This window comes from Electrona antarctica (genome assembly GCF_951216825.1).
Source record: "Electrona antarctica genome assembly, chromosome: 15".
NCBI lineage: Eukaryota > Metazoa > Chordata > Actinopteri > Myctophiformes > Myctophidae > Electrona > Electrona antarctica.
This window is the reverse complement of record NC_136796.1, coordinates 35780133-35852221: the sequence shown is the minus strand read 5'-3', so window position 1 is coordinate 35852221 and position 72089 is coordinate 35780133. Positions and strand designations below refer to the sequence as shown.

Genomic DNA, 72089 nt, shown 5'->3' with positions numbered 1-72089 from the left:
TTGAGTACAACATTGATACAAAAATAAAATACAAAAAATAAAATAACAGGAAATGTGTCTATTGTTTCTTTTGCTGTTGTTTATCTCTAGACGTTCAAATGTTTATGAACCACAATGGAAACAAGTATCTGGCTCTTCTGTCATTATCTATTCTGCCTTTTAAGAACAGCATGCACACAGTGGCTCACTGGGTACAGAGCCTGCCTGGGAATCAGGAGGCTGCAGGTTCAAGTCCTGGCTCTGACATAGTGTCCCAAAATCATGAAAATATGACAAAATATATTATGCCGTCCCAAACCATGGACTATAGTATGTCGTTTTTTCATGATTTTCATCTTTTATTCAAATCCTCCAAAATCATGAAAAACGACATGCTATAGTATGCCGTCCGAAACCATGAACTATAGTATGTCGTTTTTTCATGATTTTCATCTTTTTTTCAAATAGTCCAAAATCACGAAAAACGACATGCTATAGTAGGCAGTCCGAAAAAAATTATAACTTTAGCATGCTACTAGTCCTACATACTTACACCTAGAATCCCCATTCAAACCTATTTAGGTTCATCTTACGGTGGACATGTTTGCCTGAAAAGGAATCTTTGAAATGTTTCATATAGTTTTAGAAATATAGTGCTTTCAATTTGAGAAATTTATAATGGCAGATAGTGGCACGTCAAAAAATCACTTTCATAGAAACTCCATTCACACGTTTTATAATTCAGCTTACTGTGGAGACACATGCTGGAACTTTTTACTTTGAAATGTTTTGTAGTTTCTGAATTTTTTAAGTTAAACGCCCAATGCATTCCCAATGGCAATAGCACAAACTTTGGCATGCTACTAGTCCTACATACTTACACCTAGAAACCCCATTCAAACCTATTTAGGTTCATCTTACGGTGGACATGTTTGCCTGAAAAGGAATCTTTGAAATGTTTCATCGTTTTAGAAATATAGTGCTTTCAAATTTGAGACTTTTACAATGGGGCTCAATGGCAGATATTGGCACGTCAAAAAAGCACTTTCACCTAGAAACTCCATTCACACTTTTTATAATTCAGCTTTCTGTGGAGACACATGCTGGAACTTTTTACTTTGAAATGTTTTGTAGTTTCTGAGTTATTTAAGTTAAACGCCCAATGCATTCCCAATGGCAATAGCACAAACTTTGGCATGCTACTAGTCCTACATACTTACACCTAGAAACCCCATTCAAACCTATTTAGGTTCATCTTACGGTGGACATGTTTGCCTGAAAAGGAATCTTTGAAATGTTTCATCGTTTTAGAAATATAGTGCTTTTAAATTTGAGAAATTCAGAATGGGGGTCAATGGCAGATTTTGGCAAGTAAAGATTTGAGTGGGGTTTGAACCCACAATCTCAAGATCATGCAGCCAGTGTGCTAAGTCACTGATCTACTTGCTACCTGCCACAACATAGTCTGCTGTTCCCTTTGAGTACAACATTGATACAAAAATAAAATACAAAAAATAAAATAACAGGAAATGTGTCTATTGTTTCTTTTGCTGTTGTTTATCTCTAGACGTTCAAATGTTTATGAACCACAATGGAAACAAGTATCTGGCTCTTCTGTCATTATCTATTCTGCCTTTTAAGAACAGCATGCACACAGTGGCTCACTGGGTACAGAGCCTGCCTGGGAATCAGGAGGCTGCAGGTTCAAGTCCTGGCTCTGACATAGTGTCCCAAAATCATGAAAATATGACAAAATATATTATGCCGTCCCAAACCATGGACTATAGTATGTCGTTTTTTCATGATTTTCATCTTTTATTCAAATCCTCCAAAATCATGAAAAACGACATGCTATAGTATGCCGTCCGAAACCATGAACTATAGTATGTCGTTTTTTCATGATTTTCATCTTTTTTTCAAATAGTCCAAAATCACGAAAAACGACATGCTATAGTAGGCAGTCCGAAAAAAAATTATAACTTTAGCATGCTACTAGTCCTACATACTTACACCTAGAATCCCCATTCAAACCTATTTAGGTTCATCTTACGGTGGACATGTTTGCCTGAAAAGGAATCTTTGAAATGTTTCATAGTTTTAGAAATATAGTGCTTTCAATTTGAGAAATGTATAATGGCAGATAGTGGCACGTCAAATAATCACTTTCATAGAAACTCCATTCACACGTTTTATAATTCAGCTTACTGTGGAGACACATGCTGGAACTTTTTACTTTGAAATGTTTTGTAGTTTCTGAATTATTTAAGTTAAACGCCCAATGCATTCCCAATGGCAATAGCACAAACTTTGGCATGCTACTAGTCCTACATACTTACACCTAGAAACCCCATTCAAACCTATTTAGGTTCATCTTACGGTGGACATGTTTGCCTGAAAAGGAATCTTTGAAATGTTTCATCGTTTTAGAAATATAGTGCTTTCAAATTTGAGACTTTTACAATGGGGCTCAATGGCAGATATTGGCACGTCAAAAAAGCACTTTCACCTAGAAACTCCATTCACACTTTTTATAATTCAGCTTTCTGTGGAGACACATGCTGGAACTTTTTACTTTGAAATGTTTTGTAGTTTCTGAGTTATTTAAGTTAAACGCCCAATGCATTCCCAATGGCAATAGCACAAACTTTGGCATGCTACTAGTCCTACATACTTACACCTAGAAACCCCATTCAAACCTATTTAGGTTCATCTTACGGTGGACATGTTTGCCTGAAAAGGAATCTTTGAAATGTTTCATCGTTTTAGAAATATAGTGCTTTTAAATTTGAGAAATTCAGAATGGGGGTCAATGGCAGATTTTGGCAAGTAAAGATTTGAGTGGGGTTTGAACCCACAATCTCAAGATCATGCAGCCAGTGTGCTAAGTCACTGATCTACTTGCTACCTGCCACAACATAGTCTGCTGTTCCCTTTGAGTACAACATTGATACAAAAATAAAATACAAAAAATAAAATAACAGGAAATGTGTCTATTGTTTCTTTTTCTGTTGTTTATCTCTAGACGTTCAAATGTTTATGAACCACAATGGAAACAAGTATCTGGCTCTTCTGTCATTATCTATTCTGCCTTTTAAGAACAGCATGCACACAGTGGCTCACTGGGTACAGAGCCTGCCTGGGAATCAGGAGGCTGCAGGTTCAAGTCCTGGCTCTGACATAGTGTCCCAAAATCATGAAAATATGACAAAATATATTATGCCGGCCCAAACCATGGACTATAGTATGTCGTTTTTTCATGATTTTCATCTTTTATTCAAACCCTCCAAAATCATGAAAAACGACATGCTATAGTATGCCGTCCGAAACCATGAACTATAGTATGTCGTTTTTTCATGATTTTCATCTTTTTTTCAAATAGTCCAAAATCACGAAAAACGACATGCTATAGTAGGCAGTCCGAAAAGAATTATAACTTTAGCATGCTACTAGTCCTACATACTTACACCTAGAATCCCCATTCAAACCTATTTAGGTTCATCTTACGGTGGACATGTTTGCCTGAAAAGGAATCTTTGAAATGTTTCATCGTTTTAGAAATATAGTGCTTTCAAATTTGAGACTTTTACAATGGGGCTCAATGGCAGATATTGGCACGTCAAAAAAGCACTTTCACCTAGAAACTCCATTCACACTTTTTATAATTCAGCTTTCTGTGGAGACACATGCTGGAACTTTTTACTTTGAAATGTTTTGTAGTTTCTGAGTTATTTAAGTTAAACGCCCAATGCATTCCCAATGGCAATAGCACAAACTTTGGCATGCTACTAGTCCTACATACTTACACCTAGAAACCCCATTCAAACCTATTTAGGTTCATCTTACGGTGGACATGTTTGCCTGAAAAGGAATCTTTGAAATGTTTCATCGTTTTAGAAATATAGTGCTTTCACATTTGAGACTTTTACAATGGGGCTCAATGGCAGATAGTGGCACGTCAAAAAAGCACTTTCACCTAGAAACTCCATTCACACTTTTTATAATTCAGCTTTCTGTGGAGACACATGCTGGAACTTTTTACTTTGAAATGTTTTGTAGTTTCTGAGTTATTTAAGTTAAACGCCCAATGCATTCCCAATGGCAATAGCACAAACTTTGGCATGCTACTAGTCCTACATACTTACACCTAGAAACCCCATTCAAACCTATTTAGGTTCATCTTACGGTGGACATGTTTGCCTGAAAAGGAATCTTTGAAATGTTTCATCGTTTTAGAAATATAGTGCTTTCAAATTTGAGACTTTTACAATGGGGCTCAATGGCAGATATTGGCACGTCAAAAAAGCACTTTCACCTAGAAACTCCATTCACACTTTTTATAATTCAGCTTTCTGTGGAGACACATGCTGGAACTTTTTACTTTGAAATGTTTTGTAGTTTCTGAGTTATTTAAGTTAAACGCCCAATGCATTCCCAATGGCAATAGCACAAACTTTGGCATGCTACTAGTCCTACATACTTACACCTAGAAACCCCATTCAAACCTATTTAGGTTCATCTTACGGTGGACATGTTTGCCTGAAAAGGAATCTTTGAAATGTTTCATCGTTTTAGAAATATAGTGCTTTCAAATTTGAGACTTTTACAATGGGGCTCAATGGCAGATATTGGCACGTCAAAAAAGCACTTTCACCTAGAAACTCCATTCACACTTTTTATAATTCAGCTTTCTGTGGAGACACATGCTGGAACTTTTTACTTTGAAATGTTTTGTAGTTTCTGAGTTATTTAAGTTAAACGCCCAATGCATTCCCAATGGCAATAGCACAAACTTTGGCATGCTACTAGTCCTACATACTTACACCTAGAAACCCCATTCAAACCTATTTAGGTTCATCTTACGGTGGACATGTTTGCCTGAAAAGGAATCTTTGAAATGTTTCATCGTTTTAGAAATATAGTGCTTTCAAATGTGAGACTTTTACAATGGGGCTCAATGGCAGATAGTGGCACGTCAAAAAAGCACTTTCACCTAGAAACTCCATTCACACTTTTTATAATTCAGCTTTCTGTGGAGACACATGCTGGAACTTTTTACTTTAAAATGTTTTGTAGTTTCTGAGTTATTTAAGTTAAACGCCCAATGCATTCCCAATGGCAATAGCACAAACTTTGGCATGCTACTAGTCCTACATACTTACACCTAGAAACCCCATTCAAACCTATTTAGGTTCATCTTACGGTGGACATGTTTGCCTGAAAAGGAATCTTTGAAATGTTTCATAGTTTTAGAAATATAGTGCTTTCAAATTTGAGACATTTATAATGGGGCTCAATGGCAGAAAATAATCCAATCTTGATTTGAACCTGCGAGTGCTGCAGTGCGAACATGCAGGTATCAGCAGCGATCTATCCGCTCCACCATGACTACCTTTGCCAGACTGGGTTAGATTTCTGTGTGCTTTTATCTTCTTCTTTCTTCAAAGTAAAGCTTCAGAGTGTTGAGCGGAGTGGGATTTGAACAATGTCTGGATCATGTGGACAGATGCTTAACACTGTGAGCTATCACGCTCTATGTGTTCTATCATGGTTTCTCCATGAGAAATATAGTGCTTTCAAATTTGAGAAATGTATAATGGGGTCAATGACAGATTTTAGCAGGTCAAAAGTCTTGAAAGTAAAGACTTGTGGGGTTTGAACCCACAACCTCCAGATCATGTAGCCAGTGTGCTAGCTTACAGTGCTACTTGCAACATCACAGTCTTCCTTTGCTTTTGAGTTTTTGAGTTTTCAGAAAATTAAAAAAAGAAAAAAAAAGAAACAGAGATTTGTCTGTTTGTTGTGCTGTTGTTTATCTAGATGTTCGAATAAGCCTCTGGCTCTTCTATCATTATCTATTTGGCTTTTTATACACAGCAAGCACAGTGGCTCACTGGGTACAGAGCTTGCCTGGGAATCAAGGATAGTCTAAGAAGGATGAGACGCGAAGACCGTACGGGCGACGCCATGTTGCTTTGGAAGGAAAGAAACATGCGCAGTTGAGACCAAGGAAGCTGAACGCGGAAGTGTTGGCTGCATATAGCCCATTGCGCATGTTTCTTTCCTTCCAAAGCAACATGGCGTCGCCCGTACGGTCTTCGCGTCTCATCCTTCTTAGACTATCCTTGCTGGGAATCAGGAAGCCACAGGTTCAAGTCAAGTCAAGTGAAGACAATGTGTCCCTTGTGATTGTGGGGTTTCTAGGTGAAAGTATGTGGACTAGTAGCAAAGGTGTTTGAATGGGGTTTCTAGTTGCAAGCATGTAGAACTAGTAGCCTGCCAAAGTTTATGCTATTGACAATGCATTCTGCGTTTAAGTTAAATAACTCTACAAATATTTCAAAGTAAAAAGTTCCAGCATGTGTCTCCACAGTAAAACTGAATTATAAAAAGTGTGAATGGAGTTTCTAGGTGAAAGTGATTTTTTTACAGGTGTATTGAATGTGTGAACGCAGCCCAGTAAGGGCATATGTCGACCCCACCCACTCACCTCCACCCCACCCCCTCCTGGTGCTGGGGCCATCTTGGATCCTTAACACAATATAAACAAGTGAGTGAGGGGTGGGGTCGAGAAAGGCCCTTGTTCAGTTGGGGCCTATTACATAGTTGTTTTGTAAATATTGTGAAAATGGCAGATCTACAAGCTCGCAATGCGAGGCGTTGTGAGCTTGTAGATCGGCTATTTTCACTTTTCCCCCTCTTTCTTATATTATTTGACAATTTGACCAATGTTTCACTAGTTTTTACAGTACCACTGCATTAGACCACTACACAGTACATGAGTACACTATATCAGGGGTTCTCAACGTTTTTGGCCGGGGACCCCCGGAGATGCTTTGGCAGTGTCTCGGGACCCCCGCCCCGCCCCCTCCCGACCCCCAATATAATTTGACTGCTACAATAACCTTAATAATAGAGACAATACACCATAAATAAATACTGAAACCAGATAATCATTAGGGAAGGTGTATATGTGTACTATATGTAAACTCTTCATTTCCATTTTCCAGCCATTCAGTATATATATATATATATATATATATATATTTTTTTAAATAATTTGGGGACCCCCCGAAATAATTTGGCGACCCCCAGAGGGGTCGCGACCCACGGGTTGAGAACCCATGCACTATATGACTCAACCTCCCACAGACTGTCTCTTAGCACAGTGTTCATGAAGTGTTCATTTGCATGTTAACTTTCAGTCAGTAACGTTAAAATACTCTATAGGAGTTGGATATGAATATGGAATGTCTTTGATCTTTGATTAAACCACTCAGACACATGTTGCAGATGCGTTTTCGTACTGCTGACGCGTTCCTTTGTACAGTATGTTAGCCTCTTCAGTTAAAGTTACATTACATTGCTGATTTGAACATTGAATCCCTGTGCTGAGAGTCTGATGATTAGACTATAGTGCAGCATCAAACAGTCACTCTTTGCAGATGTCTCTTAGTATTGTATTGTATTTTAGTGTCCTGCTATTGTAGTGTCCTATATTAGCTTTGAGTTTGTAAAGTTGAAACACTCCAGCGTTGTACTCTAGCAGGCCTGGGACTTGAACATGGAATCTCTTTGCCGAGAGTCCATGATTATCATCATCATCATCATCATCATCATCATTTATTTAACTCACAACCATGTATGGGGCACAGATTCATAATTAGTATACAATAAAAGTATACAGTAAAATACACATTATACGTACATTACAGACAGCAAAAAGGCATTCATTATAATTTTGAACAATGGAAGAACATTTTTCAGAAAAGCACTCATTTTGTAGATTACTTTTTGTTTTTCAGACTTTAGTAATGAAATTCATTTCAACATAGATGTGCGGTTTATGAAATAAATTGGCAGGTTTTTGTCTAAAGTTCATAATTCTAGTATTCTTACATTCCAACATAAACATGATACTCATCTCCAACTCTGTTTTCATTACATACTGTAGATTACAAATCCTTTGACTTCTTTCCAGACCTTTAAATCTGCCAGTGACCTTTGGGATTCTAGTGTTTAACCTAAAGTTACAAATGGCCTGTCTGTACTTGTGGTTTTCGCATTAAAATGAATTTGTGCTTTAGTCCTCTCGAAGTGTATTCTTTTGTATGTTAGCCTCCAGTTAGCAAAATTAAATTGCAATGCTGATTTGAACTAGCCTGGCTAATAAGCCAGACTCAAATCACACTGTCGGCAATTCTTTTTGCCAACGGCTGATTCGGTCTGGCTTATTAGCCAGGCTAGATTTGAACATGGAATCTCTGTGGCTCAGAGTTTGATCTTTAGTCAGACACGCATCACTCACGAGTCACAGCAGGTCTCTTAGTACTGTTGAAGGGTTCTTTTGTAAAGTTGCATTACTCCAGCAATGAATTATAGTACTGGGACATGAACATGTGGACTCTCCGTGATGAAAGTCAGACCATTAAACCACCACACCATCAATCAGTTATTCTCAACATGTAGCAGCACTGTTGAAGTGTTCCTTTGTATGTTAGCATTCAGTTAGTAAAGTTGAAATTCTCTTAGGTATACCTTTCCTGTTCGAAGCCGGATTTGTCTTTTAGTGTGTTTGTGTTGTTCTTTTGTAGTGTAGCTGGTACAACGTTAAAGTACTCATCTGGTTCAACTACAGATGGCCTGCATGGGACTTAACGATGGAAACTTTCTGCTGAAAAGACGGAGGCCCTATGTGTGGGTCCAATGCGGGTAGAAACCCCGTTCAATATCCTGTATCAATCGGATCCTTACTTTTACTTTGTGAAAGTGGTGAGAGTGAGAGTGAGAGAGACAGAGAGAGCAAGACAAGAGTGAGAGAATCTTCCCTGTTTAAGTGTAAATTCTTCGTTTATTTGTTTGATTAATTTGCACAACGGCACACTGTAACCCCGTTCTGTCACACGCTTCCTTCACTGGGGTTTATTTTAGCAGGGTGGTAAGTGGCCCCATAATGTCACAGTAATACTGGGTCATGCTTTTCCGAATCGAGGGATGGAACTAGTGTGTGTGTGTTTGCGTGTGTGTGTGTGTGTGCGCCCGTGCACACGTTTTGGAACAAGTATCCAAGGGATGAGAATGAGATAGGCGGAGGAGGAGGAGGACAAGCAGGAGAGGAAGGTGGAAGAAAACGTCCCTCGTTCATCTTCGGAAGGCGTGTGTTAAAATAAGACCCGTCGTCCCGGCTGGATTCACCGTGGGTGTGCTGGAACGATCTGCACATCAGGCTAACAGGATCTGTCAGTGGGGAGACACACACATACATACATATAACCATACTCACACATTGTCACGCACAAACACACAAACAATATATACACGGCGCACGCACAAGCACGCACGCGCACACACACACTCTCTCACACACTCTCTCACACTCTCTCTCTGTGTGTGAGTTGTGCACAGTTGTGCATGTGCAATAGGGAGCATCAATACACCACAGAGAGAGAAAGCCCAACAGGGAGAAGCTCCAGGCGATGGGAGTGAAGGTGATAGAGTTTCTAGTTGCAACAACATAACAGGAACCTGAACCCGTGGTGCTTTTCTGCCAACGTAGAGGAGGGAAGGTCAAATGCTTTTGGCAGAGCATGCAAGTGACTTAGAATGCATCGGTTCACAGACCTGAGAGTATAGGCTACGCTCTCTCCCTCTCTGTGTGTGTGTGTGTGCGTGCGTGCGTGCGTGCGTGCGTGCGTGCGTGCGTGCGTGCGTGCGTGCGTGCGTGCCTGCGTGTGCGTGCACGTGTGCGTGCACGTGTGCGTGCGTGCGTGCGCACGTGTGTAGCCTTGACGACAGACACAAGCGAGGGATAGGAGATTGAGAGATGGAGGGATGAAGAGATAGCGGGATTGAAGGAGAGCCATCTTTGCATATTCAACGCTCCGTTGCCTGGGCTGTCAGGGCCCGACCGAGTGCCGAGGAGATAGGGGAACTAGTCAAATTACCGTCCGTGCTCGATTCTGTCTCCTGCACTGACACGTCTGTCAGACAGGGGATTTAATCTCTTAATAACCAACAGGACCGGGGACGTGTTTTTTTTTCTTTCATCTCTCCCATCCTTCGACCCGCTCGCATCTTCTTTTTTCCCCCGCCCTTATTACTGACTGTCTTCTGATCACATCGTTCCGCTGTCGACAAATCACGCACATCTCAGACAAGAGAAATATCCATGTCTGAATATCTTATACCCCTCCCCCCTCCCCCTCTCTTATCCCTGCTTCCCCGTCGCTAATGCAAGCTGTCGCGATAGATCATGATTGATCAGGGCCTTAGTGGCCAAAAAGCCGGCTCTCCCCTCTCTCTCCAGCTGCGGGAATGAATGGGGATCAGATGTGCTCTGGCTATGAAGTTGGAAGCTGAAATATTGTCGACGCAGGCCTGATAGAGAGAGAGAGAGAGGTTGACAGTGTGGGTGGTGGATGGGGTGCAACGATTGGAACTGTGTTCTCGGCGACACAACCCCTCCTGGAGTGTGATGTCCCTGGAGGACCTAGAAAACAGAAAACATAGAAAACAGTTTGTTGAACCAACTCTTCCAGCCTGGTGTGATGTAGTAAGTAGTGACGCTTACTCCCCACTCTCTCTCTGCATGTTCCCTGAGCACAATGTGTCTTTTAAATGTCTTAAAACTTTTATAAAACAGACTTTTATAAAACAGGCTTTTCGACGAGTGCCACCAAAAATAGCCAACCTACAAGCTCACAAGAGAGCTACAGTATGCGATTTCGCTATGTTAGAAATTCGTTTTTAGTTTAGTTAGTTTTTTCGGCTATGATGACATGCGCAAAATAGGGCCGGCATAGCGTAAATGTGCATGAACTTGTGGGCCAACTAAGGTATCAACAAAGATATCCGCAATGACATGTTGACCAAAGATAGAGTAATCAAACACTGTAACCTGTCGCCAGCCCCTCCTTTTCCATGTCCCTGGCTACCAAACACCCACGTGATTGGCCCTTTTATCCCCCGGGCTGCAACGTAAGTGGTCCGTTCTTCCTCCCGCCAAAAGCCTGGCTGTCGTCGTTCCAGAGGCTTCTGGCCCCTCCCCCTCCATACCCCGCACACCACATCGGTGACGCGCTCGCCATGGCGACCGTCGGAACTCCAGTGATTAATGCCCTAGGAAATGGAAGTGTTGTCGGGGACAACGGCAGGGAACGTCGCGACTTGCGCTTTGTACCGCCGGGGGTCGGAATGCTTCAGTGTCCAATGCCCAGCCCTAAGCTAATTAGCTAAATCAGCTCGCTGGGGCTTAATTAGGAGTAGCTCACAGACACACCCGTGTCCGGGGGCTCTTTAATTACCCTTAGGTTCGTTAGGAGAGGAGGCCTTCAGGCTCTAATTAACTGGTTCTGTGTATTTCTAAGTGTCTGTGTGCCATGTGTGTGTGTGTGTGTGTGTGGGGGGGGGGGGGGGGGGGGGGGGGGGTCTGGTGCATTTACGTGTATATCTATGTGTGTCTGGCAGGCATATGTGCGTGACACCTCTACAAACCCTGTGTGTATGCATGAAGAGCTCACTGGAGGGACCCCCAGACCCACAGGGTATGCTAATACCTTGTTAAATCATGCTGCAAAATGTGGTAAACACGGCGCAACTTTTCATTTAGAATCAGAAGGAGGGGGGAGGGTTTAGGAAGAGTAATATATATATAGAGAGAGTATAGCATCAATATTGCTAATCACTTAAACCGTACACACTTACAATGCATTGTTGTTGGCTTGTATCTGCAATGATCTATAAAACAATATGCAATTTAAAACATTTGGGGGAAAACATTTAAATAACTTTTTTAATGAATAAATGTTTTGTTTTATCCAATCTGTATGGTAGAGTATGTTAATACAATAAGTTACAATAAGGGCCTTTCTCTGCCCCACCCCTCTCCAATTGTTTATATTGTGTTTAGTTTCCAAGATGGCCCAGCACCAGGAGGGGGTGGGGCGGAGGCGAGCGGGTGGGGTTGACATATTCCCTTACTGGGCTGCGTTCACACATTCAAGACACCTGTCTTGGTCTGTCTTGTGTCTGTGTTTAATGGCAGCTGCAATGCATTTCCAATGGAAGCCCATATGGTTTGACCAAACATTTTGTTTGATGGGGGGGAGGGGGCAGAACACATCCATCAAAGCTGTGTTCAGACACAAGTCAGGTGTCAGACACAAGGCAAGTGTCTTGAATGCAGCTCAGTAAGGGCATATGTCGACCTCGCCCGCTCATCTCCGCCCCACCCCCTCCTGGTGCTGCGGCCATCTTGGAAACTAAACACAATAGAGACACACAGGGACTACAAATTCCACGCCCCCAAATGAGACAGCGGCCCCACTTCTGATCCGTTAGAACGGTGTACTGCAGGCCAGCCCATAGAAGTCCATTGAAATTCAACTGTAGTTAGCCTACTTTTAAAATAATACCAAATGAACTGAAGACTATATTGATTTGAATAAAAATATGTTTCCAAATGTATGAAGTGTCTTTGTCAACATATATTGTTGTTTTCTCAATAGACTGATCTATTTCACATTCAATTTACCACTTGAATGAGTTACCCATAATGTTAACGGAGCGGGGGAGACGGCAGACAGAGAACCTGTCGCTTTTAAGGACGTCACTGCCTTTACGAGGCAACGAGCGCCGACTTTGAATAGTGGAATTCTCAATAATACATCCCGATCCCGACTGACTTTGTTCATTCATGTCTGTATTTTGAACATGTTAAGCCCGTGACATGTTCAAAATATAGAACTAAATTATGTTCTACCTACCTCGGAGCTCTGACTGTGTGTTTTACCGCTGTCAACTTGTATAAAATTAACTTTGCTGAATAGTTGGGAAAATAACCCAGCTAAATAGAGGAGTGACATATCCTGACATTTTCAACTACCTAGTGAATTCCCCAGATAAAGATGAGTATTAATAATTAGTCTTGCAAGCCTGTTTGGATAATTTTCCACAAATACATAGCATATAAAACGAAATACAACAAATACAGTATATCTGGGTATTGAAAACCTCAAGGGATGCGACCGTGACGTATATACCGTGCGACCACTTTGACTTGAGATTTACAATGCTAGAACTTTTCACAAACTGATGGAGTATATGATAGTACTGTACATGTTACTAACAAGACTCTGTATGAGGGATTACCAAGGGTGAGCCAGAAAATAGCAGCCAGGAGAATGAGACTAGCAGGACACTGCCAAAGGCATCAAGAACTGCCAGCCAGCAAACTGGTGCTTTGGGAACCAACACACGGGCATCGATCACGAGGACGTCCCACGCTAACATATGTGGATGTACTCAAGAGCGATGCAGGAGCGCAAAGTACCAACGAACTGGCCAGATGTATGGAGAACCGGGATGACTGGAAACGACGATGGAGGGCTCGTCTGAGGACGACCTAGAGAGACATTGTGGGTTGTATATTGAGATGGCAGGTATGTGACATTGAAAAGGACAAATCAAATATATGGGACACTTTATTGGAACACAAAAGAAATCGCTACAGCCTCAGTAATGAACCAGTGAAATTAGGGTATTTTAATTTTATGATGCCTCTCATAGGGATTGCATTGGCAGCTGCAGTACACCGTTGAAACGGACCAGAAGTGGGGTCTCATTTGGGGGCGTGAAATTTGTAGTCCCTGTGTGTCTCTATTTAAACAGTGGGAGAGGGGTGGGGCCGAGAAAGGCCCTTATTGGGGTGGTTGTATCTCCCTGCTCTTCTGTTGAAACATTTAGATCGTGTCAAAGGTTCATTTCTCACCTATAGACGGAGAAAACCAGGTTCAAATCTGGGGTAGAAGTGGAAAGTTACATACTTTAAAAACTTTTAAATGTATTGAATTTTTAAATAGAAAATCACACGCTGGCTGCAGTTCGCTCTAGCTCGCTCTAGCGCCACGGGAAAAAATAACTTTAAAAAGTGTAACGCAGAAACCTGTGGCTTGTAGAATGACCATATAGGTTACCATATAGGTGCGTGTCGCTGTTTGATGACGTTGCATAGAGTGATCCTAATGGGCAAAAGAGGTGGCTGAAATGTGCCTGAATAATGCCAAGAAAACGGAGTGCATGCTTATGAATGAGGACCCTACCCATCCAAGTATTACATCAATGGATGGATCACACATTAAGGAAGTCGAGGACTTTAAATATCTGGGTTCATATGTGGCTGACAGCAGAAAGGACTTTCTTGCCAGAAAGGGACAAGCCTGGAACGCCTGCAACAAACTCCTCAGAGTCTGGCAGTCCAGCGTTTCAACCTCCACCAAGGTCTCTTTCTTCAGGGCCTGTGTTGAAAGCATCCTATTATATGGTGCTGAGACATGGACTATGAAGAAGGAATTACAAGACCGGCTTGATGGCACATATACAAGACTCCTCATGTGTGTTAAAAATATTTCCTGGAAAACTCATCCAACCAAAGAGCCAGGCCCGGATTAACACCTCTGAGGGCCCCTGGGCACTGAAGCTCGAAGGGCCCCCCTTCACGCGCGCGCAACATTTTTGCTGTTTTGGGGCAGTTTTATGCCGTTATATTGGCGTATTTCCGGTCGCCTACCCCCCCCACCCCCCCCCCCCCCCCCCCCAGAGTGACAGCCAATCTAGCGCATTGTTGCTGCTTTACACACAATTGCACTTTTCAGCTGCCTTCTCACCAACAATAAAACACTAATCTTTTTAGACACCATTTATTTCATTCGGATTAGCAGGGACATTTTCTGTGGAGCTAAAAAAAAACCAACATATTTGTTTTCTTTTTTTGTATGGGCCCCTGGTGCCCAAGGGCCCCTGGGCACGTGCCCAAAGTGCCCATATGATAGATCCGGCCCTGCAAAGAGCAGATCTATGGTGAACTGCCACCAATAACAACAACCGTAGCATGTCGTAGAGCGATCTTTGCTGGTCACTGCTACCGCTCCAAGGATCAAGTAATATCCAAGATATCCTGCTATGGCGGCTCCCCAAATCGTCCAGAGGAACCAGGCCTCATACATATCCTGACACAATCTCCAGGGACACAGGACTGACATTCCAAGAACTGGGAGCAGCAATGGCTGACAGGACCCGATGGAAAGACGTGGCATCTACGATCTCGACGACAGTCGAAGGATGATGATGAATGCTTTTTATATTAACTGTACAATATGTGAAGACATTGAGGGCCCTTTTAGGGTGCTAGACGGCCAGTCATTGGAGCAGTTAGGCACCGCAAAAACATTGGGATAACAGGTTGTTAATAGCCATTGTTTGAACATTACAGACACAGTATTAGCCTCGCGTAGCCAGTCTTCATCTGCCTTTGCAATGCATATTGCCCCAGGCAGATTAAGTCTGGCCCCTCTCAATGGTGGGAGGACTTCACGGCCAAAATAGTGACGAGCCAACCAGATTCCTGGAACCAGGCTATAGCCTATGACCAACCAGGGCCCAGTATGCAAATATGGGGCTGAGAGGGACGAGACTAATATCCACGCAGTGATATTAGTATCGCTACGCGAGGCTAATACAGTATGATATCAGTATCACAACAGTATCAGTATCATATCACCATGAATGATGTTGCGTACTTGTGTTTACCTCTATGTTGGCTCATAGTCCAGCAGGCTGTGATGCTTCGTGGATGCTTTGCCGCGACTGACGTGACAACAGAACAATGATCTTATTGTGCCACTTCAGCTCCACCTTCAGCGGAGACTTCAGCGGAACTGACAGGAAGTGCTGAGACGGAGAAAAGAAAAGGCAGATGGAGACGGACAGTAAGTAGTGTACCGCTGATGAGATAGGGGATTTCTGTGCTGGTGTGTGACAGTTTGGTGCCGGCAGGAGTCTTAGAAAAGAACAGGGCGGTTGGGGGGGGGGGGGGGGGGGGTGCAGGCAGACAGACAGACAGGTGGAGTGAAGGAGAGTAACAGAGTGTGTGAGAGTGTGATGAAGATGGAAGGCGGGAAGCGGTGTCAGTCCTCTGTGAGGGCGACAGTGTGTTATCTGTTCAAGTTCACGGCGGGTGTCGAGACAGTTGGAGGCTTCACGTCTTCACGGTGTCCAAACGGCTGTAATCAGAGAGAAAGGGACACGACGGAGCAGAGCACGTGCACTCACGCACACACGTGCACACACACACACACACACACACACACACACACACACACACACACACACACACACACACACACACACACACACACACACACACACACACACACACACACACACACACACACACACACACACCACACACACACACACGTTAAACTCCTCAGTGTTGATTTAACCAATTAAACCCTATAGTTTGATGGATAGCGAAAACAGGCTGATCTACAAGTTCACAAAGTGTTGCGGTGTGCTCCGGGCTTGTAGATTTGCACTTTTGACGTCTCTATACTCTACCACAACGTCCACAACGTTACTTTAGCCAGCATGAGATTGCACGTGACATGATAAAATGAATTACTCACCTAATGCTACAGAGGTTCCATGTTTAACGTAATTCCAAAGTGTGTACATTATTTTAGTGACGATGCATGGTTTTCATATCGTAAATATAATCGCTAACGTAACGTGGGTTAGCAACTAACGCTCTGAACGGCGTCACATAACAAGTTTCCCTTTGAGTTTCAAAAACTGTCATGGAAGCTTGGTTACAACCGAAACGGACTTCCTCTGCTCTGACTTCCTCTTCAAAAAAAGAGCCACTTGTAATGATTAGTCAGCACTAGCTTTATTTTCTAAGTCTACTTGCAGGACGTAGGTAGACATTTGAGTGCCCGGCTGCAATGGAATGTTGCCGCGCAGCAAGCATTTTGAAGACGCATGCGCACAAGTTATGTGCATGTCTGTGTATGTGAATGCAGCACCAACAGACTGTAGTAGCCTACCTTTGCACACGATTATTGATAACCCCTCTTTGGCTTCGTAAAATTGGATACTTCTTGGCAATGGTCAGTCACCAGAAATATTTTATATATCGTCGGGAGGAAACCACCTAACTCCATTTCTGAGGTATTTACTGAGGTTTATTATTATTTTTTGCATAAGTCAGTGCTATTGAACACCCATTACGTCTGTGTGTTGTTTCGAAAATATTGAACCAATGGAAAGTAGTAAAAAACGCTTTGGGCAAAACCTCTTAACTCCATTGGACCCTCAAGCTGTCTGCTAAAGCAGCTAAACCTCTTCCCCTCTCATGCAAGTAATTGACAATATGTAAAGTCACAACACCAACTTTGATGAGGCAGTATTGCTTATTGCAGTATTGTTTTCAAAATATATGGATTTCCTAAAAAATATATATTTTACATTTCCTCAAAAATGAACATTTTGGAGTTACAGTAGGTGGTTTCTTCCCTACAGCAGAGATATACAAAAAGCATGCAAGGAAGAATGCCCCCGGACCCCCAGAGAAATAATGTGCAAGTCTTCTCATTATCACCTCAGACTTTAGTTGTTTAGTTTAAATGGCAACATCTCGGCAGTTACGGAGGTCTGTGCATGACCCTCCTGGGAGCGGGGACTCGCGTAAGGCTTTAGCATAATGTTATCCACAACATTATTTGTCAGATACTAGTCAGTTGCTTAATAGGATCAGATACTAATCAGAAGCACAGAGATTGTTTATATCCACCTGGGGGTGCTGTGTTTTTAAGATCCTTACAAAAATTACGTTATCACGGCCATGGTAGCACAGAGGAGTAATGTTGTTAACACTGGGCATTTCGGTCCTCAGTACTAAGTACTAAGTAGTCGTAATAAGTTTCTACTTTTACTTTGACAGTCAGGAGAAATAACGGTTCTCACAATCTGCAAGCATTAGTTCATTGCGAGGGACATTATTTCCAACATTGGTGAGGTTATGGCATTAAACATGATTTCTGAAGTCACACAAGTCGGTATAGTAGCCTATAGCTCAATATTCTCACAGGCGTGAACACATATGAGTTCAATCCCTAACTGTACTGCACTCTTGAGTCCACTAGCTAGCTATGGTTTGAAAACTGGCGTGCATACATGAATGAAAAGCTCAATGGGCTAAGTGGCTAGCCCGGCTAGATGATAGTCGTTGAGGCCTTTTGAGTGGGACCAGTTGTGACAACAGTACCTGTATATATATATACCTTTTGTGTAGATATAATAAGTATAAACCCCCAGAGCCTTGGGAAACAATAGATCCCAAGCACTTGAAATTGATTTTGCCACATGGTTTTAACACAAACATTTTTAAATGATTTAGGACTACATAAAGAGCAAAATATCCCGAGACAACTAACAGAACAATGCATTGACATGCTGGTTACATTGACATGGATGGCACTGTGACAGTTTTAGAAATAACCGTGTCAACTGAACATAAACGTACAGTGATGTACTACCGAAGCATGCCTCACACTAAGGTATAGAGTATATACAGTAGGTGAAGATTATATAATAAAACTCCTGCACCGTGAAAGAGAAAACGAACAGCCTTTAGTGTTGTTTGGTCACGCCCGCTAAATCTACTGCGTGTTTTTGTCCCGACTGTCAGAAGTGTTTACAGCTGCTCGATCCGTGCACTAGCTCCTCCAAGCCAAAGAACCGTGTAATCCAAAAACAATTTACAGTAAGAATTATTTTGCCCAGGGGTTTCCTCCAGAACTCGTCCCGAAACACGTACTGTACCATCGTGGACGTTTAACATGTACAATGGAGCAGTGTTGATTTCGTCGACTGATACTATGACGAAAAATGTTCGTCGACTAACCTTTTTCACTGAGGAAAACTAAATGGAAACTAAATTAAAAATAAGCTATGATGACTAAAAGTAAGACTAAATATAGTGACAATTTTGGTTGCATGCTGAAAATTGCAGATCGACAAGCTCACGACTGTTGTGAGCTTGTAGATCGGCTATTTTCAGCAAGTGTAAAATCAAAACGGCATCAAGGCCCGCCAAAACACATTTTAGTTGACAAAATCAGCTATAGATTTAGTCAACTAAAATCTTATGACATGTAGTCGACTAAAACTAGACTAAACAATAAACATTCCAGGTGACTAAAATATAACAAGAACTTAATTAAGTGATATTCACCCAAGGCTATGACTAAACTAAAATAGAACTTTGCTGCCAAAAACAACACTGCCTCCGTGCAGGTACACTCCCTCACTGGTGAACAGAAGTATAGCTTGCGACCTCCTGTGTAGGAGGAGTCGAGGAGACAGGTTCGTCAACATCCTTCCACGTGGCCAACTGTAGGCGTTTAACTGTGACATGGACTACATGTGTGGCGGGACTAGCCTAATCTCACCCCAACACGGTGGAATAACACGGATTGGTGATTCCGTACAAAACCCCAAAATCTGGACATATTACACTACGACTGGTTTGACCGCGACGGAGGCGTGACTTTCACCCCACAGATTTGGGTTTTTTCTAGTGTACCGGTATGTACGGAATTGCCAATCTGTGTTATCACTGTGTTAGCGTGAGACCAGGTGGGGCGGGGAAATTGGGAATTAGAATAACGACTAAACACATTTGCTAATAGAGAGGTCAGACTTACAGTATATGGTGTAGATTTTGATGTTTTCTTGAATCCAAGAGGAAACCCAAACATTTCTGACAAGCAAATTTAAACCAAAGCCATGAACATGAAGTTCCTTTTTTTCCACAGCAGAGGAAACAGCATCAATAGAGACAGTCTGCAGCAACAGCAAACACATTGAAAAGTAGGGGTGTTGCAGATACTACAATCACAATTTGATCGAGAGCCTGGTCCAACAATTCATCATGAAAACATGTAGTTTTGATTGTGTTGGCATTCTCTTTGTGAGAGAGGAGAGGAGAGGGACCCATTTTTCTCCTCTTTCGGTACGTCTCACATTGGATGCATGTGAGTTGTCAGCTTTGCCATTAAGCTCGCGACAAATGAGTAAGTACACAGGGTCTCTATTTTGACTTGTTTCTATGACATTTAATTTGAGTTTTGGGGAAATGTGTGCCATAAATCCAGTTTTCCTTTTTCATAAGATGTCCCTTAATTCAAGAACACATCATTGCACTAGTGGTGCTAGAATAAAGCAGCCATGTTGCGATTGTTTTACTGTATGAGCTGAATCCGATAAAGATCTCAACAACAACACACTATCAATAACCCTCCCCTGCCAACAATGAGTTGTAGTAGAATCTCCCTTGGACAAGGCTTCCATTTTGTCAAGCTTTCTCAATTGACCCAATGACAACTCAAGTTTCAAAACTCATTCCCAGACATGGCTGAGAGACACAATGATCAATTGGGTCTTCTCTTCATGTACCGAAAGAAAATTGCCCTAGGGGTTTTCAATGTTTTTCAGGCCAAGGACCCTTAACTGAGAGAGAGAGATGAAGCAGGGACTCCCCACTATGTTCTATATACAGTACAGTACAATTGTGTTAAACTATTTATAGAGTTCATAGACTTTCTGACAGCACTATGTGTGTGTGTGTGTGTGTGTGTATGTGACACACGTACACACACACTCGCACATGACTTTGTTCTCTCTGGCAATGCAGTATAGGCCATGGGCAAGTGCAATACTATATAATCCCCCGTAGTCCCACGCCCGATTGATTGATAAACTTGAACATGAACTTTGAACTTTGTTCTCTCTATTTAATGGTATGATTTGCGTGTTTGCTCATTAGCATCGAATGCGGCCAGGGTCCCGATCAATGCACTCATCTTTCTGTCCTTTTTCTTTTTTCAATATGCCGGCCGGCGTTTTCTCCACGCTGCTTCCAAAATCTCATCCGACTTAAACCGAGACTTCTTCCGGCACTCCAGTATCCTCGTCGCCAATATGTGATATCTCCACTGTGGATATATATATATAATAAACAGTCCTGCTTTTCCAGATCACTGTAGATTTATTAGTTCAGAAGGATCACATAAGAACATGTATATCAGGCTTCCACACTCTGACTCTGGTTGTAACTCTACTGCGCATGACTTTACCCAGTTGCTAAACACAGTCAGTTCGTTATTAGAGAATTCCCCCTTTCGGACTGGAGGGAACCAACCCCAGGATATTACAGTCTCCCCCTATTTATCATTTTATTTTTGTATTTTACTACTTTTAATGGTGCATCATACAGTAGATGCTTTTATTAATGGATTGAGATTACTTGACCTGACTGGACTATGACGGACCATCAGTTTATGCCATGTTGACCCATCAGTGTTTCTTTCTCCCCCCCCCCCTTTTCTTTGTTGATAATGTGTGTAATGGTTTCACTAAACAAAATTTCATTGTAGGCCTATGTCTCATACAGTGACAAATAAAGATCTTATCTTATATTGTTTGTTTGTTTACACATTATCTTTTGGATTCATGTTCATATGTATTTTCAGACATTTAACCACTTAAACACTCAATACTTTGTAAACTTGACTTCTGGCTCTGTATTTGGTCTGCTATTTTCCTCTCTTTTAGCATAGTTTTGTTACTGTGCTGTACTGATTTTCAAACTGCTAATAAAGTATTCAGTCAATAAAAACCAAACCTCTTCTCTGAAAATAGCCAGTCAACAAGCTTTTCAGCGAATGTTCCCCCCAGAATAGGGATGCTAGGGTTCAACTCAAGTGGTTCATAAAAAAAAAATCAAAATACATTCCTATCACCATCAAGTATGTGGCCCCCTGTAGTAGGTCAGAGGACGCCCCCACCCCCCTGGGGGTCACAACATTTATCTGTGGAACCGAGTCAAACCAAATGTAATGTCTCAATTCCTACAATTCCGTACTTGTCAGGGCGGTTAAAACATGATTATTTTGGGGGTCACGGCCTGGAATGTTTGGGAACCCTTGGCCTAGACTAGAGCCAGCTAGGATGTGTATACGTCAGACAGCGGTCAGGGCCGGATATAGGCATGGCCACGGGCCATAAATGCCTGACCGCACCACCAAACATGGCATCCCAAATTTCAAAGATATTTCAAATTAAAAGGGCTTATATTTAAAACTATTTGAAACACTACGCTACTAACCAACTACAACTGTCGCACCACCAAACCAACACCATTTTATCATCCAAAAAAGAAAAATCCGAGTCAGACCGCTTTTTGCACCAGCAACCAACTTTAATAATGCTCTGCCCTGATTTGCCAACCTTAACGTCCCTCATTCAAAGTAGTTATTGATTGGTTTGTGTCCCGACACATAAGAAGTGGGTGCGTAGGGAGGGCGTGGCCAGTCAACTTGTTGATACACCACAGTGTTGCCAACGAACAGACAGACACTGTACTCTTTTAACTTTAGTGTTCTTCTCGCTCTCTCTATCGCTCCCTCTTTCGGAGTTAATATGCGCACATTTCTGGTTGCTAAACCTCCAGCAGTTGTAGTTGCACAAGCACCGCAGCCCCCACCATTCCCAGCGCAACAGTGGCCGCTGCAGATGATGTAAACATCGGCTTGATCGCCGACCTAAGAGAAAGAGAAATTTGGTGATTCTGGCTCACAAGAAGGCCATAAAAACTGTGTTACATGCACTTGTAACACAATGCATGTAACATGATGCATTTGTTGGCTTTTGCAGAAAAGCAGACGACTGCTTTTGATGCTTACTGTACTTGCTTAACATAAGCCATGCTGTGTACAAGATACAAATCCTGTGGGTCACAGAACTAAAGAAAAATACATAAAAAATTTAAAAGTAAGACAGACAGACAGACAGACAGACAGACCTGAGACCTATGAGTTATAGGTATAATTGTGCCCAAATGAATAGGTTTTGGGGAACCCCCCTCCCCCCCAGTGTGCCAGGTTACATCCGGGCCTGACTTCCGTTCTCTATATATATAGGCATCGGACTCAAACATCCGCCATCAGTCGTGGCTCTACTTTGGCCTCATTTGATTGACATCGTCATTCTTTCGCTGCGGACGAGCAAATGATATGATCTGGTACAGTGCTTTAAATTGACGCGTGTCTCTTCCGCTGTCGAGCCAGTGCTCTTCACAAAGTGCTGTGCCATGTGTCCTGTCACACAGCGCGCTTGGGGCCGGTATGGATTCATTGATTGACAGGCTGACTTAGCGGCTGACGCCGGGCTTGAGGGATGGAGTGGAGAAGGCGGGCAGCGGTCGTCCTTGGCGAGGGAGAGTGAGGACCTGCAACGACAAAATGCCACAACAAGCTCGTCGACGCGCGCGACGAAAACGCGACGCATTGACGTGCCGGCGTGATGAGTGAAGCGATACAGAAGAAGTGATTGAAATGACGATACAAGGATGAGGCGAGGAGGATGATGATGATGATGATTCTAACAAGGAAGAGGTGGAGAAAGTGGTCATTTTGATTAGGAGGATGATGATGATGATGATGATGATGATGGTGATGGTGATGATGATGGTGAAGGTGATGGTGAAGTGTTATAGTAGTTGTCATGGTATTAGTAATCATCGTGATTATTTATTATATAATATTGATGATGAAGATGACGACATTGTTCGTGACAGTATATTGAGCGAATAATCTTGGCATCAAAGTGGAGGGTGCACCAACGAGCAGACGGTTTGACTGGCTCCGCCGTAATCCCATTAAAACGTTTAGTTTTTTGTTCTAGGCACACCTGCACCCACAATGCATTACCCACTTCAGCCATTTGAAAATAGACAATCTACAGGCTCACAATGCGTCACATGCATCTGTGAGCTTGTAGATCTGCTATTTTCAAAATATTTTTATACTAGAGCAGTGCCGGTTGGGTACTGGCCTGCTTGGAACGATGCAAGTTGGAAATGCATGCCCCACCCAGTTATTACATCTGTGTCCCTTCAATGCCCATATATGCCCATTCTTTGTCAGGCATGCCCAAATATGGAGTCTATGCAGAACAGGCCAGCTCCATATATGGAGATTTAGGGGTGATCAGGTGTGATCAATTGGCTAATTTGGGCCCTATCCTCGGTACCCAGGCTTTCATTTTATTTGGGCCCTGTCCAGACCTGGGCAGGGGCTTTTGTGCTGGTTCTGGACAACCAGCTATCCGACACGGGGCACTGCACTATACCTGCGGTTGTGTGGAACGCGTGTGTCGAATTTGAAGTCGGTGGGGCGACCGGTTTTCGAGTTATGTGGATTACAGACGTACACACGTACGTAAATATATACGTACATACTGTACAGAGACTTGATGTATATATAGATAGATTTAAAAACTTGAAATGGGACATTGGGACAAGCACAATGAGTACTTTCTACTTTTGGTACTTGAAGTACATTTTGTACACTTTTACTCAAGTCAATTTTAGGGTCGGGTTCCGGGCAGAATTTGAGAACTCTATAGTCTCCTGACGACAGCCACTCCTCATCTCAGACAGCTGATGCGATGGAGGCGCCATGAAGACCTGAAGGCTGAAATCCTTTCCTCAGTGACATTACCAAAGCCAAAAATGTACAGTACATTTTCGGCTAGATAACGTAGGCAGATGCAACGCTTACGGAGCATGTCGATCAGCTATTTTCAGCGAAAGCTTTTCCCACAAATACAATAACAGAAAACGGAAAATACACTCGCATAGGGCCCTGAAGGACTCCGCTAAACCATAGCCTATATGGGGTTTAACCTGGAAGAACAGGACTCATAATAATAATTATTAATGATATTAATATTGTATTGACTATTAGCAATATATAGTTTTGTTCTTAATATCTACAGAGTGACAAAGACGTCAAAGTCCTTTGGACACTTTTGTTATATATATATAGAGAAAAGTGAAAACCTCCCTGGACATGCACACGTGGTTTAACACAAACAAACATTCTGATGATCATAATAATAGGCCTATTGCTGATAACTGCTGGCAGGGACAATGTATCCAAGCCAGCCGTCATCTTCTGTCTGTGTAGAGATAAAGAATGATCTGATGTTATGTCCTCAGATAGGCCTACTGTTACTGCACATGCACGCACACAAACATGCACACCAACGTACATAAACACAAAATAGAATTGCACTCCGTGGCTCTACATAACACACACCCACACACACACACACACACACACACACACACACACACTCACACTCACAGCTATAGGCGAAGCGCCCCGTCGTCGTCGTCGGAGGCTGACAGTCCTCCCTCTCGCTCTGACTTGCAGAGAGAACGCACCTCTTCAGCCATTCATCAGTGTCAGCCTGTCGCCGTCGGTTACGGCCCGGGGCCCGTCGCGTCTTCATTACGGGGCCCAATAAATCTGAAATAAAACCGCAGATGATTTATTAGCTTCCGATGGCGTCGCGCTGGTTAGTGCGCCTGGCTGGCGATGCTTCTCCGTCGACGCGCGGGCCATGCAGCCAGGAGACTGCATGGCACTCGGAGGCGAGCGGCAGAAATGCAATGTGACAGCGAGATGTTTGCGTGATCATATCGGTCCGTGATCACTAGTTCTGTTTGATGACTTGAGAGGAGGGCATCCCGGAGGCAGGCGCACACACACGCACACACACACACACGCACACGCACACACACACACACACACACACACACACAGTAAGGCTGAGCTTAGAAGGTGCCTTTGGGATCACAGCTGAAGAAAAGCTGTCCAGGCATGCATGGTTTCCTGTTTTTTAGTTTTATGGTGTCATGGAAAGAAAAAGAGGAGGAACTAATAAGAGGACATCATCTGTTCTATAGAGTTGAATTCTGCAGTTGTAATCTATTAGAAGAACATCGATTTAGAAGTCGATGAGTGTCATTTAAAACATTTGGAGTGGTTTATTTAGTGTTTTCTATTTGTGACATCTCCATTGATGTTTCATTAGGCTATGAATTTGAAGTTAAATCATTGAATAAATTATTTGTGTGTGTGTGTGTGTGTGTGTGTGTGTGTGTGTGTGTGTGTGTGTGTGTGTGTGTGTGTGTGTGTGTGTGTGTGTGTGTGTGTGTGTGTGTGTGTGTGTGCGCACGTGCGTGTGTGTACAGTATACAGACTATAATACTACTGTCAGTTGATTCTGACATGGATCTGATATAATCTCTCTCTCGCTCTCACACGCACACACCATTTCATTTGGCCAATATAAGACAGAAGGTGGGGGAGTCAGGGTGATTCTGGTGCCATGCCTGGTGGAGAGAGAGAGAAGAGAGGCCGTAAGTAACCCTGGCTGGGTCCCATGGATGCATGTGGTCTGAGGCCAGGCCAGGCCGGCCAGTGTCCAGATGACAGCGCTCCAGCTGACTGCAGGCCATCCCAGTGGGGAGCAGCACAGCTGAGAGCTGCAGGTGGCACATTGTCTGGGCTGTCACTAACCCCATTATACACCTGGAAGACCCCGCTCACAGACAGACAGACAGACAGACAGACAGAGTTGAATCCTGCAGTGCTCATTTTTTATCCATTTGTTTTTCAGAAAGAGTATACAAATGGAACCAGATGAAGCCTTATGTTGCGGGTCCATTTGCTCAAAAGTTACATTAAGACTTTACAGCGTGGCCTGGGCCATGGCTCAATGGTCCAGGCACCTTGGCTGGTAATCCAGTCTGGCAGTGTGCCGCGGGTTCGACTCCCGATCTCGACGGCCTTTACTGCAGGTCTTCCCCCCATCTCTCTCCCCATTTCCTGTCAGCCTACTGTCTGTCCCTCCATAAAAAAATAAAAAAATAAAGGCGAAAGCCACAAAAAAAAAAACATATAAAAAAAAAAAGACTCTACAGCGCAGCCCCACACACACACACACACACACACACACACACACCGAAAAACCAACTGACAGCATTGCGAGGCAAGCATCACTGGACGGAAATCCACATGTAAAAAGAAGAGTGGGGGAGAGGCCAAAACAGACCTGGAGAAGCTCCATCTGGGAATATGTCAAGTAAGTCAAGTGCAGACATACCACAACATACACACAGTACTTTACTTTGGAATGTTCAATTAAATATCCAGATGATACTGTATATACTGTATCCGCTCAATACTGAAACAAGAATTGATCAATTATCAATGAATTACCAGCAGTCTTTGTATTGAGTTTTGAGTTTGTGCTTGAAATGTACTGTAATTCTGCAAACTGTTAATAAATATTTCAATCAATCAATCAATCAATGCTGCCTTATAGCTCCAGAATTGTGCTGTGAAATGTAAATATTTGTCTATCTGTATTTATGTGTGTGTGGAAACAACAACAGGATCTGTCCAGGTGACTGTAACTGTGAGTGTAGCCTTGGCCTACTACAAATGGAACCAAAGGACCCTTTTATAACAATAAACTGTGAGACTGTACAAATGGACTGTTATAGGTCCATTTGGTTGTATTTGTATACAGGTAGGCCATTCTCCAAACCATTATATGTCGCACCTCACGCACAGCTGTCGGTTGTAGTGTTGACATTGGCTTGGCAGGTATTAAAGAACATCTCTCATATGTGTCAAAATCGCGGGGGTCCGCCGTAGTCTGCGTGGGGGTCCGCAGGTACAGCGGGGGTCCCCACGGAGGTCGGCACGGGGGTCCGCGGTAGTAGTACCGCGGTAGTTCCAGTTTCATCAAACATGGTTTGACTTCATGGCCGTTCAGCTAGCATCCCGTTGGCCGCGTCGTTACCCGTTCGTATCACCAGCAGCGCTCGCTGTCTGATTTTAGTTTCATAAAAGTAGTGTCGGATGGTTTGACTTCATGACGTTCAGCTAGCATCCCATAGCTGAGAGGTCGGCTAGAGGCAAAAAGTGGCTGGTTGCCTAGAGTCGAGGCAGCCAATACGGCAGCCAATGAGATTGATAGCTTGCTAATACGGGCACTACGGCAGCCAATGAGAGACATCGCTTGCTAGTCCAGAAAGGCAAAACAATCGTTCATAAACCAGCCCTGCTGTGCTTCACACAGCAGCTGGTAAAAAATACAGTGTTGGATCTAAGTGATTGAATAGTGGACAATGCAGATGCGTAACTAGATGTCAGTGGGCCCCGACGCAGGCTGATCAGTGAGTGTCCCTGACAGCACCCAAACCCGCGATCGCCGGTGAACGTAGCCCAAACGGACTGTTTTTGGCTTATAAACAGACAACAAAATGTCTCAAATCATTGGCCTATTATAGTGCCACCAGGAGGCCACAACCTGACCTGCCCTGGTGGAGACATGTGCCCCGAGGGGAACTTTTTCTAGTTACGTTTATAAATGATTCAGTCATGTTCATTATTCCAGCTACAGTAACAGGATATGATCATATTAGTCCAACACAATTCAAAACATTGATTTGTATTTCAAACGCAGGAGAACATTACAGTAAAGTGCATTCTGTAAAATCTATAAATGCACCAAGTCTCTGTACAGTATGAACGTACGTCTATGATCCACGTAACTCAGAAACCGTTCGCTCCACCGACTTCAAATTTGACACACTCGTTCCACACCCCCACATAGGGAGTGCGTCGGATCGCCGGAACCAGCACAAAAGCCTCTGCCCACTAGTATCAATAAAGAAAAAACAAACATGTTTTGTAAAACAGTAAACACTATCGAAATAGGCCTATAAACATTCCTAATACCTTTGTGTAAACACTTAAACATTCTTTTACATTTTCAATACATTTTGGACAACCTGTTGCTTTGTTTACAATTGTATCTTATTATCACGCTGGTCACAATATACGCTGTAGAGTGCATTGCTGAAATTTGGCGGCAGTAGCGGGATTTTGGCGGAAGTACCGCTCAAGGAAATGACATTGACGCTTTACAAATCTGTTTACATTCTCTGTGAATGAAACAAGTGTTGTGATTGGTCAAAAAAATATCGTATCCGGGGGAAATACATCTGACTGATATTCCGGACCGACACTTCCGGCTATGCACTCTATGCTTGATATTGTGACCAGGCTTTTCTCTTCGCAGGTGAGTAAGGCTGTGACCGATCTTATTAGATCATTCCATTTTTTTCCCGTCCCCATTAAGGTTAATTAAGATTAAGATTAAGGTCCTTTCAAACGGGCAGCGATTAACGTGCCTAGTAATTCATTTTCAATGAGACCTGCGTTTTTTGTTCTGTACAACGCAAGCGTATTTTACGTGAACGCGGTCCTGTGAAATTGTCGCGCACGTGCTCGTTTCGTGCACGTTAATCGATACCCGTTCGAAAGTACCGTCAATCACAGTATCACACACAGAGAGAGAGAGAGAGAGATTCAGTTTTCAGTTTTATGCACATCAGAAACTGATCAGACAGAAATTGAAAACACTCATTTAACCCATTAGAACTATGAGAGCATCTGTGTCATTCAGATGAGTGCAAGGCAGTACGCACCATCTAAACTAAATTGAAATGAAATTGCATGCCCTACTTTATCACACTAAGATGAAATCCATTTACCGAAATGAAGACAAATTGCGTCAAAACAATTGTCACAAATGCCATCTGTGTCATTTTAGATTTTAACCACTTTTTTATACCAGTATACCAATAGCAGATATAAAACATGACATGCTTGGTCAACTTTAGGCAACTCAAGGAAGGATATTTCACTTTCAAAAGTGGAAAAATAAAAAACACAGATAAAACTGTCCTTAATGAGGCAAACAAGAGTCTGTGAGACTCAGTCTACTCAAAGACTAGTATAATTTGTGAGTACTCGGTTGTTGATGACTCCTCCATCCATCCCCATTATTATTTTCTGCAGTAGGCCTACCTCAAATGTGCAGCTCCGTTTCTTTGGGTAACTCAGGTTCAGAGCGTAAATGAGTCCCAACAACATGGCAGATACAAAGGCCACATTCTCTAGATCTTGCATCACCGTGACCCCCTCAATGACAATACTGACATCGTCCTCACTGGCAGTGTTTTTTTATTGTGAAGATCCCCATGCTGGTCTAGCTTCTCAATGGCACCCTCAGTGATCGTCTCATCCACATCCTAGTGTTCACAAAAAAGCAAATGTGAATTCCATCTATCTGTGGGTAATGACTAATGAGATGCACTCTGCTTTGAGGCTGTATCACTTGAGCTTTTCTCCAGAGCAGTGTAATCTAGTCTGATGTTACTTGGCTGTGCATTGTGTCTCCCACCACAATCAACAACCTCACTGTGACCCCCTTTCCACTGGTTGGGAACCGGTTCAGTTCAGAACCAGTTCTTAGTCCATGAGCCAGACCTCCAAAATTGGAACGTTAATTATGAATTGAGTGGGCAAAACCATACCTATATTAAATTGTTTATAGGATCAATATAAGTAAATGAATATATGAAAACCCTTCCACAGTATTAGCTTTTGCATATTTTCCTATATGCCTAATTTTCATATTTAAATTTGTAAGATTTGTAAAACAATAAATCATTGTCTTTGTGTAAGTAATAAACTGGGGAAGTTTCATGGTGATAACAATTTAATATAGGTATGGTTTTGCACACTCAATTCATAATTAACGTTCCAATTTTGGAGCCAAAAAGAACTGAACCGGTTCCCAACCGGTGGAAAAGGGGCCATTGTGTTGTGACTGAGGTTGTAGATCGGCTATTTGCGGTGACAAACTGGTGTGCCAACTATGTCATGCGGCGTAAAGTATGACCATCAAAGGATATGAAGCAACCATTAGGAGCCCATGTTTTCTCAGCCAACAGTTTAGTCATTACTAATAATCAGCAATCATGAAGCGTCACTAGAGGAGAGCGATAGACTAAATTAGCAGTGACAGTATTTGTTTAAGTCACAACAATGCAATAGAACGAAAGTACAATTAGTTTGAATAGCGTCACACTTGAGTCAGCAGCAGAGTGCTTGAGTGCTCAGCAAAAAAGAAAGAAAAAAAAAGACGTACATAGTGCATGTATACACTATACAGTCAGTCACTTACTATGAAGTATGAACTCCTGCACAAGGTCTCCAGAATCCTCGTTGAGGCATACGTAGATACATAGAGTCCTATAATTATGCGGCCCCTTCCTGCATCAGGGCCATCCTGAAAGATAAGTGACAGAACAGTCACTTAAAACTCAAAAACACAAGGGGTCCTTGCAGGTTAACGGGTACTATTCATGAATATATTTCCATCTCTTTTTTTTGGGCATTTGGATTATCAACTTCATCTCACCAATAGATTGTTGCTGTCGGGTGGGAACTTTGCATTTCCAAACCATTTCTTTACAATTTTTTTTTTTTTTAATACTGCAAACTCACAACGCCTCACATAGTGACACGTGAGCTTGTAGATAGTTTGTTTTCCACCACTTTTGTGTGACACTCTTATATGATATCATGGCATAAATGTACTAAAGAAATAAAAGTTTAAATATGGAGATATTTCTGCCTGAGAGCAGCAATATAGTTCCATTACGGTAAGGTAACTATAACTACACATGGATGCGACACACATAAAAACACATAGAGATACTGTACATGCCATAGGCGTATGAGTGTATACCATATATATACACATTACATACACACCCATGCTTGCATACAGTACGTTCGTACAGATTGGTGGTAGATTGGTGGTGGTTAGAGCAATGTACAGCAACTAACAAAATGTCAATACATTTTGAAAATGTTCACCTATATAATAACATGCAAAATAGGGTGGCCAGATTGAGTAGTATATGAATATATAACCAATGAAAGTATAGTACACATTTACTGGCACCATCAGTGATGTAAATAGGTTTTCAGTGTAATGGGTCCCGGGACCCAGTGGTGGTCTTTTAGATGGGTCTGAGACAAATAAGATAATGGAATGGTGTAGGCCTATTACCACACACACACACACGCCCACACACACGCACGCACACACACACACATGCGCTCATGCACGTACACACACGCACCCACACGCACACACACATCTACCTCAGGGTTTAAACGCACACCTGACACAATGACACATTTACATATTAAGACTGGTGGTATGTGTGTGTGCGTGTGCCTGTGTGCCTGTGTGTGTGCATGTGTGTGTGTGAGTGTGTGTGTGCGTGCTTGCGCACTGCGTAGAAATAGATAACACATGCACTATGCACATACAGTACACAATCATGATCGATTGAACTGATTACATTGATTGAACATTGTATTCAGTGTAGAATGGATAATCAGAAGTAGGATCCATGCACCTCAAAGTGTGCTCCATGACTAATGGACTTTGCTATACTTCTCTTTATCTTCTCGTTAAAATTGTAGCGATAACAGAAAGGAACAAACACAAGCGCTGGGAGAGGATATGACTATCTTTTCCAGAGTACTGTTGGGCTTGTTAGCTCTGCAGAGACGATGAGACATTCTCGGAACGAACGGAACGTTCCACAACGGCCTGTTTCTGTCTTCTCTCTGACTTCTCCGTCTCTCTCTCCCCCTCCCTCCCTCCGTTCCCATCCCTCTGTTATACTGCAGCTCTCCAATCCTGTCTCTCTTCCCTTTAGATTCAGCCCAATCCGTCTGGCACTCACTCTCTCCCACACACTCTGATATGAGGGTGTGCGTGTGCGTGCTTGTGTGTGTGTGTGCACGTGTGTGTGTGCGCGCGTGTGTGTGTGTGTGTGTGTGTGTGTGTGTGTGTGTGTGTTTCCCCTGGCTCTCACCTCCACGCGGGCTCAGGATGAGGGATGGTCCTGCCAGCGATCGGCCCACTCTACGGCCCAGGCCTGGACTCCTGCTCTGCACAAGGATTCCCTCCTGAAACCATTAGTCTGGGCATTAAACACTATTAGAACACACACGTGCACACACACGCACGCACACACGCACGCACACACACATGCGCGCGCCTGTCTCTCACAAGCCTTCTCATTCTGGTCTACAGATACTGTTGGACCATTCCCATAATTCTCATCTCTCTCTCTCTCTCTCTCTCTCTCTCTCATCCTAATTCTCTACATTTTCTGGTGCATTTTGCATTTATTCACATTTTGAGGGAGAGAGAGAGAGAGACAGAGAGAGATACAGACAGAGAGAGACAGAGAGAGAGAGAGAGAGAGAGAGAGAGAGACAGAGAGAGAGACAGAGACAGAGAGAGCTACAAATTAATAGCCATGTTGAAGTTGAGATTGAACGGGTATAAATTCAAAATTGAATAAAACAAAAACTAGTAGAGCGGTTGTACGGCAACGTATAGAGAAGCCTTCCTTTTTATAGATGAAGAACGCTATATATCTGCAGAGCCCTGGTTTCTGCCAAGGCACAAAAGGCCAGTGGTTACGGCCTCGGGGTGGGTTATCTCCAGGATTAGAGGACTGCCTTCATGGGGCCACAGGGACCCACATCTCACAGCCTTAACAGGCAGGTGGAGGGGAGGCTGACGGGCTGCATGTTGTAGCTGTTGGAGCCCAAGTATACCGCAGAGAGGAGTTGGGGGATTGCGGGGCTATTTCTATGCTTAGGTGCGTTGTGCTGCACATTTCGTGTGTGTGTGTGTGTGTGTGTGTGTGTGTGTGTGTGTGTGTGTGTGTGTGTGTGTGTGTGTGTGTGTGTGTGTGTGTGTGTGTGTGCATGCGCACGCACGTGGGATTTGAGATATATTTAGAGGGCTTTGATAGGGGGGGGGTGCGTCTGGGGTTTGTAGGATGGGGCCATTAACGCTAGGCGCCAGGAAAGCACGTGTACGTACGTACGTGCGTACATATGTGTGTGTGCACGCTCGTGCTCGTCTTTAGGGGGCAGGATGGGGGCCAGAGGTGGTACATCAGAGTGCTATCAAAAGCAAAGCCGCGGATCAAAACTGGCTAGACGGAACAGCATGAGAACGGAAGGTGAGAGGAGAGGAGCACGGAGAGAGAGAGAGCCGGGGTGAAGGGAGCAGCGGCGAGGAGACAGAAGGAGATATGGTGGTGCTGGGCTGGGGTGGGGGTGGATAACGGGATGGTGGGGCGAGGTATAAGGCTGCAGAATGCAGCACAGAGAAGAGGTATAGGGGTAGAGAGATAGGGAGTGAGAGTGGTGGGGTCATAAGGATGAGCAGGAGGTTGGCGAGGTTGGAGAGTGCATGGGGAGTGTATTATAGGCGAGGAGGGGAAAGGAGGTGGGAAAGGCATAGAGGTATAGAGCAGTACGTGGTTCTCAAATATTGTCATGTCAAGGTCCCCTAGCTCTCGTCAGAAACAGTTACATGTCCGGCGCGATGCGAGACAAAGTCACAAATGATTTACGATCGTCGGGATGTGCGACAGCTCACCATGGACAGCACTCGAAGCTTTAGAGATACACGGCTTTGAAACTCCTGTTATAATGGAGGCTCAATGGAGCTGGATTTAAAAATCCCATAGCTGGTGGGGACGGAGGCTCTCCATAGCAACCGGAGCAATGCTATCAGGTAAATTGATGGTCGCTGCTTTCATTTATGGAGTATACGGAGGGGTACGACCACAGTACTTGCGCGCTCTGCTTGCGCAAGTAATAACCCAAAATTAATACTATTATATTTACAGTATTTTAAGCTTCCCATCATTAGGCAACGCTTGCTTCCATGGTGTGACGTCATCGAAATCCCACAACTCACACACAAACATGCACGCGCGATCTTTAGCAGCGTTTTTCGCGGAATTGAGGCTCAGATTGAAGTGATATGAGGTGAGGGACGATGGTAGGAGCTCAATACAAAATTATCGTCCCGGTTAGCATATTAGCGCTTCTGACGCTAGCAATGGTGATCGGCGGTGGCTCGAAAATGGCCGATTATAACTATACTTCCGGTTCACGGGGTCTTCTTTGCGGCCTTTTTCGTGCATTCTGTTGGCACTGGCGCCAGCGGGTCAATGGTGGCATGGAATCGGTTAAAATAGATCTATAAGCTCCCTGCGACACGTTGTGAGCCTTTGGCTACTTTTGAATAGCTGACGTAGCCTATACAATATTGTGGTTAAACTGAATTTGATGCTATATTAGCAAATGTAGCTGGAACCCCCCCGAGAGACACCTTGGGGTATAGCCTATAGGGATATGGAGGAAGGTGTTAGGATCACAGCTGGCAGAGTGAGAGGAGTGGTGTGGTGGTGTGTGTGTAGCAGAGATGCTGGGGGAAAGTCTAGGGGCACGGAATGTAGGTGAAGGTGAGAAACAGTTGATTGGGTGGTATGGTGGGAAGCAGGGGATATACTCGGAGTAACAGAGCGGGCCTGTATGTCCTTACCAAGCTAAATTCCTTGGCACGGTGCTCAGCTTGTTCACTCAGCGTCCTGTGTATATGTGCAAGGATTTACAACCTGGCTTTTTTAATCATCTGAGAACAAGGCAGGTGTGCCGACGGCCAATGGCCTGGAGCATGCATGCGGTGGAGCATGCTGTCCGAGTTGGCAAGCCGTGGTGATTCCCAAACTGTGTTCCATAAGGGTATTGCAAAGTGGGGAAGTTTTAAAATTCTCCACCACAATAGAGATAGTAGGCCCCTAATTAGTTGTTTTTTTAAACCTGTCATTATATAGTCATACCAATAAAGAAGAACTTAAAGTGTAGGCTACTATCGTCACTGTTGGGCAGAACATATTTTTATTTATCGTTTTCGACAGCAACTGACAAAATACGTTGCTGTCGGGAGGAAACCACCGAACTCCATTTTGTAGGTTTTTGAGTGCTATTGAACACCCTTTACGTCTGTGTTGGTTAAAAAAAAAATATTGAACCAATGAAATGTAGTAAAAATCACTACGGACAGTAATTGACAATATATAAAGTCACAACACCAACTTCGATGAGGTTATGCATGAACGCCTACCGAGTGGCAAAAGAATACTTACTGGCCTGACAGCCCATACATCCAAACAGAAAAGTCCTATCTGATTGCATTAAACAACGTTAAAGTCACTTTGCCTCTCACTTTGCCACTCGATTTACCATTCACGTAATGCATGTGCACACCCTCTATGGCTTTGTTGTAAAAAATAAAATATATTTCTTCATTTCCTGAAATGAACATTTTGGAGTTGGGTGGCTCTTCCCGACAGCAGAGGTATCATGTGGACAGCAACTGACAATGCTGTCCACATGATACAATCTAAGCCCCAATCTATATTGGCATATGTTCATATATTTAAAATAAAACCATAGTACCACCCCTCACCCCCCCAAACCCCCCGCCCCCCCGCTCTACACTTGATAATACTATACAGGGTCTCACACAAAAGCACCAAAAGCAGCACATCAACGCGCTCGAAACACGGCGCAACACGGCACAAAGCAACGCATTTCTTGAGCTTGTAGATCCGCTACCACTGGGCTAGCACATGAAACTAAATGAGAGCTCCCTCCGTACGTCACCCACTCCCTCCGCGTGTCTCAGGCGCATCCGTTGAAAGCCTATCAGGTCGTGCTGTGATTGGCCAGTGCACTTGTGCAAGCCAAGAGGACACGCTGTGATTGGCCACTGGTCAGTAGCCACTTTGAGTGGCAGTCGAGCAAATAACGCTCTACCAGAACATGATTTACTATTCTCTGCCTATATCGGGTCGCAACTCGAAGGGCCTTGCCCTTGAGTCGGCTCAATCGAACTTCGCAACGTTCGCCGCGGCAACCCGCTCGCTCGCTTTAGCTCGCTCGGTGGTGTCTCTCTCGCGTGGCTCAAGTTTGCTTGAGACGGCGGGCCTCCATTGCGGTCTAATCCATAGAGTTATATACTAAGGTCTAGTCCGCAGTTGTTTTTTTTTAAGATTTGTTTTTGGCTTTTCTGCCTTTATTGATAGTATCAAGTGAAGATGGACAGGAAAGAGGGAGAGAGAGAAGGGGAGAGACATGCAGCAAAGGCCGCCATGAATGGGACTTGGACGCGCTGTCCAAGTCTATAAGTGGCATGCGCCATGGACCACTAGGCCAGCGGGCGCCCTAGTCCGCAGTTGTTGTAGGCGAGAGCCAGGCACATCCACGTTGGCCACAGACGCGGGGCGTGCTCATAAGCTTATTACAATGTGTCGCCTCTCAAACAGACATGCACACACATACTGTAGGCAAGGAGATATTCACATGGTGGCCATTTGGCTCTTACATCAATCATACTCTGGGAAACCTCACCCCGTTAGGGTGGGAGAGTGTTGTGAAAATGTGTATTTGTATTGTGTCGTTATGTTCCTAGTGTTTCCTGTCTGCTCTGGTTGTTGCCAACTGTCTTGTCTCACTGCTCAGTCTCAGCCAATCATGTGTTGATTGTAGTTATGTTTCACCTGTGTCTAGTTAGTCCTTGTGTATTTAAGCCTCCCTGTGTTCAGTGTTCTCATGCCAGTTGATAATCAATGGGTCCGGATTCACAAAGCAATTTGAGCCCATATTTTTGGATGTACCGGCATTTCCGACATCCGTTCCTAGGTGTCGGATTCGTGATTGTTTTTCTGTCGGTTCATTTTGCGGGAGGTCCGCTCTTTCTCAAGTCTTATACCAGGGATCAAAGCTTGCGTATATGTATTTAGAATGCTTTAGTCTTCATGCTGAATCAATTAATAGTCCCAAACCTCAAATAAAATATATTCAGTGTTCCCGTGCCAGTTTACAATCATTGTTACTGTGTGTTCTTGCCAGGGTATGTCCCGCTGTAAGCCTGTTGTATGTTAATAAATACTGCAGGACTTGATCTGCCTGCCTGCCTTGTTCTGCTTCTGGGTATTCACCTCTGACACGCACCATGACATCAAGCCCCCAGTAAGGCTATCCAACGTTGAAGCTTCCACTATACCTACTGGCGAAAAGTGGAACTGCAGCACGTTCATGGAGGTGGACGGACGTACAATGACGTCATGTGCGTAACGTGCGTCAACCCGGACGTCAACTTTGAGGTCCGCTCTCAACGTCCGCTCACTTGAGCCATTGAGTTATAAATGTACTTCCGGCAGTCTTCCGGGTGCTTAAAAACGCCACTGAGCAACTCCCATCGAAATTAATAGGGGGGGAGTTTTATTACTCTATGCGTGACAGAGAGAGGTATGGAGTTGGAGGATGTAGAATGGAAGTATTATTTGCAGTGTTGGAAAAAGTACTCAAATGTTGCACTTAAGTAAAGGTATCAATACTGCAATGTAGATGTACTGCGTTACAAGCAGTGTTGGGCGCATTACTTTAAAAAAGTAATTAGTTATAGTTACTAGTTACTTCTCCAAAAAAGTAACTCAGTTAGTAACTGAATTACTCTATTGTAAAAGTAACTAGTTACTAGGAAAAGTAACTATTTGCGTAAAAAAGTTGTAATATGTCAAAGAATTTGGATTGTTTTTGGGAGCAGGTTTCACAAGCCAGGTGCATAGAGTAGAACAGCATAGACAGATACTTACAACTTACACATAATAACCTTTGCCATGAGGGAGAAATAAACTTCAACTTCAATATATGTATTGCACTTCAATATAATATGTATTGCACCTCAACGCACAGCAACTGGTAGATAACAACAGTAAACCAGGTGTAATTGCCTACACCAGTGGGTCTTAAACTTTTTGGACCTCAAAAGTCCAGTTTTTAAGTCTCAATATGTTGAAATAAAAGTAAGTAACCTATTTTCCATTCAGTGACAGTTGTGCTAGTCAAAATTCTTCCTTAATTTGGTTTAAAACAGAGCAACATGTATACATTTGTCAACTATAAAGAAAAACACTGGACTACACTACAGTGCTTTTAGTGTAAATTAATAAAATCCCTTGGACTGCCACTCCCAAAAGCAGCTTTTCTGTGACATAAATTCATATTTTTAATTCATAATTTGAATGCCAAAAGAAAAATCCGCGATATACACACTATATCTCATTTTGACGGGGCAAGACTATAGTATTGGGACAATCAGTCCTGATGGTGGCGGTAACGTCACCATTATGCCGATTCTGACCAAATAGAGCGAGTGAGCGATGACCACTTCCGGTTTGCGATCAAAATATCCGGTAGTATCTTTGCTACTGTGCAGCACTATCAGATGTCCGGAATGCTAAGCTATCATCGTATTTTTCATAACTAAGTCAAATTAAGCTCTAATCAAGCCCAAAATATCGCATTTTACGCAGCGATGCATGCGCATGCACGCGCGGATTTCGGCCGGTTTTAGGAAGATTACATCGGCCGTTGGCCTTGTACCGCCAATTTGTGAAAGCCATCTTGTCTGATTGTTACAGACACACAGACACACAGACACACAGACACACAGACACACACACTGTCAGCCGGCCCGTGGTAACAGAAAGCTTGGGGACGCTTGACATAGTAACGGAGCACATGTCATTGTCAGTAACGGTAACGGCGTTGTAACGATGGAAATTGTAATTAATTAGATTACCAGTTACTGAAAAAAATAACGACGTTAGGTAACGCCGTTTGTTTAAACACCGTTATGCCCAACACTGGTTACAAGTAGTCCCATATTCAAAATGTACTCAAGTAAAAGTACAAAAGTATCAGCATCAAAATGTACTTTTAAAGTACTAAAAGTAATAGTACTCATATTGCAGAATGACCCATTTCACAAGTTCAAAATGTGTACAAAATCTTTTGAAAATAGCCGACAATGCTGTTGTCGATCAGCTTTTTTCAAATGGACGAAATTGTTTAAGTGGTTAATGTTTTCTAATCAAAATAAAACCCTAAAATCTCCAACATTTTAAAATAATTGTATGGGAATAAAAGTACAATATTTGCCTCTGGAATGTAGTGGAGTAGAAGTACAAGTATTGGAAATTGGAAACACTCATGTAACTTATACAAATACCTCAAAGTTGTACTTAAGTACAGTAGTTAAGTAAAAGTATTTTGAGTTACTTCACACCACTGATTATTTGTGATGTAACAGACAAGGTGGTATAAGGATCATAGAAGATGTCTGTTGTTTTCAACGAGGGCGGCGCAAATAAGAGCTATTTTAGGCATGTGTGCAACATGACGACTGTTTTAAAAGTATTGTACAGTGACAACAAAAGTCTCGATCTAACGATCTAAAATAAAGGGATTTAAGATCATTAAAGCTGGGCTGTTGCCTGAGTCCAGTGCATTCTGCCAACTTCCGGTCCAGGACTTTGTCACTGGTCGCTATGCTCTTCGGCAATAGAAGAGCCGCCATTGGACTGGCCCCATGAAGTGAACGGAGTTGTCGTAACTCTGTCTTACTCTATGGCTTTGGGTCTACTCTGCATGTCTCGTAGGGTCCAGATCTAAACCCATTCCGGTTCCTCGCACAGAATGTTTTTCAGATTAGTGTCTGTGGCCAAATGTTCATTTGGAGGTTGTTGACATTGAAAAGTTTAGACGAATTCCAATACCCAAAATCTCGGCCACTGCAGCATGTCGGTGTTACGGTGAAATTGGTGAGCTGCTGAAATACGTGACAAGCGTGTAGACAGTCACATAACGTCAGTGTCTGAACATAAATCATTGCGGTGTGTTTATTAGCAGAGTTCAACCTAGCGGTATCTAGGCCACGTATTTAAAGACCTCCATGTAAGTTATGCGATGTCCACGAGAGGGTCACATATTTCGACAGGTCACCAATTTTATTGTAACCGAGCAGGTGTGAGTGAGCGAGTAGCCAAGATCTGGGGTATTGGAATTTGGCTTTTGAGACCACTGAGGTATACAGTATGGGGTGCAGCAGAGTTGAGCAGGGCTAGGAGAAGGCATGGGACGGGGTGCGGGAGAGAGAGAGACAGAGAGAGACAGAGAGAGAGAGAGAGAGAGAGAGAGATAGTGCACTGAAGTGTGACGTAATTTACACAATCCTACCTGGGTCACAAATCAACTGACTCTGAGAAACGATAATGTGGGATTAGTAAAAATTTCACCAGAAACAGAATCCGTTAAATATGAGTATCGTAAACGATACAGAGCCTTGCCGAGACACTTATTTCGTTTTGGACCAGAATGCTTATATGAGATGATTTTAAGATGGCCCAATCTACAGTATATTCTCCGTGGAGAAAAACGAGGGGACTCCGGTACTCTATGGGGATGTTCCGGAGATCAGGAGGTATTGGGAAAAGACACTTCCACAACTGTAGATGTATAGTAGGAGATAGGAGGTTAGGGTGTGTAGCAGAGGTGGTGGGGGTGGACGATAGGGGGGTATGGGGGGGTGTGAGGGGTTTAGGGGCAGAGCGGGGCAGAGGGGGAGGGGGTGGGCAGGGCAGTACAGATGCTCTGTGACCGAGTGTCACAGCTCGGGCCAGGAGGCTGAATCCAGCGATTAATCACGGGGCCCCTCTGCCTGTAATCAAACAGGCCCCGGCTGTGATGTATGGGCCGTGTCACCACTACTGACTCATGCACACACATTCATACACACACGCGCACGCATGCACACACACACGCACACACAGATGTATATTATGCACACAGATGCTCGTGTACACATATGCCGACATATGTACATGCATTCGCCGCAGACTGACACGCGTGCACAATGTAACACTTGAACTTCATATTCTATACAAGCGCAGGTGCTCATGGACATGGACACTTATGCGCACATGCTGTACGTATGTGCATGAATACACACTAAAACTGTTCACACACGCACGCACACACATACACACGCTGACCAGCCTCCGGCTGCTTGCAAGGATTATGGCCGACTAGCAAAAGGCCACTGGGGCAGAATTCACAGACACAAACATAAACATAGTACAAAGCCGACACATTATAATCTGAGTCAGCAACACAGGGGAGCAGAGGGGGAGAGAGCGAGAGAGCGAGAGAGAGACCATCAGTGGGACTTGAAGACTAATGAGGAAGATGGCTGAGTAACAGCAGTGGAGGCGAGATGAAAGGACAGGCTATTGGATAATACAGAGAGAAGGGAAGGGATAATGAGAGAGAGAGGGGGGGGGGGGGGGAAGAGGAAGAGGGACACAGAAATGGGCGAGAGAAATGGAGAGATGAAATAAGCAATTTTATTTAACCTTAATTTAACCAGTAAGCAGTAAAACGCATTGAGACTATATAGTCTGCTTTTATGAGTGTGAACTGGCCAAGAGACGAAGCAAGAGGCACAAGAGACACAGGGAGCAGGGAAACGACAAACGAGTACATTTCTAATTCTATACTCTGTGGTGCAACGGCATCTCTCACACACACACACACACACACGCCGAAAATAGTATGCAAGCTCGCCATTCATTGTGAGCCTGCATATATGGGCTATTTTCGGCACACACAACGTTGTTGTACGATGACGTATAAAATCAGGCCTGAATGGGAAGAAAAAGAGAGAGAGAGCAGGGGCGCGCAGAGAACCTTAGAGAGGCAGGGGCTGAAATACCCTAAAAGGGCACTTTTTGGCCCAAGATTGCAGAAATAGCTGTGTTGAGAGCTTGTAGATCAGCTATTTTCGAGGCACGACCCGGCACTCTTTAGCTACTGGAGATGTGGCGTATATACACGACGTGGATTTCTACACTAATTCTTTCAACGCAAAATGCTGCATGTCTTCAAGTTCAGGAGAGTTCGGGAAAAAGACAATTCCCCTGAATGCCGATATGGCATGGCACCATAGTAAAGACGGTGTAAAAGGGCAGGGGCTGAAGCCCCCTTTGATGTCTTATGTGTGCACGTGCCTGAGAGAGTCTCTAGCTGTAAGCGAGCAAAAGAGAGTGTGAGCCAGAGAGAGAGGAGGAAGTGAGGGCTGAGGAGGGGATAGAGAGGTGAATCCGTGGGGATGCACGGGGGTAAAGCCCGTGGTCAGCGGTTTCACGCCTTGCGATGGCGGACAGGCCAGCTGACAGGATGAATAATTTAGGACGAGGTGTGGACATCGATCCCACCATGCACCTCTCTCTGCCTGACCACGCTGTCCCAAGCACATATTCACACACACGCACAAACGCACACAACCACACACGTGCGCACAAACCTACGCACATACAGTACACACACTGCATTCACACACGCAAATCTTTCCCAGCGGTTTCTTATAGATCATCAGAAGTGACCTCTTTCAAATCTCCATCTAGGAAAGCCTTTTCTCCGTTCATCGCCTCGCGTCAACTGCCTCCGCTTCAAAACATAAAACATTACTTTTTTTTATGACCTGACGAAGATGTAACTGAAACATCGAAACGTTGTCGCTTTTTACCTGCACCCTGTTAATTAAGTAAGGGCCTAAATTGTCTGAGCTGCTCCAGTGCCTCCTTCTCTCATCACTTTTTTTTTATCTCTCTGCCGCTACCGGTATTATAGCTGTAGTTCTCACCACTAATGTGGTATTCGCTAGTTATGAATGATCAAATCTGGACCGAAATGTGTTTTAGAGATTGGCGCACGGCACATCACTCGTGCTCTCGTGCAGACATGCATGCTCATACCTGACAATGACTAAAGGCAAAAGCATGTGGCGTGCACACGCACACACACACACACACACACACACACACACACACACACACACACACACACACACACACACACACACACACACACACACACACACACACACACACACACACACACACACACACACACACACACACACACACACACACACACACACGTGCACTATTTTCCAGTCCCATGCTGACAGACGGCAGACTGCGTGGATCCGCCAGCGGTTCAGTAGCCTCCTCTGAGCGATGTGTCTTTCCTGTTTGATCCGTGGACTTCCTGCCTGGCGCAACCTGATACTTCCTGTTTGAAGTCAGATGTCTTTGACCCGCTGGTCCTCTGCCCCAAAAACCCAAACACAGACACTTCCAGCTCTCCATCTCCTGAAGGGGAAGCCCGGACGGACCGACGGACCGACAGGCCGACAGAGGGAACTATACACACGTCCTCTTTTCTCCATGCGTTGCAAAAAAAAAATCTCGCAGAAAACACAACACCGCGTTGAGCAGGCCAACATTAATATTTTACTAGCTTATTACCATGTTGGACTTCATATTAACCATTTGAAATGATGAACACCTTTCCAAATTGCAGTCTCGTGTTTATTTGTATTTTCTTTTTCTTTTTTTGCAACATTCCCCCGTCAGCCCCTGGCGTAACACAGAGCGATTTTTAACCCTGCGGAACAATGTTTCTCCTGAATCTCTCCGGCTTTGCAGCCACCTCGCTTCTTCATTCATCACACAGCCTGAACGACTGACCGGGGAATGACCTCGCTCGAGCATACGCATACACACACACCCACACACACACACACACAGACACACACACACACACACACACACACACACGCACTCACACACACATACACACATACGCACACACACACACACACACACAATATCAGCTCTCCTGCACAAGCACAAACCATTTATCACAAGCGATGGATACCCAGGAACACACTCTCGAACGCGCACGCACGCGCCATTCGCTCACTCATACACACACACACACACACACACATGCACACACACACACATGCACGCACACAAGCACACAAAACGCACGTACAAGCCGCTCCCATCACATCCGTCACAGATGGGTTCTCCTCCTCCCCCGGTCCTAAATGAATATAAATATGTCGGTTTGACATCATTCGTCTGCCAAAGATGAACGCGCTTTATACCCTGAGCGACCAGGAGAGGCAGTGTGACTCTCCAACTGTGCTGGGAAGTCAAGGATGCAGGGGGAGAGGAAGGGGAAGGGGGAGAGGAAGGGGAAGGGGGAGATGGAAGCAGGGGAAGGAGCAGATGAAAAGACTTCCACAGATAAGGGTGATCCAAGAGCAACTAATGGCGTTGGCGCAAAGCCCTAAATGAAATATGGCTTATGAAGTCTCTCGCTCTCTCTTTTCTTATCTTATCGCTCTCTCTCTCACTCCCTCTCTGGCTTTCTCCCCCTTGCAAATACACACGCACACGCACACGCACACACACGCACACGCACACACACACACACACACACACACACACACACACACACACACACTCTAGATTCTTCCCCGTTTGCAGATATACGCACACAGACACACAACGCTTATATGCCTTTGGAAATGCATTTTATTCCGCCATCGTCCTCTTGATCAAATCTGATAGTATCTCGCCTCGCGGTGACGGCTTGCATTCACAATAAAGTGTTTGAAAGCCCATTAGCTCGGGGGGGCTCCGGTGCTGAGAGGACAATCCCATTCTGATACCATCAATAACAGTCCAACAGAAGATGGCAGCCAGACGACAAGTGAGATCTGGACAGCCCGTAGGACCATCGAGGGAAAGAGAGAGAGAGAGAGAGATATGTGGCTGACGGGAACAAATTGAACGAAAATGGCGGTTGATGCCTCTGCTGTGCGGCAGCGACAGATGTCACATCATCACGCACCGCTGGAATTTGTTTAAGAACGGAGGCAACTTGGCACAAAAGGGCGTCTTTCTAAGAACACTCGTGAAGGAGAAACTAAAGAAAAACAAACAAAATCGTATACTTTGATTTAGCTTGTTTCTACGCTTCCAGGAACAGTGGCATAAATAGTCAAATATATAAGTCTTCGAGGTGAACAAAAGATGTTGTGACTTAATAATCTGATAACGGCGGAAGTTCAACAGACGTGACCTTCCGTGTCCTCGCAGCGTATGTTGCCGTGTTGCTCGGTGCTGTGCTGCATGGCTCAGGCCTGAGGGAGGCGCTGTACTGCATGGCTCAGGCCTGAGGGAGGCGGCAGTGGTATCGCCCTATAGCTGCCGCCTCTGCTCCAATCTGGGCTTCATATGTCACTGAGCCCATTAGCACGGCGCTACATTAACAACGTGCACGGCTCGCGCCAGGCTTTGCTGTGGCTCCGCGCCACCCCACGGTTATAGGCATTAAAACGCCGTCTCACTTATATTCCCCCTTCCTGCCTTTGTCTCGCCAGCTCGTTTGACCCAACCAGTGGCATTTTTTACTCTCCATTACTCTCTGCTAAGTGTATGTAAGTGTATGCCCCTATTTCCTTGCCCAGACTTGCAGATGATGTCTGTCTTTCTCGCTGTACTTTTAACCCTAACCGTCCCCATGCTTTCTGCAGTAGAGGAAAAGATGTCCGCTGCTATAGACAGACTTGGTATACACTTCAGTCCTTACGAATGCCTACAATGTGCTATATATATATATATATATATATATATATATGCATATCTGGAAAGCATCACGGTGTGTTTCGTGAAAGCTTTCCATAAGCGCGGCTTGTCATCACTCCGCAAAAACTTTTCTCGAGGTGGGGCATGCTCACCTTAGAGGTCAGGTGGCGGTCATCCTGAAATGTCATGCCCCCCCCCCCCCCCCCCCCCATCCTATATTCACTCCATTCCGTGACAAAGAGAGGCAGTTTGGTTGCCACGGAAACAGGCTTTTTTTTTTTCTCTCTCTCAACCGAGATGTTGGAGCACGTGGGGAAGGGCAGGGCGGCTTTGTTCCCCGCTCCCGTGATGAAGGATTCTCCCCATGCGTGTTTAATTGTGAGAGTGATGGTCCTGGTAAAAGCCAGCCAGGCAGCCCCGGGCCCCATACCATGCATGCATCTCACACAGCCTGATCATGTTCAATGGAGCCCCGGCGCTCTGACACCAATCATTTCACCACTTTTTTTTTTTATCAGATACGCCACAGCCCCGCATCGCCGACGCCTCGGCTATTGTTGCGGAGAGCGTTCCGCCGCGCGTACAGCTGACACACCACAGATAGCCAGACCAAACGGAGAACGTTCCGCCGCGCGTACAGCTGACACACCACAGATAGCCAGACCAAACAAGGAGAACGGCACACATACATAGTCCCCGTCGGCTCTTCAGCTAACAGCAACAGAAACACACTCGGGTTCAAATAAACACTACCCACACCCCCCCCCCCCCCCCCACCCCCTGCATACGTATACACAAACACTCAACGCAAACTGCACACACACACACACACACACACACACACACACACACACACACACACACACACACACACACACACACACACACACACACACACACACACACACACACACACACACACACACACACACACACACACACACACACACACACACACACACACAATTCCTTTTTGTCTTTTCCTCCTTTCTTGCGTCTCGGGCACCCACCCACCACTGTTTGGCTTAGCGCTATACGCGGGAGGAGGAGGGGGGGGGGGGGAGGAGAAGGGTGGAGGGGAAAATGGCTGATTGCCATGGCAACCGAGTGTGTGCCGTTCTGCTACAGCTGTGATGTATGTGGTGACATTTTTGACCCTCTGGTGAACCCTGCAGAGGCAGGAGACGTGCAGAGTCCGGATAGACTCTGGCTGATTGTGTCTGCCATGCCCTGCCTTCTTCCACTGGCTGCCACGGCGGCGTATATATGTACCTTATAGCTTCTGTTAGCGTTCGCTAAGCCCCCGGGGCGCCACGGAATCTCAGGAAAGAAAAGGAAAAAAGCAGGAACCGCAGAGGAAAGTGTGTGTGTGTGTCGGGGGAGGGGGGTTGTCGGGCGCCACTCGCCTCCGTGCCGCCATAACACAACATGGTCCCCCGAAACACACCACAAACATGCTACGCGGAACACGAGAATGTTATCTGCTAATTGCTCATTCCGTGCAGCTGTTACGAGTTTAATCACTTTCAAACATATAGAGTCCCAATATTTGTGCATGTCATTATAGGTGAGAATTGACAAAAATAAGGTGTATGGTTTTCTAATGTCTTACTTCAAATAAAACACACATTCTCCTATAGCAGTAATAGCAAATATGTTTGTCGTACAACCAAGTAGGCTTTTATATAGTGGTTAAGCAACATTGTACGTAACAATGTTTGCTAGACTCATGATTTGGAGTTAAAAAACAAAAACAAACAAAAAACGCACACATTGATTTTCAAATGGATGAAATGGATGCTCTGTACTCGGGACAAACCATCGTACCACTCAGCAGTCCAGTCAAGGTGACTTTCCTGTACCCACTGTAAACATTTCACTCCCCATTTGTCACATTCGAAGCGTGTCAAATCTTTGGTTTGAGGGGCGGAGTCGGCCCGAGACCGGATCAAAGGTGACGTCAGACGCAGATGATGCACACAAGTCCCCAATGGACTCCCACAACGCCTGCACCTTTATGCCTCTGCGTTGTCTGTCACGGCAGGCAGTGTTGATTCCCTTGACTAAAACTATGACAAAAAAAATGTTCGTTGATGACCTTTTTTTCACAGATTAAATGACTAAATGAAAACTACGGTATGGTGACTAAAACTAAGACTAAATATATTGACAATTTCGTCAACAAATAAAAGCTAGACTAAAATGTTAGGGACTATAGTAGGCCAATAAGTAAAAGACACAAGTCATTTTACACTTGGTTGCATGCTGAAAATAGCCGATCTACAAGCTCACAACGTGTCGCGCTCAGCAAGTGTAAAATCAGCCATTACGACGGCATCAAGGCCCACCAAAATACACTTTAGTCGACTAAATCAACTGTAGGTTTAGTCGACTATAATCGTATGATATTTAGTCGACTAAAACTAGACGAACACTACAACATTCCAGGTGACTAAAACTAAATGAGAGACTATTCAAGAGACTATGACAAAAACTTAAATCAAAATTTGCTGTCAAAAACAACACCGACAGCAAGAGCACCTGACCCGGATCGCTGCCGTCCCCGTGACGCGCAAAATCTTTCAACGTTCACTTAACTCTCACAGTTAAAGGAGCATAGTTCGCCCAAAACATGATTCCAGGTGGTCCCCAGCTAAATGATGGTATGCCAAATTGACCCTTATAGATATTTAACTCTTGAGTTAGAATCTAACTCCTGTTTAACAATAATCTAACTGTTAGATTATTGTTAAACATCAGCATTGCTTAATTTATGATGACTACACTATTAGAGAATGTAGATTTTTTATATTTTTTACATTTTGTTTTGGTCAACCTGTTATCTCTACTATGGTACCACATCAAAATCGTATCCAACAACAACATATTCTTTAGTTTTGGGTCTGAGAGGCTAAATGTCATCGAATGGTGGCAGGTGGTCCGTGGCTCAAATGCAGAATAAATAATGGACCTTGATACGAAAAAGGTTGAAAACCACTGAATTACTCGCGTGATGAAGCCTTGAATTCATGTAGATTTTTTGGTTTGTTTCAGTCGCTTTTCTGCAGCCAATATTTTGATGACCAGCTGAGTCTCCTACTGACCAGTTAGCGAAGTATCAGCTGCAGGAATGCGACTAAATCAGGAAAGTCTCCATGAATCCAAGCAGTGTTGATTTTGACAGCAAATTTAGATTTTAGTTTTAGTCATAGTCTCTTGAATGGTTTTCATTTAGTTTTAGTGCACATTTTAGTCACCTGGAATGTTTTGGTGTTATAGTCTAGTTTTAGTCAACTAAATATCATAAGACTTTAGTCGACTAAATCTACAGTTGATTTAGTCGACTAAAATGTATTTTGGCGGGCCTTGATGCCGTCGCAATGACAGATCTTACACTTGATTTTACGAGCTTGTATGGATGTGCTATTTTCAACATGCAACCAAGTGTAAAGTGTCTTTTACTTTATACTGGATCTCTTGTCAACTAGTCCCTTCCTAACATTTTATTCTAGTTTTAACCAAAAGTTGACCAAATTGTCAATATATTTAGTCTTAGTTTTAGTCATCAAAGCTTAGTTTTCATTAAGTTTCCATTTAGTTTTTCGTCAGTGAAAAGACAATTTTCGTCAAAGTATTAGTCGACGAAATCAACACTGAATGCAAGGCTTCATGGGGTGTGAAATTTATAGCAAATAACACACCGACGGTAAATACTTTTTTGGGTGACCTACTCCTTTAAACTAACACTGAGTGTGTGGAGGGTGAGGGGAGGGGGGGTGAGGACAGACAGACAGGCGATATATTTTTGTGTTGGACGGGGTTCAAGGGTTTGTTTGGCCCTCATGCATTGCATTGGCAACTTGCTGCACCTTTCAGTTGTGTCCACACACACACACACAGGCGTACGTGTGTCCGTGCACGCCTCTTCTCGGGGCCGCCTAGCCGTGTTGGCACGCCATCTCCATGCAGTGACATTTAGCTTCGTATACTTAACCGGACGACGGTGTATACCGTGCCAAGGATCTTGCAGATCAGACGCCTGCAGAGAGTGTTAGAGAGGCAGGGGCTGAAATCCCGTAAGAGGGCACTTTTGGACAACAATAGCGAAAATAGCAGATCTACAAGCTCACAACGCGTCGCGCTGCGACGCGTTGAGAGCTTGTAGATCAGCTATTTTCGAGGCGCAACCCTGCACTCTTTATCTACTGGAGATGCGGTGTACGACACGGATTTCGAAACAAATTAGTCCAACACAAAATGCTGCGTTCAAGTTCAGGATACTTCGGAGGGGGAAAAAAAGCAATTCTCCTGAATGCTGCCTTCCAGTATGGCATGGAATGGAGAGGAGGGGAATTTGCATTTCTTTCACCATAGCAAATGCTGCATTCGTGATCTGGAGAGGGCAGAACTAGTTTACAGACGGGTAAAAGGGCAGGGGCTCAATTGCAATTGCAAGTGCACGTCCCTGTTGCAGATCTACTGTCTATTTCCATCACGGGGACAACCACGCTGACCGTCCTACGGCCGAGGAGGGTATATAGATTTGGCATTCGAGGAGAAGATGATACGCGCGGTGCATAAATACCGCCGCGGAGAGGTCAAATGTGCAGCCGGGGGCGAAGAGCAGTAAAGTGTCACCCAGACAGACACGGACGGGCCCTGGCAAGGCCACGCAGCTGAACACACGCCGAGCCAGCGCTGTAGACCAGGGGTTCTCAACCCTTGGGTCAACCCGTGGGTCCCCAAATTATTTTCAAAAAAGAAAAAAAAACTTTGCTTTTTGCAACTGAATGGAATGGAAAATGAAAATTTAGATAGTATGCATAAACTTTCCTTAATGATTACATCTGGTTTCAGTATTTATTTATGATATATTTTTTAAGGTTATTGTAGCGGTTAGGGGGTGGGGAGGGGGGCGGAGCAGGGGCCGTGAGACATGGCCAAAGCATTTCCGGGGGTCCCAAGCCAAAAACGTTGAGAACCCCTGCTGTAGACAGGGTGTCTAATGATACGCTCTCTGTCTCACTCTCACACACACACACACACACACACACACACACACACACACACACACACACACACACACACACACACACACACACACACACACACACACACACGCACACGCACTGACTGCATACCACACACACTGGTATGTTGCTTCTTTAGGCCAACAGACTGACAGACGGGCAGGCACATATGCATGCGCGTGCTAGCATCTCGCCATCACATGCTGGCCTGGCTGGCACACAAGTGCACATATGCATGAACACGGAAGGACATGCTCGTCCACACACACAGGCACGCACACGCCCACACACTCACGTGCACGCACACACACACACACACACACACACACACACACACACACACACACACACACACACACACACACACACACACACACACACACACAAAACTGAATTCCATAGCTACATTCTTCATATATGCATGCATATATATTTGTAGACAGAGGTCATACTGCGAATAAAGACTTTCTACAGTGTAACATATGCCTGCAATTCGAGCACTCTCAATCATCACCTTCTGCAATGCATGGTGCCATGTCCAGAGCCCCATGGTGTACCACTGTGTTCTCACCACTGGGGGCGCTGCAGCTTTGCACAAACCCAGAGCTCAGCTCTCAGTCAGCAGTGGTGGGAAAAGTACTTAAATAAATACTGCGATGCAGAAATACTGTTGCGAGTAAAAGTCCACAATTCTGGAGTAAAAGTACAAAAGTGTTGGTATCAAAATGTACTTAAAGTACAAAAGTTAAAACTACTTTTGTTGAAATCTTTGCTCATTTCTTTTTCTTTTCAGGCATATGACGGGGTGGGTTGGGAGGGATTAATTTATTTGTATTTATTTACAATTTGTTCGATCGATTTTTATGTTGTATTTAATTGTTATAATCATTATTATATTTTCTCCTTTTTTTTTGTCAACGGTGGTTGGTGCTGGGGTTTGGGGGTAGGATTTTTTAAAATGAGGCAAGGGGCAAGCCACTGATTGCAGTAGGCAAAGAATTTGAATTATTTTGTGTGCATTTTCTTTGTATGCCTGTATCTGTGCCTTTCATCCAAAAATGAAATAAAATTTAAAAAAAAAAACTACTCATTATGCAGAATGTCCCATTTTGGAAGTTTTCAAATGTATACAAAATCTTTTGAAAATAGCAGATCCACTAGCTCACAGATCGGCTATTTTCACAGTGGCCGAAACAAAGTGCCTAATGTTTTGAAATAATAATCAAAATCTACAAAGTAACTAGTAAGTATAACTAAAGTTTTCAAATAATGTCATTGGAGTTAAAGTGCAATATTTGATTCTATGATGTGGTGGAGTAGAAGTAAAAGTACTGAAAAAAACAATACCTCAAAAAGTACAGTATACTTGAGTAAATGTACTTTGCTTCTTTCCACCAGTGCCTCTCAGCCAGCCTTCTGTGTGGAGGAAGCGACGGCCGGGGCGGGAGGGAGGGATCTGACACCCAGTAAAGCTCAGACAGTAGACACCTCTTTAATCATCCACTTGGCCCTTTTTTATTACAAAACAATTGATTCCACATGGTGCCCCGACACACTGCGCGCACGCACACACACGCACACACGAACACACACGCGCACACACACGCACACACACACACACACACACACACACATACACACACACATATATAGATATATATTACACAGTGCATATAGGCCAGGAGATAACGCGAAAGAAGTGGCTGGGCGGTAATGACAAAAAGATGTTTGCCCCCCCAAAAAAACGGTGGTGTCAAGATGTGCCGTTAAAATAAATCCATTTATCAGCCCATTTAAAGAAAGCCATTCAAAATGAGAAAGAGTATAACACGTCCAACTCCCAAACGCACATCATCGCAGCGAAACCTTCGTGATATGCTTAACGGTCACATTAAAGTTTCTCTCTCTCTCGCCCTCTCCCCTTGCAATCTTTTTTTCTTTTCTTTTTTAAGCAAATGTTTTCCTTTGAAGTGGAGAATGAGGAATTGTCCGCGTTTTCAATCCCAAAAGAAGACGCCAAACAAGAAGCCGAAGCCAGAGGACATTGTGTGTATCCTGTTGCACCTCAGACCTGTTTGTCCACTTCACAGTCCTGCTTGCATGCGGAGGTCACGACCCCTTCACATGAACTCTGTTGTGCCAGATGAACCACAAACTCAACCCGCAGTGTCAGAGACGGCCAGAGAGAAATAGAGTTGTTGGGGAAGAAAACCCTGCTTGCAACACAGGTGAAAAAGGTAAAGCCTCCTATAGTTCAACCAGTGGTCCGGGGACCACTGGTTGAAAACCACTAGTGGGACCACTGGTGGGTTCCAGGTGGTCCCCAGCTACTGGAAATGTTAGAGAGTTGGTAACCAAGGGACCCTAATTAGATCTTTAACTCTTGAGAGTTACATTAACATTAACATCTGCATTACTTAATTTACAAGAAGTCTACATTAGAGAATGTAAAATAATAGTTATTTGCCTGTTGGTATACCAACATCAATACAGCATGGAATTGTTGGCAAAATCTTATCCAACGATAACACAATATTATTTAGTTGTGGGTCTTGAGAGGCCAAATGTCATCAAAAGGTGGTCCGTGGCTCAAATGCCGAATAAATAATGGGCCTCGATATGAAAAGGGTTGAAAACCTGCACTGTCCTAGCAGATCGGCTGATCTATAGCAGATCTACAAGCTCACAACGCGTCACGAATGTGACGCGTTGTGAGCTTGTAGATCTGCTATTTACTGCATGCAACACCAGCAGCATGCAACTTGAGTATAAATCAGGCTTTAGGTAACATTTAATCTAAGAAGAAGAATTTCCCTGTGGGATAACAAAGGTACTTAGGGCTCCATTTTCGTCACCGCTAAACCCCTTATCCCTAAACTTCTTTGCCTTTTTTACTATTTTGAAAAACATTTTTGAATAGTTCAACTGGCCAATCTACATTGACACGTTGTGAGCTTGTAGAGCTTGTAGAAGTTTAGGGATAAGGGGTTTAGCGGTGACGAAAATGGAGCCCTTAGTGTATACAGATGCTATATAGTCTCTGGAAAGTACACTCACATTTTGTATTTTCAAAATCAGCAAAACTAAGCTGCATCAAGGATTGTATTGGGTAGGCCCTAAAATTATGATCGTGGGAATTATTTTGGGTACTTCTGATTCCGCCTTGTGGTTTCCTGTCCTGACTACAAATCGGTGACTAAAACATGACGCGCTCCCGACCGGATCACGCAGCAATTTAGTAACACAGACTTTCCTCCGAGGTGGATGGCCTGGTGACGCCAGGTTACATTGAATCTTTCTACAAGCCGAGAGTAACAGCAACAGGGCTTCCATGTTGGATCTCGGACGTCATGTCGATGACGCGTCAGTGTTGCCCAAATATGGAGGGACTGCGGAACAGTGCAGGATCTGAGAATACGAATTGACAAAAACGTGAAGAATATTCACACAGACAAAAGAAGGGGGGAAAAAATCCTGATATTCCTGTGAAACGTATTTAGGGATTTTACTTCCTTAGATTATATTGGCAAAGGAGTGCAAAGGAAATGTAGACCCATATGCTACTGTATATATGAAAAAAACGACATTAATAAGCCCCTGCACAGCTAAATGGACTGGCTGGACAGGCTGAATAGACAGTGGCAGTTATAATGCACACAAGTTGTATACATCCACATGTGCGTGCATGTGTGTGTGCGTGTGTGTGCGTGTGTGCGTGCGTCTATATCCGCAAGTGCAATTCATGCATTATGAGTGTCCACGTGTGTGTGATTATCTGCATGTCCGTCCATATCCCTTTGTTTCTGGGTGTCTATACCTATCTCGATGTGTATACCCAGCTGCCAATTGTCAGGTTTGGGGACGACACCACTCTTCCCTACCCCACCCCACCCACCAGGGTCCCCTCATCTCCCATTCCCCTGTGTCTGTGGGTCCCTGCCAGTGTGTGATGTTGAGCGGGTGACCTTTTCTCCCAGCTAATCCACACCAAAAAGCCCTAATTACTGCTGCCTCTTCAGCAGCCGTCCCCCGACCCGATAATCAATACGGCCGATCGGCCCCGCGGATCACCACGTCAGGCGCCTGCACTCTATACGTGCGGCTCGTTCTGTGTGTGTGTGTGTGTGTGTGTGTGTGTGTGTGTGTGTGTGTGTGTGTGTGAGTGAGAGAGAGAGAGAGAGAGAGAGAGCATGCACATGCATGCATATGTGTGTATCAGTGTGTCTCTGTGTGTCTGCATAGAAACGAGAACAGAGAGACGATGGGGAGATATTTCAGAGAGAGAGAGTGTGTGGCGTGTGCGTGCGTGCGTGCGTGCGTGCGTGCGATAAAGTAATAACCAGTACTGTATACAATCTACATTTTATGAGTGTCTTAACAACATGCTGGTATGCGGAGGGTGCAATGCAGCCGAGTAACAAGAGAAAGAAAATGAGAACGACCAAATATAGAAGCGGTGCGAGATGTGAGGCAGAGACAACCGCATATTCACAGCTAAGATCATCTTTTTTGGAGGGGGGGGGGGGGGGGGGGGGGGGTCAGTGGTTCCCAAACGTTTTAGCCCGTGGCCCATAAGAAACATTGGACGTTCGCCCGGGACCCGAATGAGTGAAAATAGCCGATCTACAAGCTCACAACGTGGCGCGAAGCGACGCGTTGTAAGCTTGTAGATCGGCGATTTTCACTAATTTCAGTAATTTATGGAATTTATCCGATTTTTCTTTTATTTATTTGTGAAATTACTGAAAAATAATAATTGAATTTGGAAATAATTCCTGGACATCTTCAGCTTTTTTTTCATGTATTTTGAAAACGTTTCGTAAATTAACTAATAGGCCTGATTCAAAACAAAATGTAGGAAACCAAATAAAGAAACAAAGGGTGTCCGTGACCCACAAATGGGCCCCAAACCCACAGTTTGGGAAACAAGTGTTCTGGACTTAGTGTGCACGGGGGACAGAGAAAGACTGCAAAGTACCCACGCTCCCTCCCTCCCTCCCTCGCTCCCTCCCTCCCTCCCTTCATCCTGGATGTTGTGACACCAGTTGACCTTATTGAGCCGCCCGTCGAATAAAGAGTCCCTGATTAGAATATCTTCCCTTTAACCTTTAGCGGAGTGACGTATCTCTGGAATGTGGAGACCCATACGGAAAATATATATATACACACACACGCTTATATACGTGTATGGTTATACAATACACACGCAATATCTATTTAGTGTGTGTGTGTGTGTGTGTGTGTGTGTGTGTGTGTGTGTGTGTGTGTGTGTGTGTGTGTGTGTGTGTGTGTGTGTGTGTGTGTGTGTGTGTGTGTGTGTGCATATATATGTATACATGTATGTGTGTGTGCGTATATATATATATATATATATATATATATATTAGTGATGGGAGATTAATCGGCAAACACATCGGTATCGGCCAATTTTTGTTGTTTTTAGATTAATCGGCATCGGTTCGATTAATCAATCAGACCGATGAATTAATCGGTCTGTCTTTACAGATAAACACGGCCAAAGTAACAGCTTGAACAGAACTACAAGCTCACAATATTATTTAATATTATTTAATATATATTAAATATAAAGTTATTTAAGTTAAATCTGACTTGCCTAAGCCTGCAGGGCAGATACCCTGTTACATGTATTTTTCAGAATGGACAAAATTATTATAATTTTTCAATACAGAATGACATCATATCGACATCGGTAATATCGGTTATCAGCCATAACAGCAATTAATTATATCGGCAATGTCTCATCGGCATATCCCTAACACACACACGCACACACACACACACACACACACACACACACACACACACACACACACACACACACACACACACACACACACACACACACACACACACACACACACACACACACAGTACACTTCTTATATATGGGAGACAATACACTTTGAAAGGACTAGGCTAAGATATATTTAGTTCTACGGAATTAAGATGAAAATGTGTCTTTCCTTATATGCGTTTTCAGAAAAATGTCGGTGTGCTCAGAAACGTACAAAATATTGTGTTACGTTATCTCATGAAACTTTATCTCTTGGCTGCCTTGCTCCGATGAGGACACGTCTTTAAAAGTGATATTCCTTTCTTGGTTGTGTGTACTTGAGAGAGTGCAGGTGTAAAGACTTCAGGGGGTTATACTTTATAAAAAGCTGACAGTGTAGAAATGCTGTATGCTGCCCTGAGCTCATACTTGTATCATAGCATTTTCTCACCTACGATGTGTGTGTGCGTGTGTGTGTGTGTGTGTGTGTGTGTGTGTGTGTGTGTGTGTGTGTGTGTGTGTGTGTGTGTGTGTGTGTGTGTGTGTGGTCCCGGGGCCGCAACAAAAGGACACACTCAATGTTATTGAAGGTTAATTTTAGATGCAGCTGCATGATGAGAGACATGACTGGCAATTCTCTCTCTCTCTCTTTCTAGCCCTCTTTCTCCCTCTCTTCTCTCACTCTCTCCTCCCGTCTCACTCTTCCTTCTCTCTCTCTTTCAACCCCTCTCCCCACTATCTCTCTCTGTCTCTTGCTGACAGTCTTTGATTCCATCAGACAACTTAATGAAAAGCAACACAGAGGTAAAACATTGTCGGTTCCACAGCCGGGCTGCACCTGCAAGCGTGTGTGTGTGTGTGTGTGTGTGTGTGTGTGTGTGTGTGTGTGTGTGTGTGTGTGTGTGTGTGTGTGTGTGTGTGTGTGTGTGTGACTGCATGTGCGTGCATACCTGCCAGTGTCTCTTGTCTCTCACTCTCTCCTGCCCTCGGGTGAGCCAGCCCGCCAACATGATGCCGATGACAGTGCCGAAGTGATGAGAAGCATGTCCTTCGCTCCAGGGTGAGGTTTGGTCTATAGTCACAAAAGAGATACTTAATGAATATAAACTATTATTTCCCACAGTCACACATAGTCAGACCTGATGGGAAAAAAAGCATTTGTCAGTCTAGGGAGTTGAAGAAGTACGGGGGCCGGAAATGCAGTGGTGTAAAAAGTATACTCACATTCTCTACTTAAAATAAAAGTATCAATATTCAATACTGCAAAGTACGGAATTCAAAATGTACTTCAGTAAAAGTACAAAAGTATTGGTATAAGTAAAATGTACTTAAAGTACCAAAAGTAAAAGTAAGACTCATTATGGAGAACGTCTCATTTCAAGTTTTCAAATGTATACAAAATCTTTTGAAAATAGCAGATCTACAAGCTCACAATGTGTCGCACCGCGCCACATTGTGAGCTTGTAGATCGGCTATTTTCAAATGGCCGAAATTGCGGAGGTGGTAGATGTATGTTTTGTAATAATAATCAAAATCTACAAAGTAACTATAGTAACTAAAGCTTTCAAATAAGCTACTGAGATGTAGAGATAGAAGTGAAACTACTGGAAATCGGAAGTACTCCAGTAAAGTAAACAAAATACCTCAAAATTACACTTAAGTAAATGTACTTTACACCAATGCTGAAATGGGTTGTGCGTCTCAAACGTCCGTGATATGGATTTATTTCAGCTTGGTTGTGAAGTAACTACAAAAAAAGGACATCTGTTCAACTTAACCAACTTAATGGATCCAAGTCCAAAGTGGGTTTGCCAATACGGATATCGTGAGACTTTGAGCTTTCCTACCATAAAACTAATGAGCCACCACCCACCCTCTGCAGAGAAAAAGAAAGGTGCTTAACAGCAGATATAGTTGGCTGTTCAGCTAATAAACACTAGGAAATAATTTTAAAAAATAAACACTTTGTGCCTGAAGGGCTTCATTAGGTTCTTTGAAGTATACCATTTTCCCTCACAAAACAAATCCCCAGATGAAAGAGGCATGAGTACAAGTACAACGAACAGAGACATTTTTTTTTCTCCCCCGTAGCTTTTATGGCCACGATCATTTTTTTCTCTCCTAATGACCACCAGTGGTTTTTATTTTGTCAGCTGCGTGTGCTCAGTATCACAAAGCACTTGAGTATGCAAATAAAAATTATCTTTATGGTTATTGTTTTGGGATTATTGTTATGAGTCAATCCGCTGTTGCCCTAACACGGTGACCTGCAACATCAGTCATGGTTAAACCTAGTGCCTCCGCGGCTCGTGACCCGGACAGGAATGGTCAATAGCTTATGAGTATCGAGTGTGACGACATGGCCCGTTGCCAATATATCCTCCTCACACTCCAGCCTGACATAGTTTCCCCTTGCTTTTTTCTGCTGTGAAGTAACACAGCAGAAATGGCATGTGCAATGTGGTTAACCACTTAAACCCCATTTAAAAAAGCAACAAAAAAGTAACAGATCGAACAGTACAAGCACACACAAAATACGATTTTTACATAACATTTTTGAAAATTCTCTCTCATGCACAAAATAGGGTCACGAGGTTGAAAGGGGTGGGGGGCGAAATTGGGTGTGCGTGCGTGCGTGCACGCCTACGTGTGTGCGACGTGCGTGTGTGCCTCAGCTTGGTCAGGTGCAAATGTATGTGTGCATATCGCTGACTCTGACTGTCAGAGTATTTGTATAGTCACTTTTGGGACTATGTTTCTGTGTACTGCGTACTATAACTGCATATCCGTGTGCTAGTACTGAGTGTGCATTTGTGTGTTTGTGTGTTTGTGTGTTTGTGTGTGCGTGCGTGCGTGCGTGCGTGCGTGCGTGCGTGCGTGCGTGCGTGCGTGCGTGCGTGCGCACGTGCGTGTCCGCGTGCGTGTCGAGAAAAAGCGAGCCGTGTGATCCTTTACGTATGAGGGCCGACCGAAGACACGCAGCCCCGGAGAGAGCTGCCCCGGTCAGCCAGCCGTGCTGAGTGAGACCCCGTGGAAATGTTTAGCTTAAAGGAGGTGAAACAGAGTGTGAGGGGGGTGGGCTGCATGGGGGGTGAGGGGGTAAGGCCAAGGGATAGTATGGGACTGCTGTGGGGGGGGGGGGGGAGACAGAGAGATAGAAAGACAGAGAGACAGAGAGAGATGAAGGGTAGAGGTTCAAGAAGGGAGGCACTGAGGAGGGGGGGGGGGGGGGGGGGCGTGGGGTATCACACAGACAGCAGGACGGGGTCACATATAGAGGAGTTGACGTAGAGAAGGGAGAGAGACTTAACGGATGAAAGAGAGTCCAACGAGGGGGGGGGGGGGAGGAAGGTGGAAGAAGGAAAAATAAAGAGCGCATGCAGAGGAGAAAATGGAGGAGAGGAGAAGAGAGGGAGGAAGAGGAGGAGACATTAAGGAGGAGAGAGGAGGAGGTATAGGGTCTTGTCAGTCAGTCGTCTCTCTCGCTGACACCTGAACCTCGGCTGACCGGGTCGTGACTGCCTCCCCGGCACAGGAGAGACCATGGGGGACGGGTGACCCGTGACCTCTCGACCCCCCTCATCACCACCGCTTATACCCCTACCCCTGCCCCGCCTGTTCACACACCTCCCACAAGCACCCCCGCCTCCTCGCCCACCTCCCACAACCCCCCCCCCCACACACACACACACACACCCACCCCCCCGCCCTGCCTCCTCACCCACATCCCCGCCCGAATTTCTTCTCCCCCAACACTTCCCTAGCCGTCCGTGTGCCAGCAATATAGTCCTCTGCAGCTGCCTGGCGTGTCCGCACACACACCAGGAGGAAGCAGCCATTTTGAAGGCTTCCTCGTCCTATAACGGTTGGGGCAACAGTTTCCAGACCAAATGCTAAATACGATGGTTTCATTTCACGTGTTGTTTTTTCCGATATTTCATCTTGGATATGCCCTTGTTTGTCTACCCATCCTCTTGAGGAAATTATCCAATTTATTGCTTTAGCCTAAAACATGTTTTACCACTATTATTCACTATGGTTCATGGGTTCGACTTCGATCGCGGGCACCGCCAACTCAGCGTATGAGTAGCACGGCATGATATCGTGCGGTACGTACTGGGAGCTGATGGTAGGTGTTGCGCTCCACATCAGCATTCCATCTCCCAGAGGTCTAGCACATTGAAACGGGGAGAGACTCCCGCACCCTGCATGGCTGATACAGACAATAAGCCTCTCTTATTTACCGGTACTTACTTACTTACTTACTTACTTACGGCATATTGGGATTATAGAACTTGTCCACTAAAGAAAGAAAATGTGGATCTTAATCAAGGACTTTGGAGAATGGACAACTTGAGCCTCATCTATACTTTATTACTATACAGTGGTAAATAATAGCCGATCACAACACATGGTGACACCAGCGTCCAGCGGTGTATAAATAGGCCATGGCTATTTCGGGGTATTGTCACCTGCCATGTCCAAAATAGGGACACCGGCTTGACTGTGGTTAAACAACTCAGAGGGCGAAATGGCAGTGGTTTGGCTCCAGAATGAGTTCAGGGTTGGCCAGAACACAACATTGTTCTATAGTCATCAATGAGACAGAGTGAGGCAGCAAATAGCTAAGGGGGGTAAATGGTTGCATTTAATTGTGCCGGCAATGTGCTTGCTTGCACAATTCATCACCTATAGGTCAGAGGTTTTCAACCCTTTTCTTATCAAGTGCCATTATTTATTTGGCATTTGAGCCACGGATCACTATTTAATGACATTTTGCCTCCCAGACCCAAAACTGAAGAATATTTTGTTGTCGGCTAATCATTTGTTCACAATTCCATGCTGTATTGAAACGTTGATCAAAATAAAAAATATTTTACATTCTGTAATTGTGTAGACTTCCTGTAAATTAAGTAATGCAGATGTTTAACAATAATGTAACTATTGAGTTAAAGATATATAAGGGTCCATTTGGTTACCAACTCTCCATCATTTAGCTGAGGACCACCTGGAACCCCCCCAAGGACCACTGGTGGTCTCCGGACCACTGGTTGAAAACCACTGACCTTCGTCTAAAAGCAGTAATATTACAACCTGCTATCAACAGTGTCAACAAAGTGCTTAACCGAAGACTAACGTTCAAGTGTCTTAGGAATAATGCTGGACAGAACAGCTCTTGTTGTAAACTAGGTAAATGTTTTATTTAATGTGCAGGAGTCCGGTTGCTTACTTGCTTATGGTTGTCCATCGAATCCGATGATGACGTCCACTTCTATCGGTGAGTTGTTTGGTGCTTGAAAAGCCCCCATCCTGGACCCACAAATCCTATTGCAGGTACTGTAGGACATGGATATGTGGTGATAGTGGCAACAGCAACCGTAGGCGTCTTCCTTTTGTTTCTCCTCTCCTGTGTCAGGTATAGAACAGGACACAGTATAGTTAGTTACGTTGAATTGTGAGGAGGAAAACATAAATATAATTCTCAAAGAAGTTATTCTAGACCATTAAGACCAGGGCGGATTATGCGTTGTTATACTTCTTTAAAACCAGGAAAGCATCCGTTTCATTTTGGATGTTGCTATACAGTAGCAAAAGGAATGTTTTCATTTTTATTTTATTCTGAAAATTTAGAAGGTGGATTTAGAAGGTGTTTTCTAAATGTCTAAATGGGCAAGACACTTAGGCTATAAGTGTCTAATAACAACTTGCATATGTGTATATTTGTGGTCCTTTGAGGGTGAGATTTTTATAACCACTTTTAACCTGGCATGTATATTTAGGCCATGTCATTTTACGTGGCAATTTTTATCAGGAATAAAATCTAATCTAAACATTTCTAAACTAGAAAAAGTGCCCTTCTGGGCACAGGTCTCCACCAGGAGGATAGGACTGTGTGAGATGTTTGGCAAAATGTTTAGGAGTAATATAAACATGTTTGCCTTTGATGGCAATTGGATGATTTGAGGCATTTTGTTCCAAAAATGTGATTTGCAAAAATCAACCTGTTGGTGGCGCTATAACAGGCCAATGTGAAAAGGGTGGGATATATTCCTCAGCCCAGTAAGAAAATGTGTGAAAGATTTCACGTAAATTGCATGCTGCGTTCATGATTTGAGGCTTTTGTTCAAAACGGGGCAATCTTGCAAACTGTGAAAGCCAATTATAGCCAATTAGGATGGAATATGAAATATCGGACAGATCCGACTTGAGCACATGACCATAGAGATACTGTGTAACGATTTGTGAGATTTTTGGACAGAATCTGGAGGAGTAATATCAAAAAATGTGTTTTACAAAAGTCGGCCTCCTGGTGGCGCTATAAAAGGCAGATGCGGAAAATGCAGGTCAAAGGTTTGTCCTTGGCCTCTAGGGAGTGTGCATGCAACGTTTCACGCAGATCGGTGCAGTTTTAGGTAAAACATGTGAAAAGCTGCCTCATGGTGGCGCTATAACAGGCCGTTCTGGAAAATGCGGGGCAGAGGTTCATCGTTGGCATCCAGGGAGTGTGTGTGCAAAGTTTGGCATCGACCGGGTTAACTGTGCCGGAGATTAGCTGTACACAGACGGACGGAAGGACGGACGGACGGACGGACGGACGGACACACGGACGGAGTGCAAAACATACTCTCTACCCATGCCTTCGGCCTGGTGGAGACAAAAATGACAAAATTCAAAAATAGCAGATCTACAAGCTCACAATGTTCCATGGTGTGAGGCATTACGAGCTGGTATAGAATAGAGCATCCGCTATACATTTTCACTATTAATCGTACAAGGACACACATAGGGCTTCAGCACACACACACACACACACCCCACCCCCCAGAGAGTCGGAGCTAATCCCAGGTTTACATTGTTGGGACAACAGGGCTAATCCTGCTAACAGGGTGTTTATCTAGGCGCTGCGGCCGTCGAATTAGCAACACACACATTATTGACCCAGACACAGAGACAAAGAGAGAGACAGAGACACTTAGAGAGAGGTCCAAAAGGACAGCAGAATGGAAAAACAAGGGTGTGGGGGGGGGGGGGGGTGTGGGGGGTATAAAAATAAAAAACGAAACGAAAAGGGCAGGATGAGAAGAGACTCGAGAGGGACAGAGGTATAGAAGCAGAGAGAGAGGAAGAGGAAGGTATATGAGGAAGGGGGGGAGAAGGTCCACGCTGTCAGGTATGCAGATGCGAGCGTGATGGCATCAATGCATGAGTGGACACAGGAAGTCCCCCAGGACCGCCCAGATCCACAGGCAGGCACACACGCGCACACACACACACACACACACCAATGTGAACATAATCCTACATTAAGAAGAGCACACACGCGAACATGAACGGCACACTCTTGTCAAGAGAATCGGGGAAAGATGGACTCTAAAGTCTAAACCTCAAAGAATAGTTGGCAAGCACAGTATGGACAGACCAATATGAGATTAATATTAGTATTATTAGTTTTAGAAAGTTATTACTGAATGGATGATTTAAAATCATTTAAAATAACGTCCCCACACAGTGACCCCTGCGTGTCAATGCGTATGTAATCTGTCACCATTCCATGGAATCTGTGCCCGCACGCACGCACATTTTGTGCCAGCACGCACATTTTCCTTGGTATACTTTCACACACACTTCATGCCCACAATATAGGGCGCGCACGTGCGCGCAAGTACGCACGCACGCACGCACGCACAAATAACCTACACACATACTGCACACATTCCGCATCTCACATTCACTCTAAATTCAGTGGCTAGCTGCCACTTCAGTATCGGCCCTCAATGTCTTAGTGCTGGCCGTCAGAATATTGCGCTGGCTGGCGTTAACTTCCTTCCTGTTGGGACGGGAAGAGCGAGGGGGATGGGGAGGGGTAGTCGAAGAGGAAGGGGGGAGTGAAGACTATCGGCGGCGGCTATAGCTTTTAGCATGCACGTCAGGGCCAGAGGGGGCTGGGTGGGGCTGGGTGGGGGCACTCCCCGCGAGCCAAATGCCAGTCTATATAGATCGCGGAAAGGGGGACGAGGGGTGTGGGGGGAGGGCTAAAGATCACATCATCGTCCGCCAGGACACAGGGTGACACTAGCCGGACAGCGGATGCAGAGGAGGAGGAGAAGGGTGGAGGAGGGAGGGGGTGGTGGTGGCGCTAGGTGGTGGTGGGTAGTGGCGGGACCGAATGATCGCTGCCAGGACGAGCCATTATAGACAGCTGCTGTCATTATAGGCTGCGACACACATACACGCACACGCACAGTCGCGCACACCCGGGACTGTGACGACGAGGTTATAGACAAGCGCTGTCATTATGCCGGTCCCCACGGAGATCAAACGATAACGAGTGAGGAGAGGGTGGTGAGGGGGTTGAGGAGGAGCGAGGGGAGGTGTGGGGGGGGGGGGGTTGAAGGTGTGGCGAGACCAGGGTGACCGGCATCCAGCCCGCCGGCAGGTGAGAGGCGAGCATGCATGGGTTTTTGGAGAAGTTGGTTTCCAAAACTTAAGCCATTTTATGCAATTGGAGAAACTATAGCTGTGAGCTTGTAGATCGGCTAGTTATGATCATTTTGAAACTTCCAAGAAGATTTGCCCAATGGTTAACACTTTGGTCACACGTAATAGGCGAGCGCAATCATTCATGCAAAGTTGCAAACACGCACACGCACACACACACACCCACCCACCCACCCACAAAGTAGCCCACAGACATAAAGTATGACCCCCCCCCCCCCCCTTAAAGGCAGAGTATCACGCTGGCATGTACTTTGTCTCAGTTTAATCATGACAAAGTTGTGATAATATTCGCAAATGCAACTATAAGACCGAAACACAATACGGTATATTTCCTGTCCTTCACAGCACCTTTTCATGTCAAGGACCCCCAACTTGACAGTGACACTCATTATCCCACGGACCCCCATTTGAAAAGATATTCCAGGCACCCCCACAAGAGAAGATTTTTATGGCTCAACCCATTTAATTTCAAGGACCCCCAGTTTGACATGTATTAGTCTATGCGCCCCCATTTAAATGGCATTTCTAATTCTATCTCTGGGTATCCCAATTTATAACTGTGTACAAATGGAACCAAATGGACCCGTACACTCTCAAGAGTTACAGACCGATAAGGGTCCATTTGGTTCCAAACTATCATTTAGCTGGGGACCCCGTGGAACTCCCTAAATGACCCATGGGGGTCCCCAGACCCCACTTTGGGAACCAATGCGTCACAGGACCTGGGTCAGACATTTGTGGCTCTCTGGAAAAAAGAATACATACATATAAGATTGAACTCCTTGGTCTGGGTTAAATGGTTAGTATGTCATTATACTTGAACAGTCATTTAGAACGTGGGAAATATTAATTGAATGTCAACACAGCATACACATTATTTACCCTGAGTTATGTGGGCAATTGTGGTGCACATCTGTGAAAGTCACTCACAATGATTAATCATAGTATTGGTGTTTTGGCTTTTCTGCCTTTATTGATAGATACCAAGTGAAGATTGACAGGAAAGAGGGAGAGAGAGACAGGGGGAGACATGCAGCAACGGTCGTCATGAACGGGACTCGGACACGCGACACGCTGTCAGGCCAGAGCCTATATGTGGCATGCGCCTGGACCACTAGGCCAGCGGGCGCCCACTATTAGTATTCTTATTATTATTAGGGGCGACTGTGGCTCAAGAGGTAGAGCAGGTCGTCCAATTATCCATGTGTCGGCGGTTCGAATCCCGGCTCCTCCTGTCTACATTTGCGGCTTCCGCCGCAATCGGTGTATGAATGTGTGTGTGAATGGGTGAATGTAATGCACAATCTATGTAAAGCGCCTTGGATAAAGGCGCTATATAAATGCACCATTTACCATTTAGTAATAGTAGTAGCAGCATCAATAGTATTTGTAGTAGTACCATTTAAAAAAAGGCTTCAGTGAAACATTCCTAATACAATTATTTTAGGCATACATTTGTTATTGTAGCGCAAACCTGACATGTAGATTTGTATCTTTTGAGATAGAAAAATAAAGCATCCTACAATACCATCTACAATACCATCTATGGCCACTGACCCAGACAATGTCATCTCCACATCCTCTTCATCTGCATCTTCTCCTGGCTCTGGGAGATATTCCTCATCCTCCATGTCAATGGATTCCTCCTCCTCCTCCTCCTCCAACTCCATTACGTTCTCTGGCTCGTCCAAGATAATTTCACACTGCACACCAATGGAGATCATCTCGGGAGAACTGGTTTGACAACCTACAATTACAGTCAAATTAGCAGCTATTGTTATTGAGCCACGGCAGAGTTGTTCGATTAGGTTGTATTGTAAGACTTACACACAATGACAAAGTATTACATGATATTTAACTGGAGAATATTAAATAGTGCAATTGAAAAAATCACCCCTGTGTGAAGTGAGGGGCGCTCTTATCATCATATTATCATCTCATTATGGCCAAAAACAATTTGCATCATGTCATCATGACGTAAAATAGACACAATGTATATTTGATCAGACACCATGATAAAATTGTCCATTCATTGTCAATGGGAATTTAATGTTTGTGGACAACTGGACACACACCAAAAGCTGGACATAGGAGAGGCTAGCAGCACCCCTCAAAAAATATGTTTTGTTCACTCACAGGTGCTCTTATGTGGAGCTGGTATCCATGACCACTGTGTGCCATGCATGGTGACAATCCTGCATCTGGAGCCAGATGTGGTGTTGGCTCAATGACATCAGTGTGAGATACAGATGTAGGGCCCTCTATCCTCTCTGTGACAGTAGTAGGTGCCAGCAACTATATTCAAAAGCACATAACATACAAACATTATCAATATTAAATATGCAAAGGTTATGTAATTATATTGATGACAATTCCACGTAGAAAATAATACACTTTAGTGCTGATACAATATAGAGGATAAGGTTAGGGGGATCTTGTGAACATGACTAGAGTCAAAAGGCGACCTGAGGTAGCTGATTTGTATAGAAATAACGGGTACATTTTCATTTGCGCGCGCCATTAGAAGACAAAAGAAACCAAATAGTTCTCAATTAAAGCATCTAGTGAGAAGTGGGAAATAGTAAACCACCTCCCTCCACCCAGAAACGTCGGGAGTATATACTATAGTATATAGCATGTTGAATGTTATGAAAACAATACAAATGCATCGATAATACGTAAACACTCAATCTGTTTACTTTAGCTCCATCATGGCACACGCTCGCGACTGTGAAGGTTGATGACGTTGGGTAACTGTGGCTGATGGAGCACGAGAAACGGCAACATTGACTGTGGGAACAACAGCATCCTCCTTCAGTCTCAGCTGTTTTCTTAGTCCAGCTTTCCACTGGCCATAGCCATCATAATCACTGGGAATAAAGTGGGCCCAACATATCGTCGAGACGCACGGGGTCCCCTTGATCCAGTCCGTTCTTTTGATCCGAGCAAAGCGGTCCCACTTGCGTCTTGCGAGCAATCTTCTTGTTTTTTGGCCTAAAGTGCAAAGTAAAGTTACGCCATCACAGTTGGACAACTTGGAGTTGCTGGCTGCTGCACCCCAGCACCCGCCAATAACGCAACACCTAGGCATCTTGTTAGGTTTTTAAAAATATTTTTGGTCAAATATAAATAAAATAATACCACTAAACAACTACTAACTACACAACAACTCTCTCTCTCCCTCGCTGAGCGACGTGCAATGCTAGCCAGTATTGCCAGGTTTTGGAAGATAAACAAGCAACCAGGTCTATGAAAACAAACCCCAAACGAAACGACTATAGGCTAGTAGGAGCCATTTGAAAATAGCAGATCTACAAGCTCACAATGCGTCGCACGTTGGTGTGTGTGTGTGTGTGTGTGTGTGTGTGTGTGTGTGTGTGTGTGTGTGTGTGTGTGTGTGTGTGTGTGTGTGTGTGTGTGTGTGTGTGTGTGTGTGGGTGTGGGGGGGGGTTACAAATGTGGAATATGGTATGGCCCGGGTCCCTGACACTGTGGCACAAAATATGTTTTGATGGGTATCTATCCGGAGAACTCGCCAGTTTTCTAACTCGCCGCAGCGAAAATTCTTCATCAATGTCTTCATCGTTATGCGAACATGCTGTCTTCATCAGTGTAGTATGTCAAACCCACAGATGTTTATATGCAACCCGAAACTACCAATATTTAGGCCTACTAAGCAATTTAACAGAAAAAGAAGCCCAAAGTCGCTTATAATAAGCGGACATGGCAACACTGGTGCTAGTTTGTTATGCTAGCCGAGATAAACCGACTCAAGCCGAGCTTCTTTTTTTTTCTTTTTTACTCAAGCCGAGCTGCCGAGACAGCTCTCCCTGACGTCACGTGATGACGCGTTCGGTTGTTTAATCCAATGCAAGCCTGTTCCAGGCCTGTTCAGGGAGCTCTGAACTCTGTGCCTGTGTCTTTTATTTTTTCTAAAACGTTTTTTTTCTAGACATCTTTAGGTGGTCTTTGATAGATATGCATCATTCTGTTTTAAAGGAAAGGTCCCTGCTCCCCCCCTTAAACTCTACATACAAATTAAGCTACACACACAGTGCACAGTATTGCTTGCTTGGATCATGATTCCTTCTGGCATCCTTCAGTGGCCATATCTCTCTCACACACACACACACACACACACACACACACACACACACACACACACACACACACACACACACCTGTAGTCCCTGCCACTGCATGCTGACCTGACCCCTAATGTTTGTTCTTGGGGCGTGTAGACAACCGTGTGAAGTGAGGAGTTTCATTACTCTATGGGAGTTTCACTGTAGGTAGGTGGAGGAATACACTATATCCTTCCCACGTGACGTCACATGACCAACCTGAAGGCGATAACAACAAAGCGCAACAACAACAAAGATCGTTCTCCCAAACCAGCTTCCCAACTGTGAGTGTGAAGTTGTGAACCCGGCCAATCATGTTTGTGGGAGCACCCGGTCAAGTCAAAACCCCAGTCTCCACAGTGATGGGCAGGAACTTTACCCCTGCTGCTGTGTTGTTCACTTAACTCTGCTCACTGAGCTGTGAGCAGTATAGGCTACATTATAGCTCAGAGTTAAATTAGCACTCAGAATTATACACAGTGGTGGAAAAAGTAGGCTAAAAGTATCAATACTATAGCTGCAATGTAGAACTACTCTCACAAGCAAAAGTCCGGAATTCAAAATTGACTTGAGTAAAAAGTACAAAAGTATTGGCATCAAAATGTACTTATAGTACCAAAAGTAAAAGTAGAATGTCCCATTTCAAGTTTTCAAATCTATAAACATCTTTTGAAAATAGCAGATCTGTTATTTTCAAATGGCCGAAGTGGTTAATGTAGGTTTTCTAATCAAAAATGTAATCTCCAAAGCAACTATAGTAACTAAAGTTTTCAAATAATTGTAGTGGACTAAAAGTACACATTTTGGCTCTGAGATGTATAGTGCAGTAGAAGTAAATGTATTGGAAATTGGAAATACTAGAAAAAGTACAAATACCTCAAAATTGTACTTAAGTAGGCCTTGAGTAAATGTACTTTACAGTGTAAAATTCGACTTATGGTGTGTTTACGAACATATACTGTGTATAATCCTGAGTGCCAGTGGTGTAAAGTTTACACCACTGGCACTCAGGATTATACACAGTACATGTTCGTAAACACACCATAAGTCGAATAGGCCTACTTTTACTGAGTATTTTGCACTCTGTGTTCTTACGCCGTACAGACAGTAATGGGTGTTGGAAGATTTACATGTCAGACTACTGCGTGCCTCGAGGGGACAGGCAGCCTATCTTTGCATAGTTTCACTCTGTCTCATCCTCTCACTGAGTTATGTGCTCCGGGGGGTGAACAAATGAGAGGGCTTAGAGTTACTCCAAAGTCTTGCGTCTGTCACTGAAGCATCCCTGTCATTCTTTTTTGCGATAACAAGCTGTTGTATAACCACTGAGTGTTTGGACAGTGACTCTACTGTTGAATCTGTCACCCTGCAGCACCAAAACACACCCATGTTTAACGCTGGCTACTGTGTAGTAGCCAGTGAACAGCAATCAAACATTTATGTATACTATAGTGCTGACCAGGAGGGTTGTTGAGACGAGGAGATCTGCCAATATTTTATTCAACAAAATATGTAATCTATGACACCGTCCATCCGGCGCCCTGTAACGTTTCACCCCTGAACTCAGCACCATGGTCACAAACGGTGTAATGATTTATTTATTTGCTATCACGGATACAAGTGATATATGACACAGCAGTGACAATAAAGGCCACATTTTTTAATTGCGTGCCAGTATTGCATGCCCAAAATAGACAATCTACGAGCTCACAACGTGTCACGTTGCCACACTTCATGGGCTTATAGATCGGCTACTTTTGGCATTCAACACACCTTTGCACAACTGCGTATAAATCAGGCTTTAGAAGTCGTAGCACAGTACACTTTGCCACGGAGCACACAAATCCACAGTTGAGTCCGGATGGAGTGACCCTGGTGACAGCAGCAGCAGCAGCAGCAAACCACCAGACAAGGTGAAGGTCCCAGTGTGTGTCAGTTAACTCACAAATTGCTCCCTAATCTCTCACCAATTGTGTTTCCATTGGCCCTCTGTCACACTGCACGTGAGAGCCATTGCTCTTCCAGGCAGGGAGACTGACAGCCCTGAACACTAGGAGCAGCTCTCAGGTAAAAACAGCTAGTGTCAGGTGAGCTCAAACGATCTGATGATCTCTACCGCCGCCAACGTGTCCCCCCTAGGCAGAAGCAAACGGTCACAAAACTCTCCCTGACATGGAGACGTTTAATCTGAGGTGCTGAAACCCCACAGCCCCCAGGGCCAGGGTGCCGTGCGTGTGTGCGTGCCTAGTAGGCTACTTGTGTGTATGGTGTATGTATGGTGTATGTGTATCTGTCTACTGTGTATATGGAATCATAACAGACTCATAATTATCTTACATATCCGTAAAAACATATTTGTATTCTTAGAGGCGATTCGAAACAGTCTGTAAGTGTAAATCAGATTTGTACTTGAAAAGGGCAAATTGTAACTACTATATGATTTAAAAATGTTCATGAGTTACAAATTCGACATTAAAGAGTTTCAAATTGTGCTTTACAAGTAGGCCTACAAATCTGCATTTACAGAATTGCCTCTATGAATACAAATCTGCTTTTACGGATACAAATAATTATGAGTCTGTATGTGTTCATCTAAGTGTGTGTTTATGTGTGTTTGTGAAAGATGCCTGTGGCTGTGTGGTTCTCAGTGATATGCTAGCTATGATCTCCTCAGGGTAATTTTAACGCTTAGGTTTTCCACATGTCAGCCTCACATCAAAGACTTGGCTTAGGCGCTACATGTACATCAACAAGAGCAAATTACAGTCTCATACTGAAACAAATGCTTCGCATTTGAAACC

General features: G+C 44.2%; 1 protein-coding gene across 1 annotated transcript; it reads right to left on the bottom strand.

The window, feature by feature from the left end:
• Positions 1 to 29749: 29749 nt before the first annotated feature.
• LOC306939028 (uncharacterized protein) lies at positions 29750 to 67963 on the bottom strand. The gene is made up of 8 exons (XM_079523470.1): positions 67864 to 67963; positions 67301 to 67459; positions 66722 to 66911; positions 61896 to 62072; positions 57616 to 57737; positions 32489 to 32582; positions 30775 to 30879; positions 29750 to 29836 (listed from the first exon to the last, which is right to left on the bottom strand). The coding sequence occupies exons 2-4, from the start codon at positions 67347 to 67349 to the stop codon at positions 61991 to 61993; spliced, it is 321 nt and encodes a 106-aa protein (XP_079379596.1). The 5' UTR covers positions 67350 to 67459; positions 67864 to 67963; the 3' UTR covers positions 29750 to 29836; positions 30775 to 30879; positions 32489 to 32582; positions 57616 to 57737; positions 61896 to 61990.
• Between the last annotated feature and the right edge of the window lie 4126 nt (positions 67964 to 72089).

What these genes read in the sequence shown, in the direction of transcription:
- LOC306939028 (XM_079523470.1), bottom strand. Translation starts at nt 67,349, where the DNA reads ATGCATGGCACACAGTGGTCATGGATACCAGCTCCACATAAGAGCACC. An exon ending in AGCTCCACATAAGAGCACCT is followed by an intron (nt 66,912 to 67,300) that starts GTGAGTGAACAA and finishes CTGTAATTGTAG; the next exon opens with GTTGTCAAACCAGTTCTCCC. An exon ending in GTGGAGATGACATTGTCTGG is followed by an intron (nt 62,073 to 66,721) that starts GTCAGTGGCCAT and finishes TACCTGACACAG; the next exon opens with GAGAGGAGAAACAAAAGGAA.